Source organism: Leptosomus discolor, chromosome 7 (assembly GCF_034619465.1).
Source record: "Leptosomus discolor isolate bLepDis1 chromosome 7, bLepDis1.hap2, whole genome shotgun sequence".
In the NCBI taxonomy this organism is placed as follows: domain Eukaryota; kingdom Metazoa; phylum Chordata; class Aves; order Leptosomiformes; family Leptosomidae; genus Leptosomus; species Leptosomus discolor.
The window spans coordinates 47736219-47806944 of NC_141397.1; the positions used below are offsets into that span (position 1 = coordinate 47736219).

The 70726-nt window shown below is 40.1% G+C and overlaps 3 protein-coding genes across 8 annotated transcripts; 1 reads left to right on the forward strand and 2 right to left on the reverse strand.

Moving 5' to 3' along the window:
* Positions 1-7214: 7214 nt before the first annotated feature.
* AGFG1 (ArfGAP with FG repeats 1) lies at positions 7215-44610 on the forward strand. 6 transcript variants are annotated; one of them, XM_086467631.1, is made up of 14 exons: positions 7215-7381; positions 17547-17640; positions 27830-27945; positions 28476-28638; positions 29569-29725; positions 35539-35658; positions 36277-36348; positions 37309-37518; positions 38337-38520; positions 39196-39275; positions 39558-39650; positions 42624-42782; positions 43398-43483; positions 43864-44610. In XM_086467631.1, the coding sequence occupies exons 1-14, from the start codon at positions 7215-7217 to the stop codon at positions 43921-43923; spliced, it is 1761 nt and encodes a 586-aa protein (XP_086323757.1). In that variant the 3' UTR covers positions 43924-44610. The 6 variants fall into 6 exon arrangements, with proteins under 6 accessions (XP_086323757.1, XP_086323758.1, XP_086323759.1 ...); XM_086467632.1 differs by lacking the exon at positions 36277-36348 and adding an exon at positions 41186-41233 and having other exon boundaries at positions 43392-43483; XM_086467637.1 differs by lacking the exon at positions 7215-7381 and adding an exon at positions 14389-14420 and having other exon boundaries at positions 43392-43483.
* A 2349-nt stretch (positions 44611-46959) lies between these two features.
* LOC104348172 (thiamine transporter 2) lies at positions 46960-53848 on the reverse strand. The gene is made up of 5 exons (XM_086468141.1): positions 53699-53848; positions 51155-51971; positions 48842-49034; positions 48165-48306; positions 46960-47082 (listed from the first exon to the last, which is right to left on the reverse strand). The coding sequence occupies exons 1-5, from the start codon at positions 53846-53848 to the stop codon at positions 46960-46962; spliced, it is 1425 nt and encodes a 474-aa protein (XP_086324267.1).
* A 4949-nt stretch (positions 53849-58797) lies between these two features.
* On the reverse strand, positions 58798-65063 carry LOC104341360 (thiamine transporter 2). The gene is made up of 5 exons (XM_086468149.1): positions 64893-65063; positions 63746-64562; positions 62074-62266; positions 60376-60517; positions 58798-58977 (listed from the first exon to the last, which is right to left on the reverse strand). Exons 1-5 carry the CDS (start codon positions 65040-65042, stop codon positions 58798-58800), a joined length of 1482 nt encoding a protein of 493 aa, XP_086324275.1. The 5' UTR covers positions 65043-65063.
* Positions 65064-70726: the final 5663 nt, after the last annotated feature.

The window sequence follows — 70726 nt, forward strand, 5'->3', positions numbered from 1 at the left end:
TTTATGTCAGCAAGATGCTGCTTTTTAATAACAAGGGTGTTGCTCTGAGCAGACATTATCCCAAATTTTTCATTCACTGAGCTGTGTCAGAGTATTTAGTCATTCTCTTCCATTAACTCCCTTGTCCACAAACCAAACTGAAAAAAACCAAACCAAAACAAAGTTTTGTTCTAGTAAGGCTGCAATAATATTCTGAACACTTACTCTTTTCCAGTTGCCAAAACACAGTTTGTGGAATATTACTATGCCCACCATGCCTTAATTATTAATTTGTTTCTGGTTTTGTGGGGTTTGCTTGGGTTTTTTTCAATGTAATTTAAGCATGTAAGCAGTAAATATTAAATATTCCTGTCATGCAATGAAAAATCTTTTTCATGTCATTTTGGTTACATCACATCTCTTTTTCCGCTTGGTTAAGAAAGAGTTTTTCTAATTGGCCAATACTTTCCACATCTGCATTCTCAATTGAAGTTCACTCACATTGTTTCAGAGACATGCCTGTCATTGCCAGCTGACCAGAGAATGCATTCTTGAAAGACATCTTACTTTTTTTTTTTTTTTTTTTTTTTTTAAGCTCTTTGTATCTACAACTCTGGCTTGCAATGTTGAAAACAGTTCAAGGTGGGAAACTGCAGGTACTCTTTCTGTACAGCAGAATGTACAACAGGCCTTCATGTCAGGGGATTCACTTTTCCTATTAAATTATTCTAAACAACAGTTTAAGGGTTTTTCCTTTTACTTCCAAACTAAATGATATGGAGAGAAAGTGCTAAAACGTTACTAGGCCTAGCAGTATTTTGTCCATGTATGGACTGAGATTAGGCTTCTCCTGCAGAAAACCTCCCTTAAGAGGATATTTGCAGCTACCAGGGATTGTCCATATCTATTCTCTGCAACTGCACTAGCATGTGCAACGTTCTCTGGGGGATTCTTTGTTTGTGTGCATCTTGTTAGTGCTCTTACTTCTAACCTGTTAATACTACCAGCCATAAAGCCCTTCTCTCTGCAGTTTGGACAAGGCAAATTCTCAGAGATTCATGGAAAAAAATCTTGGTGGCAGTATTTCAGATTTTAAAATTACAGTAATGAGAAACATTACACTAAATTTGAAGGATAGGGTTTCCTTTTGTAGTCCATTTCTAAAATATTTTCTTTCAGAAACCAGGTGACTGAATAACTTAATTTTCCCATATTCACATCACTTAGCTTATTTTCTTTATTCTTCTTTTGAATGTCTGAATCTGTTTCCCAGATTTCCCTATTTTGTTATGTCCACCTCCATTGCTTTACTCTGAGATACTGCTCTTTTTCATCCCACTTCAAATCCAAATGGATGCTTCCATGGGTTTTAGTTATTCTGATACTTGTTACATTCATTGATCTGTTCAGTGCAGTGCATAAGACAAAAACTCTTTTATCAGGCAAGATGCAAACGCTACCATATTGGAGTTACTGATTTACTATCTCGGTGTTCCAGATAACAGAGTGCATCATAGGTATTTCGTGGCTTGTCTTGGCATCTTAGTCCCAGCCCGCTTTTCCCTTCCTTTTTGACCTTTTTCATTCTTTATATATTCAGGCTGACTCAGAGAATTAGAAAGTCTTGGACCTGTTTTCTGTGTGTAGATTCCAGTTGTGAACACTGCTTCAGGATTACCACTAGCACTGAAGGATGCCTGATCAGAACAGCTAATTCTACTCTAGTGTTCCCCAAATCAGCCCTCAAGTGATGTTTATTGAAAGAATTAAAGTTTTAGGGAAGTCTGAAGGTGAGTAAGTTTTGTAAAGTGTGGGCAAATAAAACAACACTGGTTGAAAATGTGACTTTTCCTGTCTATTTTAATATTGTGTTTCCCTCGCTGAAGATGCTTGTCAAATTACCTGTAATTCTTTTTGCCAAATCTAAGGCAGTTCTAAGACTAACCAATAGTAGTTTCCACAAATTAGACTGACTAATCAATAATTTAGATTCATTAGTGGAAAGGACAAAGGCCTCTCTTCGTTCCCATGGGAGTTTTACAGAAAACAGGCAGGAAATGCTCATCATCAAGTGGAAAATGTACTGAAGAATTGAACTTGAAAATACTCTGGGCTTTAAATAAAAATCTTATTCATAGGTCAAGAAATATGAAAATTAAGTTGTTCCTATTCAGATAGCTGGGAGAGCATTTCCTGGTTTAGTACTTTATGCAGCCAAATGCTACAGAAATTGTTGGTCGTTTAGATATCTATTTAGATTCTTGCTCTCTCTCTTCTAATTTAGGACCAAAATTAGACAGAGTTAAACTGTCTTTCCATCATCAAGATCTATCTTTCAGCTCTTTGTCTCCCAAGGTTATTGTTTTGCTTCCTTCTTGCTTTATTTGTAGCGGTTCCACAACCTCTCTCTTCTACCTACAGGTTCTAGGCTGCCTTGTTTATTGCTAACATTCCCATGGGCACTGCCAGTAAATGCAAGATATGATACAGCTTACTGATAGGATCAAATATGGATATACTACCTTTTCAGTTTAAAGGGTTCCACTCTCCTCTGGCATGTTCCTCTGAAATTATGCATGAAACTATCATTTTACAAAAAAGTCCTGTGATTTGTGATACAGTTTATAAAGAAACATTCAACTACAGGATCTTATAGAATAACGATAAACCAATACAAATCAAAGTCAGTAGCAGAAACATTGGCATAAACCCTAAAAATAAAGGTACTGTGAAGATGAACTTAAAAAATAAAACACATTCACCTCGCATACAAGATATTTCTATGACATGTTTTTTCCCTCACCACCACTGTACACAGGCATGTTCTTTCCACTACCTAGTCTGTGATTACAAACTGGAATATGATCTTGTACACTTAAGGCATGATGGAAATTCAAGAACTGTGTCAAATAAAGGGGCAAGGTTGAAATATTGATAACCTTTCAACATCATTGACCAAGCTAGAAAGGAGGAAGAAAATAATGCCTCCTCAGCTATCGTAATTTCTCACTAAAAATAAACAATGACAAATTCTTGTAATTTTGGAACAAGTCAATCTTCTTCCAGGATATGAAAACCTTCTGTTGAACTGGATTGGGTTACACTATGAGCTGGGACAATCCTGCACTCAAAAATCCTCCACTGAAAAAAAAAAATAAAAAAATCTGTTCTTCAGAGCATGGTGCCTGGAGAAACTTGTCAATCTTAAGGCAGTAAAAGAATTGTAATCTTAGGCAAGAAAGGCTCACAAGGTTAGACATAGCAGTTGGCGGGGAAATGTCAAAGGGAAATGACATTTAAAATAAAAACAATTTTGTAATTCAATCACATTTGATCATTTCCTGCAGTTAAATTTTCTAAATTTAAATAACTGTCAACCATCAATAATAATTTATATAAACATTACTATGACTTTCTCTTGTTTTGATCTCGTAGTAAAACGTACCTATTCATCAACAAAAAGCTACTGCTTAAATAAGGTCGGGTACAGACACACTAAGTTATGGTCAGCTGACCGAATCTTCAGTAGAGCGTATCAGTGGACGTGCTTGCCAGCTATATTTGCCATGTTCTTTCTTAGCATTTTCAGAAAACCCTTCATATAGAAATATTGCAGTAGCAGCTTGCCACAGATCCGATATACCTAATCCCAGGATTAATTTTGTACGCCCATCAGTAGCGAAGCAAGATGGATTTAATAGCCCATTAGTCTTTCAGCATGATAATTTTCACGTCACTTATCCTGCTGGGTTAATTGCTTTAAAATGGGTATTACTGACCTCAATCCTAGTGACAAATGGAGAATGTCTTATTCATCTCCCAAATGTACGTTCTTAGGTTCTTGTTTCTTTTGGTCCTGACAATAAGTCCGCTAGATTATGTGCTTGTATATTATAATTTATACCCTATTAGCCCATATTTAAGGGCTTACTGAAGCAACATCTTTCAGATATTATTACCCATAACTGGGCTAACTTTTAAGTTCTGTTTTTTATGTAAAGAGAAATGTTGCAAGCATAAGAAATCATTGTTTTACCTCTTGTTAAGAAATTAATTTTAATGCCGAAAGCTGTAGCAGGTGCAGCAGGGATTAAGCACTTTTGGAATAAACAGCTGGCCAGTATATTTCCAACCACAAAAGCCTGGTGATTAGGAGGAGAGAATGAAGAACAAATTTGAACAGAGAAGCTATAGAAAAGGAAATCCAGGTCCTAGGGTAGAGAAAAACAGAAAAATGTACCAGGAAAAATAAAACCAAAGAGTAAAGCGGAAGAGTTTTTATTCCTGTGTACTCATTGTGGATTTTTTCCCTTAGTAATTTAGAGAAAACACAAGCCATCTGCTTTGAGGAAATTAATGGTAGCTGCGAGCAGCACAAAATAGAAAAAGAGGGAGTGGAAGAGCAGCACAAGTAACATTATTGCTTGTGGAGAGGTGGAACAGGGCTGGAAGGTAACGCAGCCAGTTTTCAGACCTGTATAGGACAGCAGTGCAACAGATACATTTATACACTGGTAGTCGCGTTTTTCAAGCACCGGTTCCTGCAGTAACCAAGATGGTAAGATTTAGATGCTTGATTGTAGGAACCCAAGATTTGGGGCAGATGTGCTCACAGTCTCTAGAAGAACCCAAATCCCACAGAGCTTATGGATGCTTGTAAAAGGGCGTATCCTCACAACCCTCCAAAGTCTTATTACGTAGTTTCCTGGGGCAAATCAGCTTCATAAGATATAGAACTGAGAGGCTTGGCATCTTTAAAATGTAATTAAACCAAATTAATGTTAATAAAGGTCATTTATCTACTGGCATAAACCATCTAGGTGCTGATCATGAATAATGTCATAACTGTTTCTTTATGAGCCTGCTCTAGTGTAATATGAAATCCATAAGATGTCCCTCAGCTCCGCTGGGGAGAGGGGTCTGGCCCATCCAACAGGGAGCACTGGCCTTGCCCCTGCCCCAACGCGCCCTGTTGCCCTCTAAGTTGCCCTTTCAATTGCCTTGTCGCCCAAAAGTCTGACAATTCGGCCGTGGAGCCTGTGAGAACAGCGGCTGAGGCGAAGGTGGTGCCATGGGAGGCTTTGCCAAAGCTCTCAGGCGGACATGTCCTCCAGCGCGGGTGGGCAAGGGTCCCCACCGGGTGTGGGGTGACTGCCGGGGTCTGGGCTGGCGGCTGTGGGGCTGCACAAGGGCTCAGCGAGAGTGGTCAGTGCGACCTCCACTGGGCAGTGGGATTTGTGAGGAGAATGTTGTTATGGGTCTCTGTCTTTTTTGATACGGAGATCGAAAGTGCAGTTTCCCCTTGGGAACGTGGCTGGACACTTTCCTTGTTGAAGGACAGAAAATGGAGCCAGCAGTCACGTAGATCTGCTGATATCCTTGAGGAACCCTTGGCTCTGGCTTGAACTCAAATCTGCTGCTGATCTACGAAATATGTGCTTGTTCCTCACAAAGGTGCCTAAAGAAATATTTTTTCAATAGTGCGCAAAATCAATGTAAAGAAAAAAATCAATGTACTTTATAATGTGGTGACTGAATTTGCAAAACTGCCTGGCAACACTGTGTATGATTAAAATCTTTTAAGGTTTATTGATTCCCAACGCAATGTATTTAGGGTCCAGTTTTGCACCTCTGACGTCAGTAAATGTTAGCTTTTGTAGGAGCAAGATCTGATCGCCTGTATTTTCCTCATAGTTTTAGTTAAATCTAGGACTAGGTGTTCCACATCAATAATTTGGCATTTCTTTTCTGATTTCTCTGGATGTGCTAATTTACATGAGCTAATCAAACAGTCCTAAGTTTTAAACCTGGAATATAACGCACAGATCTCCTTTTTTTCTGATACGGATGTCAGGAGCTGTTCATAGTGAAAAATAAACACCACTAAATCATTAAATAATCACAAATGCTTAAACAGCATTCTTAAAAGTAAACATGAAATATTTCCAGTCTCATAAGGACCAGATTCTCACTGCTTCCTCTAATTTTTCACTTCTCTCTGAAATGCTGATATTCTTGTTATTCAGAAGGTTTTGTCCTTTTCGCCTTCTACGAAACATGCCAACATTGGAGATTTGCCTAATGACCTAAAGTGGATGACCCACATTTAAGAAAAAAAAAGTGTAAAGGTTAAAACCCAAGTTTTTTTTCCTGGAAAATACTTCAGAGAGCAGTGATTGGCCACCACACCTGCTGTACCAAGGAGTTGCTACATATGGTTCGGTTGTGTTTCAATGAGAGTCGAAGGTGCTTTGCAACTGAAGTGAGAATGTCCAACTTCAACTGCTTGTGTCACGAGTGTACTTACATGAATACCACGTAGGAACGGCTTTTAATAAAAGCAATATCATTGTCATTGAAGTTGTCATTGTCGTTAAAATGTGGAACCGAGCTCCCGAGGCAAACCCTAGTGCTGTTGAAGTCAGTCACAAAGTTCAATAGGAGCCTTATGGATTTCATATTACACTACAGCAGGCTTATGGAGAAGCAGTTATGACATTATTCATGGTCAGCACCAAGATGGGTTTATGCTAGTAGATAAATGACCTTTATTAACATTAATTTGGTTTAACTACATTTTAAAGATGCCCCTCCTCCGCAGGGACAGCCGAACGGCGCGTTTTATCCAGTTTTCCGCCAGGATTCTCCACAGGACTGACACCCCACCCCCCCACCTGCGTTCTCTGGAACGTTCTCTCCGGGGCCGCACCTCGCCCCGCTCCCCGGAGCAAGCCACCGCCCCGCCGGGTCACGCCGGGTGACAGGGCCCCGCCGCAGGTGCCTCCCCCCGGCCGGGGTCGCGGCGGGAAGGGAGGGCGTCCTCCCGCCCGAGAGGGGGCGCTGCCGCCGGCGAGCGCGTTCGGCCTCGCCGCTCCGCCGCCGCCATCTCCTTCCCTGATCTCATAAAGGTGTCGCGCAGGTTCCGCCTGAGCTCGTCATTCAGCCGCCCCGGGCCTGGCGCCGCCGCTGCCGGCCTCCTCCGCGCCGCGGCCCTCGGCCCGCCCCCCGCCCGCCCTCGCCCTCTTTCTCGCGGGGCCGGCGTAAGCGGCGGCCGCGCTCCCGCCCCGGCTCATCGGCGGGCGCCGGTTGCCCTCCCCGCCCCTTCCTTCCCCCCCCCCCCCCTCCCTCCCCTCCCCCCGCCCCGGACCCCTCTTTCGCCGGCCGGGCCCCGGAGCGCCGTCGCGGTGTGAGCGGGGCCCGGCGCTGTGCCGTGCTGTCCCCTCGCCGGCGGGGCCATGGCCGCGAGCGCCAAGCGGAAGCAGGAGGAGAAGCACCTGAAGCTGCTGCGGGAGATGAGCAGCCTCCCGCCCAACCGCAAGTGCTTCGACTGCGACCAGCGCGGCCCCACCTACACCGACATGACGGTGGGCAGCTTCGTGTGCACCTCCTGCTCCGGCATCCTGTGAGTTGCGGGCGGGGGCTCTTGGGCACCATCCCTCCAGCCGGCCCGGGCGGGGGCGGGCGGCCCCGGTGCCGGCGGGGTGACCTCCGCCCCTGGCCGTCCGCCGGCCTCGCTCCGCCGCCGCTGCCCCGGCGGACGCGTCTCCCGGCGGCGAAGCGAGCCGCTACGCGGAGGGCAGAGCCTCACCCTCGGTTCCGCTGCCCGGCCGTTTCCCCTCGGGTGTCCCCCTTTTCCCCGCCGCACGGCAGCGCCGGGCTGCTGGGTCCGCCACGTCGGAGGGGAGCAGGCGGGGGGGCTTCCTCGGGGAGGGGAGGGGGGAGGACGGCGGTCGGGAGGCTTTGCCAGGGGTATTCGCTAAAAACCCGCGCCGGAGTCCCGGGCGCGGGAGGTGGCGTGTGCGGGGCAGGGCAGCTTTGGCGGGCGGCAGCGGTCCGGAATTCGCCCTGTAGTTGCCCCCGTGGAGGTGTTTCCCTGAACGTAGGGAGTGTAAGTGTTCGGGTCCGGCACGCACATGGCGAGGGGAGCACCAGCACCCCCCTGGAAGTCATTGAAGGTGTAGTTAATTAAACCAGTGTTCGGAGAATAGTTTTGGAAAAGGGAGGGGGCACGTGGCTGAACAGCTCACTTTCATGGCAGTCTTGAAGACGTGGGCACACGAACCCTGCCGTGAATACTGAGTTTAACGTTAAGTTAAATCACCGGCCTAGCCTTTTGTGTATCAAATTGTGCTTGATACTAGTTTGTAAGAAAACTCTAAACTCTAGTTTACAAGATAAACTCTACCCTTAATAGTTTAATATACTTGGATCAGAAAAGTAGTAGAATGTTTTTCCTTAGATCTATTACTTCCTAAAAACTATATATAAACCTTGGAAGGGGCTTGGCTCTGATAAAGTGGATTGCATTTTTCCTGTTCCTCATTCCTGCATGGGCCTCCCCACTACTCCTCCTCCCTTTTCCAGTCTTCCTCCTCTGAGATAGTGTATGTGAAACTAAGGCTTGAGATCAGTCAGTTCTGAACTTCTGTTACATATACATAACTGGGGGGGGGGGGAACCCTACTGTCTTCAGTATTGCTATTTCTGTAGCTAAATCTGTTCACTTGTGTATGTTTCTGTGGCCTTGTGCTTATGGAGTGGAGCAGAATCAAAGAGTGTGCAGAGTAATAAATAGTATGTCACAGGACACAGATTTGGGTTTGTAAGGGTTTGAGTTCATAAAAGGCATTCAGGAGCCTGAACTAATTTATGTCCCCTTACTAAGAGGGACTAAGTATCACACACAGGCCTTCCAAGTGAGGTCTAGTGTTTAGAACAAAGTTGGTAATTATATTGAGATTCAGAACAAAGCAAACATGTTAGTTCTGTACTGAATTTACATGGAACAAACTACCTTTTATACTACTAGATGGCTAATTAGTCTTGGGTGTTTTTTTCTTCTTACTTTGTGAAGACTTTTGAACAGACTTGACACAAGTACAGAAAATACATTCAGATTGCGGAACTGAAAAGGGACTCTAGTTTTTGACATATACATGCTACTTAATCAGCCAGTCCTGGCTATTGTTTGCTCTGTTAGCAAACTTTATTTGTGCTGGCATGTGAAACTATTTTAAGCTACTGCACAGAGCTTATTTAATGGTTGCACATGTTCTTACTGGTTAAACTGACAGCATGATAAAACTGCTCCATGAGAATATCTTCCTTTAGTTTTGAGGCTTCTTGACTTTAATAGACATATATAATGAGTGCTGCTGAGAGGTTTATTGTGGGTTCAGTAGGATTTGTTCCTCTTATCTGTTGGCTGGGAGGTATGGGCTACTAAAGTCCATGGTCTGATTTACAGTAAAAAAAGGATGTACAAGCAGCGAAATGGCTAGTAAGGAGGAGACCGCTGTCACTTGCTGTTAAGCTGCCCATCATTTGGAGGTTACCATGCCTAAAGCAGGAAGACTTTTTCTGAAGAGAAGTTGTTGATGTATTGATATTCTAATAAAATGCAAATAGCTCTTTCATTCTAAATATGCAGTGGTTTTGTGTCGCTATAAAAAGAAACCACAAACAACATTTTTAGTTGTTACAGCTAGTAACACGTACACTTAAAGATGGAGTAAAGGACTGTAAAGAGGACTTAAAGCTTTCTTCTGTAATAAATTTGGGCTCATTCTTTCATGTTGACTTGGAATTGCTTTCATAAATCGTGTATGAGATCACATGTAACACCTCAGAACCTAGCCAGTGGGGGATATTTTTGTTAGTGATGAGACTTACTGTAGAGCTAGGTCATGTCTGTTTAGTAACTAGAAACTGTTTTTTTTAAACTTCTGTCAGAATTGTCCTTCATACAAATTGTTTATTTCCAAATACTCTTCACTGTATAATTGCACGGTAGAGGGAGATGACTTGGGAAGAAACCACATAATGACAAATAAATGTAAAAGTACTGCTTCTGTAGTTCTTAATGGCTGCTAGCCTTCTACATCATAATACTTGCTTTACTGTAAGGCTTTAATAATCTTATTACTTCATCTTGTTTGTATGCTGTGTGAATGACTTGCATTGCTTCTTGTTTTAATTAATTTTTTCTAATCTGGTACAGGAAGTATTCTTGGAGTCAAGTAGACCAGTTTTTTCAAGTATGAAGTGCCCAATGCAAGATTAAAATACTAGCGCATTAACAAGTCTCCTTCAGAAAGGTTTCTCAATTGATTGAAAGTGGTTGCTAACATTGGTATCATTTTAGACAGGGGTGTTGCTCTAGATAGTTAACTCTAAACTTTTAAAATCTGAGTCTTCACTTTTTTTTTGCAAGTTTTATGAAGTTTATTCATTATCCTGGCAAGAACAGTCTTTTCAAACCCAAAACCTTAATTTTGGATGCATCCTTAATTTCTACTAAGGATTCTATGAGTAGAAGGAGAATGATACTATTTATTAATAGATTTAGCTTTTAAAAACCCTCATTTATTAACTATTTCCAAAAATAGCATGTCTAGCTTGTTCAAGTACTGCTAAGAATGAGAGAACCAGTGACTTTGCTAAAAAGATCTGTTTCTGACTTGAATCCTGGAGGTGAGTCTTGTCAAGTTAAGTGTGAATAACATAGAGGAGGTCCTTTTCTATAATACCTAGGTTTTAAGTTCTCCCATCAGATTGGGTTTACCAGAGCAAAAGTTTTGCTGTGAAGATGGTGCATGCAGGAGGAAGTTCATGGATAGGGCAGCGATGTGGATAGTGGCTTCCTCTTAAAATACCTCTGCTTGTCCTCTGTGTTTAAATTCTCTTCATGTGGGAAAAAGCACACTAGCATCACCCACCCTGTGCCTTTTTGGTGTTGGACAAGAATACAGAATGTGTAGAAATATACACACAATCATTTCTTCCCCAGGAGTGGGAGGACATGCTCTAGAGGAGCAGTCTCTTCTCATGTCAAGGATTACAGTAATACAGAACTAGAAGACTTCTCTTTATTATAGCAAAACCGCATCTTGGGAAAAGTTGGCAGAGCGATTCCTTTGGTTTGACAGAACTCTTTTGGTTCAAAGGGCTGTGTTGGTAGCTATGTCTGTCGTGTTTCTGGATGCTACCATGTGTCCTGCTGACAGCGACATCTTTCCCTTTGTCTTCTCAAATGCCTCTCTGCCTTGCTTCTCAGCTGTCTGTGCCTACCTTGATTTCAAGCACTTCTGTACCATTCCTGGTCAGCCTGCTCTAACTATCGTAGAAAAAGTACCCCTGTTTTTGAATTCTCAAATGGAAAATATTCCTGTTTGACTAAGAGTCCACTTCCACGAGTTTTGTACTATAGAATTTTTTTATTTAATCTTGACTTTTAAAAAATATCTGCTAATGTGATAATTAGGACACTCCTACCCTTTGTCTCACAGCTGCTGTCTTTACTCTCTTCCAGCTTGCTGAGGAAGTCTCTTGTTCAAATGTTTGCACTTCTGGCTTGTGTCAGGAAGGAGCAACAAAGAATGTTTAGAACATATGATTACTGTGGGGAGTGCTAAAGCCCTTTTATGATATTTCTTACAATTTTTGGATCATGTGGCCTTCTTTTGGCTGCTCATAATATTCCTAGTTGAAACTTAACATTTTCCTGGGTAAGGGACTTGTGCGTCAGCCAGATTGGAGTGTTTGATGGCAGATACTAGTAACAAACTAAAAAGTAAATCTTTGTGTGATGGTGGTTGATTATTGTCCCTTTCCGTAAAAGATGTTTTGCAGAAATTAAAATGGTCTAAATAAACAGTGTTAGAGTGAAGGTGATTCTGATTGTGTTGGCATGACTTCCCAGTCTTTTTTTTTTTTCCTTTGGAGCATGTTTGGAAAATGACTCCATGTGTTCTCTGTCAGTGTGTGTATATATTTTTAAAGGCATTTCCTATATTACTGTTATTTCTTGATTTCAGTGTCATGGCTGGAGAGCAAAGGAAATGTCTGTACTACAGTGAATACTATGCTGTTCAGAAAGGTTGTTTGTTTTTTCTTAAGAAAAAAGTTATGTTAACCATGACTGTGCTTCTAAATGTGTGTGAGCCTTTTGCTGTTAAAAATAAATGAGCTTGTGAGACAGTGGAGAGCCTCCGGGGGGGTCTGTAAGTATCAGGAATGGCCAATACTGCTTATATTCTCTTTTGCTAATAACAATATCATAGAAATAATAACAAATGCTTTGACATTGGGTTTTCTAAAGCTTGTTTTCCAGACACTTGGGGGTAGGGGCTCTATGATGGCTTGGCATTTGACTTGCCTCATTAACTTCCTGCTTCTTAAGGGATCAGATTTTGCTGGTGCTGGTGTAGACTTGGACCATGGTAGAATCTGATACAGGGGGACATTAGTGGCGTTGAGTAGCTGTCTGCCCCACCGTTCCTTCCGCAGAAATGACTATTCCAGCAGAGCCCCCTCCTTCAGTTTTTCTCCTATCCCAGCCCTGGCCTTTGCAGACAACTTTGCTGATATTGTTTGAGATGAATGCAGGAATGAACAATCACAAGTTCAATCATAATTTGCTACTAAATGGTGTTAGTAATGAATGTTCAGTGCTTGTTGACAGGGTTTTGAATGTTTATATTTCAGTTACCAGGCTTAAGAATCTTGTGTCAGTGGCCTTAAAGCTTTCTTTGTGAAAGCAGCAGTTTTCATAATGCTCTTCAAGAGCAGAGATGTCATGTTCTGCTCCTGTTCTCTGCAGCTGTCCCTACGACAGGCTGTGTCACTAGAAGCTTGGACCGATTCACTGGAGAATAGTCTTATAGCTGGAAGTTCTGGTCACAGTGCTGTTCCACAGAAATAACCATTGCTGAGCATGAAGAAGTTGTCAGTGGTGAGTGGGATCTACGTGTGGGACGTTCTAGCTATGGTGTGCTGGATAAGTGCAGATGGCAGGATAGTGTTACTGAACCACCTTTCCCAAGGGCCTCTTGGGAGATAGCTGTGATCTGGATTAAGTGCTGAGGTAACGTTTGGTTGCTGTCTTCCTTGGGAGCTCTGCAGTAGAGAAAGGTGTAACTGGTACTGCTGCACGGGTGCAGGCTGCAAGTATTTGTTCAGGGTCAATTTAAATCTAGGCATTATTGTTTTGCACTAAGGGATTATAATCCATTTTGTCTCCTGTTAAATAGGAAATACTGTAAAGCATTAGAACTATGCAAAATACTTGTCAAATACATGGCAAGCAACAAAGCAAGTGGTAGATACATTTCTCCTATAAATAAGGTTTGTTAATTCCTCATAAGTGGTAATTATAGTTGGCTGTCTAACAGTAAGCTTCCCCCATATGTAGATGAGTTGTTTGTGAATCATTTAGGTCATCAAGTAACCTCTGTAGGTAAGGAAAGGTATAAAATATCTCAGGTATTTGAAGTAAGAGTAGCTTTAGTACTTAAGCTTGGTTCTTGAGTTGTGCTTCATAAATACCACAACTGTTCTGTTTTAGGGAGATTCTAGTTGGTCCATGCACGTAATGTTATTGAAAGTGGTTCATGTTAGTTAGAAATCATAAAAAAGGGTTTTAGCTGTTCTAATGGTAGAATGAAAGTAATTTGTCTAAGGAGGATAATGCATATGTGTTGGGCTGTGTTTGCATGCTGTATAATGCAGCCTCTTGTCTTGAATACCTTGTTCCAGTCTGACTACTTATGCTGCTTTTGCATAAGAGGAGACTTTTCATAGGCTTCCCCTCAGCCCTTGCCATGTTAAATAAACATTAAAAAAATACTTGTATGTATACTACTGCAGCTTGATAGTTAACTTTGCACTTAATGGCTATTAAAGTTATATTCAGGATTTCCAGTCTTACTAGACCACCGATGTGGTGGCGTGCTCCCTTTCATCATGCAAGATATCTGACACTTCTGTGTTGTGATCTGACCTCTGGGAGTGGGGCAGGTCTTCCTCCTTTAGCAGGGGGCTATAAAAGAAATAAGAATTCATCTGTCCTGGTTTGGGCTAAACCAGAACTAATTCTGGTTTAATGCTTTTACTTTTCAGTGAAGTCTCTTCTAACTAACTGCACTTTCTGAAACAGCAGCATATTCTTCCAGACAGTGACTGCTTCTAGCGGTGGTAAGACTTGATGTTTATAGTTCGTACCAAGGAATGGGATGCAGAGAGGCCCTTGCTTATACTTGTTCTTATAGCAACCAAGGTCACTGCTAAATCTTGTACTCCGTGTTGGGGTGCCAGGAGTGAAAAGGGTTGCAGCATGTAGAAGGTCACACGTGCAGGGAGGAGCGAACTGGACAGGTGACCCAAACCTGACCAACAGATTATTCCATCCCATATATATTGTATTCAGCATAAAGCTGAGAGATCATGAGTGTCTCTCTCTTCTTTGATGGCCAACATCTGAGGAGGACTCTGTCTGTTCTTCTGTTGTCGATCCTGATCCGTGCATCCCTGAATCCAGTGCCTGAGTCCAGCTCCTGCATCCCATACCTGTCTGCTGCGAGTCCAGCCTGGGACTGCCCCAGTGCCAGCCCTGCAGTGTTGGTGGAGATGTGTCGTCATCAGGGTGGAGGCAGTTGGGTTTGGTATTGGTGTTGTATCTATTTGTATATATTTGTACATATTGTATATACTTCATTATTTCCTTATTTTTTCTTTATTGATACTGTTTCATTAAAGCTGTTTTAGTTTTCTTTTCCAAACCATAAAGTCTCTCTCCTTTTCCCTTTTGGGAGGGGAGAGGGGTTAATAGAGAGTGTCTGTCATTTGTTAGTGGCTGGCCCAGCCTCATCCCACATCATGGATATAATGGGTAAATCAGGGAACTTTATAACCTGAACTTTAAAACTCTTCGCTTGAGAGAGAGGCATGTAGGAAGTCTATAGTTAGGCTAAACAAAGTCTAGTCTATGCTTTAGGTATGTGTGATACTGTTGCTTAACAGAACTGAAGATATGTGTTTGCTGATGTGCATCTTTGAAGAGTCCTAGTAGATCTGTGCAGGGTAGCTACTGCTTAAATCACTTGTGTGTTGTCTTCAAACTGCAAACACAGGTACAATATAGTATTTAAACTATACTTATCCTAAAAATTAATTTCCAGCAGAAGGTAGTGTGAAAGTTTGTATATACTGCCTGTGCCGAAAAACATCTGAATGTGTTAGTGAATAACCCTTGCTTTTAAAATGGTCATTACATAGTTTACAAGTATCTAACTGCGTGTCTTTCTTAATAGGAGGAGAGTAAATTGAACAGACTAAGGTAGATAGAAGCACTTTTATACTTGCATAAAGTATAGTTGCATGAAAGCAAGGGACTGTGATTGTTATATGATACTTGATGGAGCATGCTTATGTGAAGTGCCAGGTGGATGCCAACTTTATTTCTATGCTGTCACTTAATAAGCGATTCTACAGTGTTGCTTAGTGAAATGTAATTACTCACATGAACAGACCAGGAAGGTGTTTATAAAAACAAAACAACAACAACAAAAAAACCCCACAAAAACAACCAAACCTAAGAATAGCACCAGCTCTGAAACAATGAATTTTAACTGCATAGAACTTACAGATGTTTTTGAAGTTGCATTATCTGAAAATAAGTATTTACTTCAAAAAAACTTAGATGATAATACTACATTATTTTGTGTTGTTTGTTTGTAGTGTAGATGTGGACTTGATTTACAACTAGATGAAAGATGTTAAATTGTTAGTTTTAATTTACCACAGAATTTTGAGATAAGAAATTAGTTTTCTGATGGTTGAGTTGCAAAAACTATCTTGAAACCTCCCTCACTAACCTTAAGAAAACTTCTTCTGCCTTCTTGTTGAGGTGTTGAACCGTGAAGCCTAATTTTAGATGCTCAGATCTGAAAAATTTGCTTAGTCGAATAGCGTTCTGTAAAACTAATTATCATATGCCAATAGGTTTGTATATGACTCTTGTTTTTAAGGTACTGTTAAGTTCATTGAATATCTGTCAGAATGCAATGAATTGTTTATTTTTATCTAAGTGTTTCAAACAGTGAGTGTCTTAAATCTGTTTTTTAATGAAACTGAGGCTAAAATATTAACGGCTTAGTGTTCTAATCGGTATCCAGCATTCAAATAAAAAGGTGGAAATTTTTTTGGCATAGCATCGGAATTGTCTTTTTACAGGCACACTGTGAATTTACGTGCCAAGGTGAATTTGCAAGCTAAATGCAAACCAATTTTTTTTTCCCGTTGTACTTAGAAACTCAGTGATAAATATTCTTTAAAAGTGAAGTAGGAAGGGTTAATATTTGGAACATTAGAATTTTGTCACTTCTGTTTTGATGGAGTACAGTTTATAGTTGGTCTTCTTGGAATAATTACTACTTACTTGTATCACTCCAATTCTTAAATTGAATGTCAGGGTTTTTTCCTGTTATTTTTATTTCTAAAAGCAATCTGAACCAAATTTATAATGAAAGCAGTATAGTACATATTAAATATAAGCAGTAAAGATAACATCAGTTGACTTGTCAGCCCCATATTACATCCCTGGAAAGTTTCCCCCAACTTCCTTTCTGAAACTTTCTTCTCATATATATATATATACACACATACACACACATAAAACCACAGAATTTTGTGTTCTTTGATATTTCATAGTTAATGAATTTTTTCTTAAGGTGGTATTGCAAAAATCCAGGCCTGATTAACTTCAACTTACTTAGTGTTAAATTAACCCCCTTGAATTGCCTGAGTTAGTGGCTCCACTTTGGCATATGTGGGATGTAATGTTCTTGTTTCCATTGAGCAAAACACGGCTTGATTGTAATTGTGAGTATTTGTGGGCAAAAGCAGTAGTTAGCATGTATTTAAAGAAAGAGCTTGAAAAGAAAGAAAGCCTTTTTCCTATACTGGCACTGTTGCTCAGTGGGATTTTTCTGTATGCTTGCAGGTTTTGACTGAATTGGGTTTGACAATGTCAGGCTTTGGCAGCAGAAGTGACTCGAGTTTGTTAGCCCTGCTGCAGCAGTCTGTGGCGTGAATGTGAGAATGGTGCCAATCTTTGCTTAAGGCAGGGCTGCTGCTGAAGTTTTGAGCTATGGCATTAGTAATAGTATATCTCATTTCAAAGCACAATGAAACTGTTGCCTTTCAGCTTTTGTTGCTGTTACTTGTGTAGTGTTGAGGAGGAGGATGATGACAGACCTGTGGATGGAGGGGCAAAAAGCAAGCTAGAAAAAGATGCTGGGAGGAAATATGGGTTGAAAGAGAAGAAGAATCTGAGCTGGGGAATGTAGCTTGAAGAAAACTAGTGATTGGGTAGAAGTTGTAAGAATATGTTGAAGTGAGGGAGGAGTTGGAGGGAAAGAAAACTACCACAGAGGGGCCCAAGATTGAGAGATGAAGGGTAGGGGCATGGGTGAACAAGTTTGGGAAAGCAGATTAGGATTTTTAAAAAGGTCTAATTATGTTCTCATAAATTTGGATAGAAAGTGTCAGAGTGAGGTTTCATGTGCAGTTATAAACATTGGTCTCCCCTAAAGCTCAATTATTTGACTTTGCATGCTGAATGTTACTTTGAGATGAGCTTACACAGCCTTGAGTTGTACCAAAGGCAGTACCAAAATGAGTGTGTTTTACAGAGATGGCTCCTGAGTTTAAAACTGACTGAGTTCTGGTTGTAATGTTAAAAGTGATTTCCTGAGTACTGACCAAATACTTCTTGCTGCTTCTTTTAGACGGGGCTTGAATCCTCCCCACAGAGTGAAGTCAATTTCCATGACTACTTTCACACAACAGGAAATAGAATTTCTGCAGAAACATGGAAATGAAGTAAGTATTATTTGGAGAATATCAAGTGGTTTTGGAACTTTAATATTAAACTTTAAAACACTACTTAAGGAAAACTTGATTTTCTTTTTTGTAGCAAAAAGTGGACAGAAGTCTTTTGAACCTAACCTCTTTTGAAGCTTCTGAAGAGCTCATTCCACTTAGGTAGCTGGTGATCATAATGTTAAGTGTTACTGTCCAGCCCAGACAATCTAGATGCACGTGATCAGTATTTCTGAATTGGGTTTTCCATTGCTTTTGCGTAAGACACTATGCATCCGTGTTTTGGTTTTTTTCCCTGCAAGCATGGACCTTGAGACTGACAAAAGTAAACTTGTTGCTTGTAGCTGTATTTCTTCAGAGTAGGTGTCAGAAAGCCTTCTACTAGTTTCAATAGCCTCTTTTTTTAATGATAGTATATCAATGTTGAAGGCTCTTGAAGAGAGGAAGGAAAGGGAGAATTTTTTTCCTCCAAGGATTGTTATCTAATAAATGTCAATATCTTTAGAGTGACTTGGGGCAGCTTTGAAGACAAAAAGTTCTAGTGTACTGCCTTTTTGTTCTTTTTAATACATGAAAACTAAATCTGAGGTAAATGTTGGGTTTGCTTTATGGGGATATGAGGCATATAAACCCTGGATATGGCTATTGCTGTCTTTAGTTTGAGGATGAAGTTTGTATTTTAATACCATACTGTAACATTGAGGATTTTAGAGGCAGCCCTTGCTTCTGTTCAGAATTGGAAAAAGCTCTATTTTACTTTGATTGGATCTGTGTTCTGTTTTAGTAGGACACCTGACTGTAGGCTACAGAGTATCTTATCACCATGTTCTGGTGAAGCTTTGTGGGGATAAATCCCATCATTCACTAAAATGCTGATACTTAACTTTCTAAACTTGGCCCATTCATAACTGTCAGGTTGAAGAACGAAAACAGAAGTAGCAATTTCTTTTTCTGTCCTCATAAATATGCATTACTTGTTGAAGTGATTGTTAGTGGATGATTCCTCTAGACAGAGCTGCAACAGGGTCTAAACCTTCCAGACATTATAAAAAAACCTGTTAATGGCTTTGACTAATTGGTTTTTTAAATTGTTTTGGCATGGTAAAGCTGTATCACATTGCACATATATGTATGCACATGTGTGTATGTATGTATAGCACATTGCTGACTTTTTGCATAGGGAGACTAATAAAAACACTTTTATGGGTCCAGATATAGTGTGTTGAAATTTCTTTCCGTAAGATGAAATTGTAAACTCCACCTTTTGCTTTAAGCTTCAGAAGTATAAATGAAAACGTGTGTGTACCTCCCTTCCCTGCTCCCCCCCGCCGCCCCCCACATCCGTTTTAATTTCAGTTTTTCACTGAATCTGCAAGGGCTAGAGAATGCTACCAGCTTCATTTTTTCACTGCTCTGGACCATTAAGTGATCTCTACTCAGTTGATTAGCATAGTTGTCCTTCTCATTATAGACTGGCCTAGTCTGCCAGTCGTAGTGATTTAGTTGATAGATAATTTGTTATTGATGTAAAAAAGTTCCCAGATCTCTGCAATGCTATGCTAAGTTTCAGAAGCAGGGGTCTTAGTGTGAGACTTATCCCTCTAATTAAAGTACTGCAATGATTTAAATGAGCTAGCTCATAAATGAAGATGACCTGAGTTTAGTTTTGTGTTGTTGGATAGCAGTGCATTGCCTTAATTCTAAAGTAACACTGAGTAGATATTTGTAATTGCAGATGGTAGATTTAACAGGTGCTTAAATACTGAACAGAAGTGATACTGTTTTAAACACTGTTGGAAGTTTAAAACCTAATTAAACATGTTTTCACTTTGTCATGCTGTATGTTGCAGTAGTTAAATAAGCATTTTGCTTTCTCTTGTTGGTACTGGACTTTGGAATGCTCACCTGCAGATAAGATAAAGTATTGGGCAGATGAAGTTCATCTGACCTCACAAAAAACCCTTCTTTGCTTAGCTTGCTGTTCAGCATAGGTGGCTCTTGTGTATATATTAAGAAATGAAATTTTGTAGGATAAAATTGTTTGAACACGGAACTGTCCAACATTTTTGAATGCAGACATGTGAAACAAAGTACGGTCACTGAATGGTTTAGATGTTGTAATATTCAGTTGTTAGTTCCGCAGCTATATATATATAGAAAAAGCTGAACTTTTTGCAATCTAGTATGTTTAACTTCCATTTTTCTGTAGCTTGTAAAATTCTTTCATTACCACTTTGTCCTCCCAGTTTTTCTCCAACGTGGCCAAGGCCTCTGTGGTAAGCTCTGTTCCTTCCAGATGAGTGTATCATGGGGTACAATGGGGAATTCTTTCTGAGTCAAAAGGAAAATAGCAAGAAATCTTCCCTGAGATAAGGTAGTTAAGGTGGTGAGCTGTTCTTGGAGGACATTATTTTCGACTGTCCTTCAAAGAGTATAAGGTCAATGTATTGTATGAGGTTGAAGTTATCTGAAAAAAAAATAAAGATTCCTAATATCAGAAGTAATAACTTTCCCCAGTAGTTGCCAATTGCTGTCTTTGGCACACATGGGTAAAACATTCAGTTACTAAAAGAGTTCCACTGCTTTGGGAAGAGATTATTTAGAGCAGCTTCTCTTCAGATGTGAGACACTGTCTTCTTCCCTGTATGTACACCTCCAAGGAATGTCTTTCTGGCACAGGTAACTTGAACTTTTTTGGCATGAATTTTTACTGCTTCAAATACAGATTTAAATATTTTTACTGTGTTAGAAGATATCTGTATTTTGATGTTGCTTACTTATTTGCAGGTATAAACAGATGTCCAGAGTCTGGTTTTGCTAGTGTTGGGGTTAGCTCACTTTTGCAGCATGAATGGAGACATCTTCTAGCTGATACTCAAGTGCTTTCTGAAGTTGTTGTGAAGCATAAAGGCAATTCTGACTTGCTGGGTAGGTTTTTTTTTTCCCCCTCCTCATTCTCTTCATGAAGAGCAGTGTGAGGTATTTTCACACCGTATTTTCGTGTTAGGAATAATGAGGAGAGTGGCATGGAGATGGTTCTGTTTGAATACTTATAATCAAATTATGCTAATGTTGATTAGGCCTCTGATTCAGTAGTGCAATGGTAGTAGAAAGTGAACTCGCTGTTTGCAGAGTGTGGAGGTGGTACTGATCTCATGTTGCCATTATAGCTGTGAATATTTGTTCAGAAGCTTTCCCCTGAAGCTGAAAAATAGTATTATGAGGCAATCCAGTCACATAGTTTTTTTTCTACTACACTTTTGAAAAGTGCCAAGTATTTTATAAACTTTCCAAATAGCCTATTCTAATATGCATATGGTGGAAGAAAATTATTTGGATGGTTTTGTATTTGGAAACCTCTGGGGGGCAAAGACCACTTGAGCTAATGAGTGGAATGCTATGTGGGCGTGCTCTGCTGCTTGGGATTAGTTTAACAGTGCTCCATTTTGTCTTGGTACCCGTCTTCCTGATGCTTGATAGCACCTGTGCAAGTACCAGTTTCCCACTCTCTTGCAGAACTAGTAGCAGTGTGGGGCTGGTTCAGAGCTGGTGTTTGGCCTGACCAAAATTCTTTCCTCGAATCAACTTTACTGTGGAATGTGGCCTAGAAACCCTGGAGTGGAAAGAGCAGTGCTAAGCTGGAGCTGATGAGTCCTGACAGCATGAGCTGTGCAGTCAGGTGTCCTTGTAGTACATCCCTGGTTCTGCTAATACGATATAGAGATACATGAGCTGATTGTGTATAGAACAATGTCTTTGTTAGCAGGATTTATTAGCTTGGACTCTGTGCTTATGAAAGCAGCTATAGCTGCTGGACCCCGACTGGCTGTTAAATCAGTATACTGGTGGTAGAAAATTCTTTTAACCTACAGAGATTAATGAATAATATTGACATCAGAAGTGCTGAATTATTAAACAAAGCTATAACTTGCTTACATAAGGGAACTGTTTCCAAATCTTTCTTCCTGTGGTGAGTGTTATGTTTTGGAACATAGTTTTGTTGTGTGGTAATCTGTAGTTCTTTGCACTGTCAGCATTGCATTTGGTGCATAACTGAGGATATTTTATTGGGGGGGGAGGGTGAGAAGAAGAAATCTGATTTGGTGTTTACCAGACTCCTAAAAGGTCATATCTCATTAGAGCTTTTTAAACTAGACTGACGTGTAATCTTCCTATGCAATGGTATGTTTGGGACTAAACAAGTAGTGCTGTAGGTCCAGTAGTGTGCTTTTTCCTAGTTGAAGAGCAGCATCTACCAGCAGAAGTACTTGTCCTATTACAGCTTTTCCTTGCCATGCTGCCTTTACTGCATAGAAGGTGGCTTCATGAGCAAAAACTTAAAAATTCAGTCAGACCAGCAAAATTATTGTTCCTAACTAGCACAATTATGCTAACAGGAGTTTCTAAATTTTGGTGGCTCAATATGTTGTGTAAGCAGAAGGCCTTTGTCTCTCCCATATCCGCCTTCCCCCACACACTGGAGATCTGTATCAGTGAAATAGTTATGACATGGTAAAGCATTGTTGGTAGTTGAAATATGTAGCACTGGAATAGAAGTAACTGAATTCTGAGATTCTCAGGCTTTCTGCAAAATTTGATGAATACTTCTGATTTTTTTTCTTTGTTAGAAGTTTTTTCGTGTGCATGTCCTTCCCTACCCTCCCAACTGTGTAAAAGCACACACAAAAACCCCCCAAGTGTTACAAACCTAGAAGCAAAACCAAAAGCTAAACATTTGTGAAAACCAGATACGTTTATCTTCTTAGCCTTTGAGCCCTGCCTGGAACTCCTGAAAGTGTGAAATGTTTCTGGGAGGCTGAGTTTTTAAACCAGAAGCCTTTCTGGTCAGCTTTATTTTGTGGAGTACCAGATGTGCAATGAATGGGATGAGTTCTTTGTTTCTTTCTGTCAAAACTGAAAATGGGGGTAGTTACTTAAAGTGTAGGACTCCAAATGTAAATAGTGTATGGAAAAGAAGATAGGTAAATGCAGTTATTCTAGGAAAAACAGTTTCTCCCTCAAATAGAATAGCTGTTGAGTGCAGATTCAGGGAAACCAATGGTATGAAGAGACATATAGGTAAAGTCTTTATTATAACATACAATATGCACTTGGCCCAGTTTCTCCTTTCAGTGATATATTTAAGTTATGACGACTTGCAGTTTCTGCCTTGCTACCTTCTGGGTTTTTATCTAGGTCAGGGTGAGTAGGTTGACGCTGGTTGTGATTCTCTTTCCCTCTTTGCTTCATGCTGTACTTACTGATCTAATTCTGAACTTCACAGTATCTAGTTGCCAAATGTCTAATGACATCCCTTATGGAATGGGAGCTTGTTGGCAGAGAACAGGTACTGTTCTTCCTAAAGCAGTTGTAAAGCGTTTTTTAAATTTCATGAAGATAACTGTTGAATCTTGTTTTCTACTTATTGTTACCTGACAAGATAAAACTTTGTTTAATGTTGGTACTTTGCAGCTCCCACAATGTAGTAGAGGCAGACAAAGCTTCAAAGTCTCGCTTCTGTCAACCCTTCAACAAAAGTGGACTTTCAAACACTGCATATACTCAATCATTCTGACTTCGGTGCTGTCTTTTTTTTTTCTTCTTGCTGCATTGGTGAACCAGTGGGACATGGACTAATTATACTTTTCAGGGACAGTGGGCAATGATTATGGATTGTTGGATATGTTCCACTGTTTCTAGGGACTTCCACATAACTTGGATGTTTACTCTTGGCTCCAGCTTGCCAGGCTCTTCTCCTCTAAGCAGAGCGTTTTGTTTAGTAGAGCTTTGCTTATCAAAAGGAGTATAGCAAGGCTTTTGGTGAACGAACAGAGCTTTTGAGTAGAGACTTCTTTGTGCTGCTATTGCAGAAAGAACAATATTAATATTAAATAGCTGAACCAGAGTATCCCAAAGAAGATTGTATGATGTAGAAGGATGCCAGAAAGCCATAGAATTTTTAGGCTTGGTACCTTAATAGTAATGTTGTATGACTTTGTGGTAAGTTGGGATGCTTCTTCATGTTACCTGTAAAAGCAAAGGAATGAGTAATTCAATTCTGTTAAAATGGAGCTTAAGATGTATCATGAAGGTTGGGCAGTAGCATTTTCTGAATCAGCTCTGCAAGTCTGATTTATGTATGGAGCAGTTAGAGAGGTGTTTTGAAATACATGCTCTTTGGGATATACAAATTTCTCCAAGCATATATTCTGAATTTTGCTGCTTTTGAAAAAAAATACTTCCCTGTTTTCTCCTGTTTTCTTTTTCTCTAGTGGCAAGTTTATATTGGAAAACTAAGAAAACTTAGTGTTTAATAGTGACTGGTTGCTTATGTGCAGATGTATATGCCCTTTACTGCCTTTTTGTCTTTTTTTTTTTTTTCTCCCATGTCCTGCAAGTAATGGCTGGGCAAGAGTCAGCACATACTGTAAATAGCTGTGCTAATTTGTTCAGGTGTCCTGCCTAGGCAGCTGTCAGGCCAGACAAAACACAGAACTGAAGCTCATGTTGAAGTATGGGCAACTAAAGTTGCTGATCTGATATTTTTTTTTACATTTCCACTAATATTTTTTTGGTTATAGTTAATCTTTTAGTACCTCAGGTGCTGTCAAATTCAGATGGTGGATTTAAAAGCTGTGATTAGTGGAGAGTAGTAAATCTTAAATAATTTTGAAATAAAAAATGTGATGGCCTCATCAGTAAAAACATTCACTTTTCTCACAGAACTTTTTGCACAAGGTTCAGTACTGTAAGTAACATTTTAAGGCTATGGAAAGATAACTGTTTCAAAAAACAACAATTGTATGATGATGCAAGCTCTGTTTCTGACTAATCTTTTTAAAATTTTGATTTCCAGTTGTGATTTAATCCTATGGTATTGCACAGGACCCTGCCATTTGGTTGTTTGTAGGTAGCTGAAAATTGTGCATTATGGCTCCCTTGAACCATAATTAATGCAATATTGTGGATCCCTGTCAAGTCACATGATAGTAACAAAAGTATAGCTAGAAAGAGCAGACAGGTCACCAGCAAACAAAGACAGACAATGGGCCTTTTATTGTATTCTGAATGCTTGCTTGGAATGGCTGCTGATGTTCAAAGCATTGTGTGGTACTTCATACGGAAGTTGACAAAACTGTGCCTTTTACTAGCTTCTGATGTGATACCAGAGCTTTATAAAATTTGGCTTTATAAAGGACTTGACTGTATTAAAGAGTTCTAAGAAACTTCTTTTTCTGAGAACTCTAGGTAAGGAAGTTTACTTGAAATTTAACTTGCATCTGTGGTGTGGTAGTGTTCTAACCTGTGTTTGTATAGCTACTGCTGTCAAACTCTGTTAAAATAGAAACTTCTTGCTGAAGGGTGTCTAAGTCTGGGTTCTTTTTTTTGGTGATTGTGTGGGGTTATCTGTTACCCATTAGTAATACTGTTCTCTCTGCTACCAGTAACAGAGAACCAATAAAGAGTGCCTGGCAGGTTTAATTACATAAATTATAGTGACTTGAGGTGTATTTCAGTTGTTACTGCTTTTGTGTTTAGAAGAAATTAGTTGCTCCAGAAGTATTTTGGAAGCCTGCTTTCTCAAGGTTTACAAAAATAGCAATGCAAGAATTGACACCTTTAAGAAGCTCATATCATTTTTAGCTAACAGTGTGTTTGGACAGCAGAGTCCTCCTTCGAACCTGTTTGCATATTCATAGAACTGTTAATCTGCTATAGCTGCATAGCTGGTAAATGATCTAAAGTCACACAGGACCTTGTTCTTGGATTTCTCCTAGAAATTGCCTGTAGTGTTCAGGATGGTTTGGGACTTATTTGATACGGAGATGGTTGTTTTTTTTTTTCCTTTTCCCCTCACTCTAAATGCTTAGGCACTTCAGGGTGAAGATGAAGCAGAAAACTGGGAGGGAGAAAGGTGAAAAACTGGGTTGTGATTTGCTTGTTGCTGTGAGTTGATCTCAGTAAAGGTTTCAGCAGCACTAGTGATGTGGTAATTGTGATTAGTTTCTTTGATCTGACTTGTTTTGGGTGGTAGGAGGAGGAGGAGTAATTTAATGGCCTGATAAGTGTGGCAGAGAGGCCCTCTTTCATTCACTAGCACCATCTTTAGGCTGGATGTAGACTGATCATCACAGTATAGGCCTGAGTGTTAGTCTGGTAGGTGTGGGATCAAATAGGGGTTATTCTAACACTTGTCTTTCTGGTTGTCTGAAGTTAGGCACAACTTTCTTCAGTGTATCTTGATGTTCCTCCCAACACTGAGGTTGGGGCTGGAGCAGGGGGAGGGTGGTTGGGGGGGCATGTGTAGATTTGGACACGACCAACTCCTGCTGCCAGATATGCTGTAACTAGTCACAAACAGGACTTCTCTTCCTCCTAGCAATCATATGACTGCTGTTGGTACAGTTATACTCATGAATCTAAGTGTGGGAAGACTACTGCTGGTCCACATCAGACTATTCACTGCAGATGTTTAAAGCTATTCCCATAAATGTTCTGACTTTATAAATTGTCAGCAAAAAGTAGTGCTTATGTGAAAGATTGCTGCTATTAAAATAGTGCTTCATGCTATTAGCTATTATTTCAATAGACTTGTGACTCTTTTGACTAGGCTTGTATCTTCTACCTTTGTACGAAGAAGTATTAAATATCTTCAGTTTCATTTTAACTGTTACCTTACTGCAAATAATGACTGTTTAAATTTATGAACTCAACTTAGTCCATTGAACTTAACCCTTTTGTTGCGTACAGTTGCTGAATGAATGCTGAAAAGCTGAGTTTATTTGAAGTAGGAAGTACTGATCGTATTTTTAGATGACTATTTAAATCACTACTTTAGAGCTATGCTTTGATCATTAGATCTGTTTCCCATTGTTGTTGTCTGTCTCTATCCAGTAGGTGACAACAAGGATTGTGGAGTGTTGGACATGCAAGCAGGCTATATAAAATTGAGACATTCTTACGTTGTCTGTCTAATCGCTCTAATCCTGAACAATCTTTGAAATGACCTATACTATTTATCATGTTTGACAACTAGTGATCCTGAAGATGTTAAGTTGCTGCAATTTTGGTGAAATTAGCTGACCGGATAAAGAAGACGACCTCTCTGGGAAGACGATGTAGTGGGAGTATCCCAGCTTCTACCTTGATTTGCCAGCTTTCAGGGCAATCGGTTTATGCAGATGTTGCTTGTTGGAGCTTGTACTTCCTCTGAAGGTCATGGGGACAATGCTGAAAACCTGACAGTATTGCAGGGATAGAGAGCAACATTTGTAGGAGGCATGTAAGAGGGATGATCAGGACTATTTCAGAAAGAGTGTGGGAAGAAAGGATGTACATCAAAAACCGAAGCTTTTCTTACTCCACTTCTCTGGAAGAAACCTGTTGTAAAATGACAGAGTCTGTTTTTTAGAAGGTAGTTAATGTTTGGTGTATTGTTTGGGTGCATATTCAGCTTACTTGCGGAGTATCTGTAAGTGCTTAAAGAAAATGTTTTAAGTGTGACAACTTGGGTATCTAGTTTTGAGAACAGTCACCTTTCCTCTTGTTTGGTCAGGAATTGAAGCTGAATGTACTGAGAATTTTGCAATTTCTTCAGCTTTTGCTCACTCAACTACAATTAGAAAGTCAAAGCAGAGCAAGGCTGTGCTTCCCTCTTCTCATACCCTCACTTAAGTGTATATGATACCATAGAAACTGCATCATGGTAGGAAAGGCCATTTAAAAAAAAAACAAACAACAAAACAAAACAAAACCAAACAAAAAAACCCCAACCTAAACTCAGATCCTTTAAAAGCTACCATCTGGGGGATGTGGTATATGGAATCATTAAACCCTGTAGGTAAGGGAATGTGTAGAATTAGGTGAAGAAGAGTCTTAAGTAGAAATCGGGTGCTTTACCCCTTCATGAATACATAACTACAAATATTTTGTGAAAGCAGTATTTGATGGTGAAATTGGATGTTGGGATTTCCTTGCCCTGCTGTGACAGATGGTCTTTCAACTGTAAGTATTTAGACCAGTACATGGTGCACCAGTCAGTGGTTAAAGCAGCTCAGTCTGGGACAAAAAATATGTAGCCACACACTTTTTAATGGTTTGATGTATTCACAATTGTAGACTTAAATAGGTTACTAATTAAGATATTTTCTCTGATTAATCTGTGGTTGTGGTTTGGTTTTTTTTTAAGGTGTGCAAACAGATTTGGCTAGGCCTGTTTGATGATAGATCATCAGCAATTCCAGACTTCAGGGATCCACAGAAAGTAAAGGAATTTCTACAGGAAAAATATGAAAAGAAAAGATGGTAAGATAGCTTTACAACTATAAAGATTGCTTCTGTGACAAGAAGTGAGGATGGACTGTTATGCTTGCATTCTTGAGTGTGCCTTCTTGTGTGCTCTTTGGACTGGATTGCACAGCTCTGTAAAGTAAAATAATTTCTGGACTTTATTCAGGGCTCCTACAGGAAGCAGAGAAGACAAACTATTTAAAGCAGTTTCTCAATGTGTGGTTCATATTGATGGAAGAGAAATGGCTTGAGGGAATGTCAACAACAGTGTAAAGTAAGGGATTTGCAGGCTTTTGTTAGGAGGTGGAAGACGTGTGGTTTGTATTTAAGTGCTATAAAATATTGATGTTTTGGAGTTCTAGTCCATTAAAAAAAATCTGGCATATTGAGATAATATGTATTGCAAGCTACTGATGGAATTTGTTGCAGGGGCGGTGGTTAAAATAGCAAAGCAGACGTCTACTGGTTCTCATATGAGTCTTATGAATGTTGAGCAGAACTTTTCATATTAAACTTGTAAAAACTATTGCTCTTTTCAAATGTAGGTATGTTCCTCCAGAGCAAGCAAAGGTGGTGGCATCAGTCCATGCATCCATATCGGGGTCTTCTGCTAGTAGTACAAGCAGCACACCTGAGGTGAAGCCACTCAAATCTCTCTTGGGAGAAGCTGCGCCCACACTGCACTTAAATAAGGGCACACCTAGCCAAGTGAGTAATGACAGAACTGAGGAGCACAGGACTGTTCAGCAGTACTTTTTCTCTTTTAGTGGCACAAGAATTCTTGCAAGAGTAACTATTACCTCATGTGATCGCTGAAGACAACTTTGGCTTATGTATTTTCTTGAAGTATTACGAGTGTTTGCAGATCTGTTCTAAATTAAGCTTGTTTCTATTGACCAAATTGGGGGGGTTTAGTTATTTTCAGTAAGCTGAATTTTTCAGTGATATTGACAAATTTAATTATGATTGTCTTTTGCTTAAATACCTGTAAAGTTTGAATCTAATGTGATATATTTTCATGCTTTATTTTATTTGAAAACAATACAGTTAACCATGAGATTAGTAGTGAACATGTGGATGGAAAGCATGCATGCTCATTGTAACTTAGCAAGTGGCTTTCAGGGGCTGTCTGTATGCTGTTATGTAAAACCAAACAACACTATGTACTTAGATTTTGGAGGGAGGACAGTTTTTTTTGAAAAACTGTTTTACCTTTAGGATACAAGCAACTCTTGAATGGACCTCTTAAGATTCAAACAATAGAAACGGCTGGCTTGCAGCCTTACTATGAAATTCTTCAATTTTGCTCTCCCTATACTGAATTCTGAAGACTTTCAGAATGCAGTGAACAGTGTTTGCAGTTTTAAATACATAAGTTTGAAGTTGCTTATATGCTGCTGCTTTATTCTTCTAGGCCCTATTAATCCATGGAAATCTGCTGCAGAGTTCTTCTAAAAGCCACCGTAGTAGGATAAATAGTGCTCATAGGAGGAGGGCCTCTGCTGTATATATCATCTTAAACTTCTGGAATAAATGACTTGTTAAGGAAATAGGCTTAGTCTATCCTAGTATTTTGCAAAAGTCATTTTGGTAAAATACCAACTTGTTTATATTAGCTAATTGAAGTGTTGTTTGTAGTCTCCTGTTGTAGTTCGATCTCAAGGACAGCAGCAACAAGAAAAGAAACAGTTTGACCTCCTCGGTGACCTTGGCTCAGATATCTTTGCTGCTGCTCCTCCTCAGTCAACTGCTACAGCAAACTTTGCTAATTTTGCACACTTCAACAGTCATACAGGTAAATATTCTGAGCAGTGTATCCCTTTTAAAAGTATAACATGCAGTTTTAATTTTTTATGACTTTAGACTAAACTTCTTCATAAGGTATATGTAACTTCTGTGCCTTGAATGTTGTATTGCTCCAGGTTTCCTTCAGATCTTTGTAAAGAAAGATTGAAGACATAAAGGCTGATAATCCTCCTTTTTGAAGTGGGAGTTGCTATAGCTATTTTCTAGTATATGTGATTAGACTATTTCTGCCTACTGCTAGAAATTTGAAGTCTTTGGGGGAGAGAAGAAGAGGATGAGTAATGATGTAGGGAGAAGCTGATCTTAGACCTTCAATTTTCTTTCAGAAAAATATTAGGAAGAGCATTCATGGAAAGAAAGTAGATGTAGAGACTTTCAGGGAGTTCAATCAAATGCATTGACAATAACTGACAGTTTGTTAAAAGAAAAACAGAGGCTTCCTCAGTTTAAAGAATGACCTCCTCTTTTGTGTGTATGTCTACTTAAAAACTGAATACTAACTGTGTGGGTAGTGTTCTGTAGTTTCAGGAAGAATAAACAAGCTTTGAGCATTTGTATTGACTCAGGATGGGGGTAGGCCTTGAATTCTTAAAGAATGACTTCAGTAAAACATTTGAGCCCTCAGGGTTTATTTTCATCGGAAGATCTTGAACCATAGAAGTCTATCCCAAATAAAAAGTTGATTCTGTGGTCACTGAAGTATGTTGTTGCTAACTTGCATTGTAATTGTGGGAAAGTACCTTTGCGTGCCTTGTCTGAATGGGCTTTTCATCTAGTTTTTCTGAGAGAAACTGTGATGCTGCTAAGCCAACAAGAATAAGATGTTTCTTGCAAGCTAGTCCAGAAGTTGTTAACAGTTGGGAGGAGGTGTGATGGAGGAACTGAAAAAAGTATCAAGGCTTTCTCAAAGTTAACTTTGAAAAAAAACCTCCACCATGTTGTGAAATAATTGGCTGAATTCAGTAATTCAGAATAAGAATTGGAGTGGCAGTTTATTTTGTAAAATCCTTAACATAAGGCTTCATGTTAATCATCTTTTTGGAGGTATATTTAACTGGGATAACTTGTGCTGACTGGCCAATGTTGTATAGTGTTACTGAAGAGGCTGTAGGTGTTTAATTCTTACTAATGACTTATTCTTTCCAAACTTGTTGCTGAATGATTCTATATTTATATGCACTTAATTACTCTTTGTGGGTTTCGGGAGATGAAGATTCCATTAAAACAGTATTTCAATACTGTGTTCCAAATCTAGGTAAAATTCCAGTGCATTTCTGCTGGGTAATTTTTAAAAGGATAAAAAGCAGTATGAACAGTCCAGGATAAATGTAATCTTATGAAAGAGTCTCTTAATTTCTAGTTTTAAAAAGTGCTGAAAATCAAAATTGAGAGGAATATTTAGCTGTACTGACTAGTTTTCTGTTTCCATAATTAACCATTGTGGTCATTCCCATGACCTTTCTGTAAGTTTTAGATCCCAAAACAGCTTCAGAGCTGGTAAATCAGTTTCTAAAAGACAGAAATCTAATTCTCTGCATGTGATAGCTGAATGTGTATTGCAGACTGGTTTATCTGAAGGTGTTTTCTGGTTTGTTAGGGTAAAATACTTGTAAGGCTTGTTCTCTGTGCAGTAATCACAGGGTAGTGTTAACTGAAACTAATAGTGAAATGTTACAGACTCCTCCCTTTGGAACACAAGGAGGGTTGATCAGTCTGCCAGTTTTGGCAAAAATGAGTTTTAAATGCTCATTTAAGGAGCCGTATAAACATGTAATTTTTGTTAGTAATCACACACTAAGTGCACAGAACTTGCACTTAGTCCAGCACTACTTTCTTGAAGTTTATGGTCTGGTGGTGTTGTTTTAGGGCTTGGTTTTAGCTATGCCTACAGGGCATGGACTTTTCTCTTTCCTTTCGTGTACACTGTGGTTAGCTAAAGAAATTGCTGAAGAGCACCAGCAAATTTAAGGTCTTCCTGTGTAAGTTACTTTTTCTGCAATTAAGGCACAACTGAGTGCAGCAGCTGATAGGAAAATATTAGACTTGTGCTGTGATCTGTAAACTGTAGATATAAAGCTTGAAAACTATGCAGGAAGTGCAACTTTTGATATGTTCCTTTTTTGAGTTTTCTAATGTACTAAGCTGGTTCAAGACATTGTTGCATGTTGCAGGGGAAACATGCTGACCTTAGGTTGACTGCATTTAATTTACAAAGTTCTGTAAAATGATGAGACTTTGAAGATGATGGTAGGTAACTGTTCTGTCTGTAGTTTCCAGACTGATAATAGTGACAAAAAAGATAAAACTTTGGCATGTAGACTTCCTATAAACTAAGTGAATAGAAGATCTGCACAAAAGATTTTTAAAAAGGCACAGTGACACAGCACAACTGTAATCATGAGGAACAAGGGAGAAGGTGTTTTACCATGAAGAAATGAAATAGTATGACGTAGTTATTGTCTTGTAGAGAATTATTTTCAATTTTATAATTAAGTATGTGGGCTTTATTTTAGCTTTTTTGGTTTTGCAATGTTTCATGCTTTTATTCCGCACTAGGTAGTGCAAACCTCACAGAAGAAACTATGCAAAGATTGTAGGGGCAGCTTGCATTGCTGTGACTGATGCTGCCATACTCGAGCTAGCTTTAGCCAGCTAGCTTTTTGTACTGCCTCGTTGATCTGCAGTCACAACAGTAGTTGTAAATCTATGCCAATCTGCAATCCACTAACTTAGGGTTGTTCTTGAGTTTTTGCATGGAGAACTGAATTTTGGAATTGCCAGTCCACCCCTAAAAGTATGATCTACCTACTGTTCAGGTACAGGAAAGTACAAGTCTTGCCTGCTCTTTACCTTTGTGCCGCTTTTACATAGGTTTAAACTTTACCACATAAAATAAAGCAAGATTAACATCTGAATGCTCTAGAAGAGTCTTTACAGCTTCGCTGTTTTAGCATGGACCCACTTGCAAATTGTATTGTGTCAGCTGATGTAATAAAATATTTAAAAGTGGCCTTGTAATATAATATGGTTTTAATCTAGACCCAGAAGGTATTTCATTTAAGATTCTCAATGTATTATTCTGTTTGTGTGAGTGGTTAAAATGAAAAATTTTGTCACAATTCTAGGAGTGAAATTTATGTACTTAATCCTATTTGGTCAACTAAACATCAGTCTCCAAGTAGCCTCTATCCGATTGATGCATCAGGATGAAAGCATCACTTTCACAAGGTGCAATTGACTTCTTAATCTGTTCCTCTTTAAAAGCTATTAGAAACAAAACAAACAGGAAAAACTGTGGAATTTGCAGCTGAAGTCTGTGGAATGCTGTTTGAACCAATACGAATGGTATAATAATAGAACTGTTTTTCCTCTGTGACCACTCTTTCTCCTTGCACACTTTAAAGGTGAAAATTTTAGGACAGAGCTTACCCAAGACCTTGCTTTTTCTTTGTGTATGTGTATGGTGGTGGGTTTTTTCCCCCTTGCTTGTTAATCTCATGCTGTGGTGGGTTGACCTTGGCTGGCTGTCAGGTGCCCACCAAGCTGCTGTCTTACACTGCCTCCTCAGCAGGATTGGGGGAGAAAATATGGTAAAAAAAGCTTCTGAATCAAGATAGGGACAGGGAGATCACTTGCCAGTTAACTGTCATGGGCAAAACACTCAACTTGAGAAAGATTAACTTGATTTATTGTCAATTAATGATAAGAGTAGGATAGTGAGAAATAAAAACAAAACCACCTTCACCCTTTCTTTCCAGGCCCAGTTTCACTCCTGGCTCTTCTACCTCCTCTCCCTGAGTGGCGCAGGGGATTGGGGAGTACAGGTTGCAGTTGGTTCATAACACTTTGTCCCTGCCATTCCTTCCTCCTCCTGCTGTTCCCCAGCTCCACTGTGGGATCGCTCTGCCCAATGGGATACAGTTCTTTGCAAACTTCTTTGACGTGGGCCCTTTCTCTGTGCTACAGTTCTTCAAGAATTGCTCCAGCATGGGTCCTTTCCATGGGGTGCAGGCCTTCAGGCATGGACTGCTCCAACATGGGCCCCCCGCAGGTCACAGCTACTGCCAGCAAACCTGCTCCTGTGTGGGCTCCTCTCCGTTGGCACAGCTCCTGCCAGGAGCCTGCTCCAGCCTGGGCTTTACAGAGGCTTCAGCTTCCTTCAGGGCATCTCTACCTGCTGTGGTGTGGGGTCCTCTGCAGGCTGCAGCGTGGCGTGGATGTCTGTTGCACTGTGGTCTTCCATGGGCTGCAGGGGAACAGCTGTCTTCGCAATGGTCTTATCAGGCTGCATGGGAATCTCTGCTCCAGTACCTGGTGCACCTCTTTCCCCTCCCTATTCACTGATCCTGGTGTCTGCAGGGTTATTTCTCTCATTTCTCTCACTCCTCCCTCTTAGATGCTGCATAGTGTTTCTTACCCTTTCTTAGATGTTACTGTAGAGGTGCTGCCAGCATTGCTGATGGGCTCAGCTTTGGGCAGCAGCAGGTCTAGTTTGGAGCCAGCTGAAACTGTCAGTCAGAAATGGGGGCAGCTTCTGATCTCTTCTCACAGGGGCCACCCCTGCAGCCCCCCACTACAGGTATGGTGCTGTGTAAACCCAGTATGCACGCACGCTTCTAATAAAAAGTGGTATCAAGTAGAGCCAAACCTCACCCTTTCTACCAGCATCCCCTGTGAAGGGATATACTTGCACTTCAATTTATATTATCAGTGTTGTGGAATACAGTGGTTTGTATACAAAGTCCTTTTAGTTTATAAATCTGTAGTACAGAAGCTTTTTTTAATAGAAATTAAATTAAATAATGGAACTTTTTATTAGCATTATCTGGCTATTAAGTAACAGTACTTAAACAATCAGCAATTTATTGGTTTTGTATATACTTAATCTGCAGAATCCCTCCAGGATTTGCTTTGCATTTGATTAAAAACATTTTTTGCTCTTACTCCTTGCTTATAACAGTGTTTAAGACTTTCTGTGGAGCTTATCAGTTGGGCTCACAATTCCTGTTGAAACTATAGATGCTTAAATGTCCAGTTGTTTGAAATTAGATGAGTGTTAACTTTATTTTCTCCTATAGTATGGCATTAAAGGAAGGCAAAAACCAAAATTCTATATGAAATTTCCTTGGATTTTATTTTGTGGATACACTTTATGAATGCTATCTTCTTGACATTGGTATTGATTTTCCATATTTCTGTACTAATTTAGGGTTTTTGGAAAATTCGTTTTTTAAAAAGAAATTATTTTATAAACATAGCTGAATCTATTCAAGCTGTGCCAAACTAAATTCACCCAAGGAAGAAGCACTTTGTATATGAGGAATTCAAATTGTCAGTATGTTACAAGAATACTTTCTAACTTCTATTCCCAAAGAAATGTTCAGTTCGTCCACAAATTCTAGGTTGGGAAGCCAGCATTTAGAATGATACCTGGTTTGGGTTCTACAGGTACATCTGGTATTCTGTACATTTTGGATCTTTTTCCCTGAGAAGCCACCACTGCAAACACTTTAGGGTTAAGCTGAGCTGGACTTTACCATGTCATGCAGTTGTGAGTAGCAGCATGTGTGAGGAGGAGAGAAGTAGTATTAACTGGTACAGCTCTGTGAAGGTGATTTGTGAACGCTTATTCAAAGACAACTTTTAGTTGTAGAATGATGTATAATTTCTTCATGTAAAAAGAAGTTACAAGGTAGGACATAACCCTTGGAGGCTGTCATGACCATGAATTCAGTTAATACATCTGTTTTTGTGTTTATTTCCCATATCCATTAACGTGTTTTGTTCCTTTGCAATTTACAGCGCAGAACTCTGCAAATGCAGGTTTTGCAAACTTTGATGCATTTGGACAGTCTAGTGGCTCGAGTAATTTTGGAGGTTTCCCCACAGCAAGTCAGTCTTCTTTTCAGCCCCAAAATACAGGTAGAACTCCTAGCACTTTTGATTAATACTTAATTGAAATAATCCTTACCTCTGTGTTGGAAGGTACTTGAGTTTATTTCTTGCATCTGCCTGCTTTAATGCAATCAAGCCATCTGAAGCTCTGGGGAAACTCAAAATGAATTCCTCCTGTTTGGTGTTGATTTTTTTTTCTTTCCTAATGCTACTCAGAAGTCTGATTTATGGCACTATGTGTTTGTTAGCTCTACACCTGAAATAACTGGAAAGAGTAAATGATACTGGTTTTGAAAAATACTGAATTGACTCTTGTAAGAGAAGTGTTTCAGTAGACCCAAAAGCACATCACAGTACCAAAAAAAGTGTGTGTCTATGCATAGGTGTAACGTATACACACACTTCACTATGTTTAACTTCATGTGTAGAGCCTATTGCTAAGATTTATTTTGCTTTCCTTTAATTTGATCATGCTTTAGAACTGCTTGAGCTTACACTTGCTGTTTGCCTAGATCTTTTGGCTGACTGACTTTTCTTTTCCTTTTTTTTTTCTTTTGAGTGTGGTGTTGTTTTAAACTTTTTTTCAAATTTTCTTTCTCCCTTCTTATGTTAACTTTAACCCACACACAATTTCGGGCTGTCCAGCGTTCAGAACGCTTTCATCTAGCTGCAGTTTTGGTGAATTTACTTCAGCTTTTCCTCTCCAGGCTGTACACAGTAAGTTCCACGCAGTGGAAAACTCAGCTTGCTTCATTTTATGCCGTTGTAGTATAGCATTTTCATTGCTACTGTTGCATATGTTTTGTCTTTCTTACTTTGCTATTAGAAAGTTGTGTGTTCTGTAGTATGAGGGAATCCCCAACAATCTGTTATAAAATGTGATACACTTAATGGAACAACTCATTTAAATTTATGTATATGACCTGCCTAGATTAAATTGTCTGGACACTGAAGGATGGAATCCCATGGTTTCATATTTGAACTGAAGTTCAGTTGTATGGACCTAAGTCAGATTTTAGAAGTTGATTTATGTATCTCTGATGTCAGTGGAGACTTGGTATTGAGATGGCTGTGTTGTATCTTCTCCTTCACCTCTTTCCTGATTGGATGTAGTCTAAAATCTGAGAACAGAGAACCAAACTATCTCACTAAACCTTGGCATGAAATCATACTACTTTTGGACTTCTAGGCACTGTTTTTTACTTATAACGATGACTGACATCTGAAATGGTTAAACATTGTACCATTAAGTAAATGCAAATAGTAGCTATTCGTTAGACACGTATGACAGGAAAATGAAGCTTCTGTATTTTGAATATTAAAGATTCAGACAAATATTTATTTTTCTAGCAAAACATTATTTTTGAAATTACTTCAGCAGATAATAAATAGTATATATTTTTTTCAAGGTCAAATTATGGCTGTGATTTAAGCTGTTGAAGTTCAGGGGGTTTTTATCCCTGATCTGCAGGCTGAAAAATAAATAAATAAATTTTTCCTGATGATCCAATGTAACTTTGAAAGAAGTGGGAAAGGTTCTTAAATGTGTGGGATGGCGTGGGAGAACATGTTGCCTCACATAACCACAAAGAGGTGGGATTATTGTGCCATCAGTTACAGTTGGAGAGACTTTCTCTAGCTTTGGAGTGTTGATCGTATTTAACTTATTTGTTACAGGTGGAAGTGCTGGATCAGTGAATGCTAACTTTGCTCACTTTGATAACTTCCCCAAATCCTCCAGTGCTGATTTTGGAGCCTTCAGTGCTTCTCAGAGCAACACAACAGCAGCTGTAGCCAACAAAGCTGCAGTGAATAAACCGAATCTCCAGTCAGCTGACAAATATGCAGCTCTTGCTAATTTAGATAACATCTTCAGCGCAGGGCAAGGTATTAAACTTTATTCTTTGATGTGTTTATTCTACATGTGTACACTTACCACAAGGATGGCTGTGCTTGTCAAGATAGGACGTTTTGAAATATGGATACTTTAAGTTATCTATAGAATTTCACATCAGCGTACCCTTAATGTGCAAAATGCAAATTTTGAGACTAACACCACTGCAAAAGGGTGTCATCAGAATGCTGCTTTTTGGAAACCTAATTCCTGTCAAGATGAACAAACTCTTAAGTGGAAATGTTTAAATAATTATTACTACAATGATGAAAATATACAGATTTGTCACACTTGTGATGAAACCTATAGTGAAGGTTCTTGAATGCTGAGCTACAGTTGTTGCAGAGAACTGCTAGAGTAGCTTTCCTACCTCTCTGCCACAAAAAAATTTGCTTTATTTTTTTTATAAACTAGTAGCAGTGATACGTGACTAAGGTAAGGAGAAAAAACCCTAGTTATTCTGTAACCTTTTTGTCTCATGGTGCATAAAACCTTGTGCTGGTTTGTAATGCAGAGCTTTGTTCTGAAATGAATTATTCGAGGGTGTGTGTCTTGTTAAATTTTCTAGGTGAAGATGACTGTAGTATTGAGTCATTATTTTCCAGGTCTTTGGAGCTGCAGAGTATAGAAGCGTGACACTTTGCTAGTAGCTAATGGCTTCTTAAACATTTTTTCCTGTATGCTCTAATGCGTATTTAATTTTTAAGTCTGAAACTTAAACTGTCCATGAATTTTGATTTATTTATCAGCATTGGCAGGGCAGAAAGTGAAACAGTCTTCATCACTTTTAATCTGGTTTCTTTCTTTCTAGGTGGTAGTGAGCAAGGAAGCGGCTTCAGTACAGTAGTGTCAGCATCTGCAGGTCCTGCATTATCAGCCCCAAATCAGTCAAGTACATCTTCAGACAAGTATGCGGCTCTAGCAGAATTAGACAGCGTGTTCAGCTCCACAGCAACCTCTAGTAATGCGTATACTTCCACCAGTAACGTTAGCAGGTACTTTGTTAAAGTGGCTGACCTTCTAGCTCAAAGTTGTTTCTGAAATCTTGTTTTATTTCTTATCTGAATGGGGAAATGTTTACTACTGAAACGGCATCCTTTGTTTTAAATAACAGCAGTGCTCTCTGATAGGATATTATAAGATAAAATTAAGACTACTCTCTGAGCAGAATATTCTCTGCACCTTTGTAGTTATTACATGCTAAACCTGTTAGATGGTAACACTTTCATGTACAGCATAGTTGCATGCATACTGAAAATCAGCATCATCCCTGGCAAAAAAATTATTCAGGTATTTATAATGTAGACAGTGCCAACCACTTATTTTTTTAGATCATTGAAGTAATAAATATGAAATGCCTGTTATAGCTCTGCTTGGTATTGCAAGTCCCCCATAAGCTTCTGCTTTGCAACCTTTATGCTTATGACATCTGTCCAATGTTCTTTCTCCTGCTGTTGGTGGATATGAGTTTTCATTGCTTAGAGCTAGTTATAGGCTCTGACCCTGACATCCAGGGCTCAGTTCCTGGCATCAGTGAATTATATTGCAGTTTGCAAACCGCACATAAGTGTTCCTTTTCTATTCCTTTAAATGCCAGCAATAATTGTAAGTTGTATTTGATTTGTTAAACAAGCAATTCTGACTTCACTGAATGTATGAATTATTTTCAGCAATGCTTTTGGAACAGTACCCGTGGCTGCTACTGCACAGACACAGCCTGCATCTTCGAGTGTGCCTGCTCCATTTGGAGGTATATAAATGTTACTAACACCTGTTGTGGACTGTAAGCTTACTGATTTTTAGTTGGTAGTGCTATACTTGACACAAGTGATATTGAAGTTACTAAAGGATGCCAAAAAAGTACTGTTGTTTTGATGCATTTCAAGTTAAGCATTTTATTAGCAATTCCTGACTTCTTTCATGTAATTTTAGATATTTATATGTATCCTTATAAAAGCTGTGTAAACTTAATGTGAGTTAAATTAGCTATTTTTAAAAGACTTTATTTAACCAAATGTTTTTAATATTTCAGCAACACCTTCCACAAATCCATTTGTAGCTGCCCCTGTTGCCCCAGTGGCACCTTCAACGAATCCATTCCAGACCAATAGCCGAGGAGCAACAGGTTAGGAAAAAACCACTAAGTGTTTGAGAAACTTGAATTTCAAGACTTAAATTAATTTTTTTTTTCATAGCTGTGTAATTTGTTTCCTAAGGATTTTCTGTATTTCTGTTTCTAGTCATTTGACGTGTTGTGTGTTTGTTCAATGTAGAGTACAATGTTTAAAAATAGGCTGCAGAAATCGACTTTTTTTAGATAAGTAATGATTTTTTGGGGCTAAGGGCATTGTTTTCCTGTTTCTAGCCTAATCCTAGGATTTCAAATGGTGGCCTTGAAAAATGATCTGTTTAAGATCTACTACGACCTAAGCTATTTGTAGTCTGGGTGTTACCAGTTGGGTACCTTCCCAGCCTACAACCTTGGCTTTGAAGCATGCTTCATAGCAGGTTGCCTTGAAATCAGGGATCTCGAACGCCCTGCTGCTAAGCTGATACACTTGCTTTTTCAATTTCTTTCTTTATTTTGAAATCCTGAAAGTCCTCAAAACCAAAGAGCTGGAGCTAGAACCAGGTAAGACAAGGCTTTTGGTCTGTTAGCTGCTCACCAGTCTACTTATTCAGTACATCGGTGGTATCCTTTATTTTTTTTTTGTTTTAGTAAAGCGTGTGTCTAAAGATTATCTTTACACTCATGAATTATGTTGATTTTTCTGGAAGAGGATTCTGTAGAATTGTAATTCCATAGACAAAAACTTAATCACTTTATGAAAAAGCAAGCTTGTACTTTTAAAACACTGAACTTGGATTTAGATAACTGCTAGATTATGCTAGTTTTCCTCTCCAAAGGCACTGCTAAATTTTGGCACCTTTCTCTATTAACTGGACTTCTGGAGATTTAAATCTGCTGATGTATGCATTTTAACATGGAGTTATGCTTTGCTCAGTTTTAGGTAGGTTGAATTAAACTGATCAGGATCGGTTAAAATTCAATTGATCAAATTCATGTACTCTGCTAAAATGAGTTCTATGTTCAGTCCGTTTTGAGATACTATGCAGTTAAACTTGTTCAGCTATTTAATATCCAAAATGTCTTTTTCCTTATTTTAATCTCATTCCTAACTGTGCTGTTTTGTGTCATCATCAAGAACTTGTAGCCTCTTTAGATAAATTTGCTTGAATATGGCAACTCTATACTTCCACCTTCTAAACTTCTCCTCTTGGCTTGCAGAGGGTCCAGCCCTTTGACAGCTATACTGATGTTATGTACTAGATGACAGAGATAATGACTATAAGTAAAGATAATACTGTACCCCTTTCGGTGTAAGGTGTAAACTTGCAGCTTGTCCTTTTACACTAAGCTTTCTTTCTGCATGAACTTTGCTATTTATTACACGGGAGATCTGTTTTGTAGCATTTCTTTCTAATGGTTTTCTTAGCATGACCAGCAATAGATTAAGCTATGGATAAGTTTCTTGGTACGTATATGTGTGTATATTTCTTTCTCTATATATTTCTTTTTCTATATATAAACTAAGAAATGACTGTTCAAGAGTGTATAAATGATTTGACATTGTCTGGTCTCTTTGTGGCTTCCATAAGGCCTCTCGGGAGCAATGCACTCTCACATATTTCCTCAGGCTCATTTTGGTAGGTGGCCACATTTGGTATCAAGTTTCTTGTGGCTAATTGTTCTTGCTTGTACAAAGCTTATTGATAGCTATCTGGTTCTCTGCACGTGGAATTTCAGAAGACTTTCAGTTTTTTAAAATAGAGTGGGTGTGGGTATTTGGCAACTGGGCAAAGAGAGAGAAGAGCATAATACACAACCTATTAAGCAACTAAAACAAAACCATTATTGATACCTTCACAGTCACAATATGATGCTAACAAGTTGAGTGACTCTTGAAGCTTCTGCCAACAGTAGGTTGATGCCTTTTGGGATATTCCAAGTCACTGCTCATTTTGTTGTGCTTTTGCTGTTTTAGCAAGTTTTCCTGTTGAATACCTTCTCTGCTAACTGTAACTTGAGAACAATGTTAGTACATTAGTTTTGCATGTACTTTGTCAACAGTTTATGTACGTATAATGTCTTGCCCTTGAATACTATTGGGGTAAATGTTTCAACTGATATTAAGCTATATTCATTAAATGCATTAATTTTTTTTAAACAGTTGAGCTTGCCTAAAATCTAGCTTGTAACATTTCAAAAGAAGAGTTCTGTCTGATGTTTAACTAGAGTGAAATGCCTGGTCTATATGCTTCTCCTTTAAAGAATAACTCCCAAAAGACTGAATAATGGTTTTGTTACTACATTGTTGCACTTCATGTGCTCCTGTTTATTTGCTGAAGGTGTGTGGAATTGATATGAGCTGTGTGTTCATTACTTGAAATGTACAGCAGAGAATCAGATGAAAAGTTTTGGGTGGTTGTTTTTTGTTTCTCTTTAAGTCTTACCTCAATGGTAAGAGCATTTGCAATAGGAACTTTGTGTGCAAATAATGTGCATGGTGAGAATTTCCTTTAAAATGACGTTAAGGATGGGATGAGGAGAGAGGGGATGCATGTATCCCTTGCAGTTTTTTTGTTTTCCACTTGTAACTTCATGTAATGCAGCTTGAAGTAGGAGAATCCTTTAATGCTGTTCTCAGAAGGGGAAAGAGAGGCCTATGCTACCTGAAAGTGCTTGCTTCTGATGGGTACAGTCTTTTTATCAGAAAAACTCTAGGGGAAGTATATGATAATACAAAGAATGTAAAAAAACCTATTTCCTTTTAAGAAAGTATATCTGAATATGCTGGATCTAGTAAATTTTAAATGATTACATTAATTTTTAAAGTGCAAAAGTAAATTATGCACCTAGCTGATGGTGATCCAAGCTAACAAATCAGTTCAGTGGCTGTAGAAGTTGAACCTAACTTGTGTATGGTCACTGAGGCATTAGGAGACTTTTCTTACTGTGGAATTATAGTAATTAATCTCATGGAAAAAAGTGATTTTTTTTTTCCCAATAATTGAATGGAGGTTTTTTGCCTACCAGCAGCAACATTTGGTACTGCATCCATGAGCATGCCTGCAGGATTTGGAACTCCTGCCTCCTACAGTCTTCCTACTAGTTTTAGTGGCAACTTCCAGCAGCCCACGTTCCCAACGCAGGCAGCTTTCCCTCAACAGACTGCTTTTGCTCAGCAGCCAAATGGTAGGTCTGTAAGTTTTGGATAATCTTGTTTAAATTGGGAACATGGAGAAAATGATCTGTCTGTAAGTTCGCGGTAATGGGTGCATATTTATTTCTATTTGAACCTGATGGTAATATTGATGAGGGGTTCCCACTTTCTGTTTTGGCTCTGTAGTTGAGCTTTCTTGGCTGGGTGCAATGATGTAACTGAAATGTTACCATAATATAATACTAAAATTTTAAGTATTCCCAGGTTTAAAGCGTTTTTATCAAGAAGGATTGTTTTTTCTTCACTTCTGGAGTGTCTGCAGCAGATCATAACATTTTCTTTAACTTCATAGAACACAGGCAAGAGAAAATTGGAAAGTAATTTCTCCCTAGATTTAAATGATAAAATAACATTGAAAGAAGTCCATATGTAGAAATTGGAAATTGATTTGTTCCAAACAGTTGAAAACAAAAAGCCAAGCCATGTTTTTTTTGCATTTACATTCCTGACAGTGTTGAAGTAGGATGAGTCCTGCTGATGGTGGAGTTCCAGGCTTCCACTTATTTTTCTGTGCGAACTGTAGCAAAGAGCTCTTTGAAGATTGGTTACTAGTATTAATATTTTTTGCTTATCTTTCCAAGGAGCAGGTTTTGCTGCATTTGGACAGGCAAAGCCTGTAGTAACTCCTTTTGGACAAGTTGCAGCTGTTGGAGTATCTAGTAACCCTTTTATGGTAAGTTAGTTGTTGCACAATATCAGTAACACCTGTATATCTGAAGAGGCATAATTGGTAACACTTGATTTTAGAGACACAGGAAGATTTTTTTTTTTTGCTTCAAGTAAGGGAAGGCAGCATGAGAATCTCCTAAATGCAATTCGGTATTACAATGACATGGCATTTGTAAGGTTGTTCAAATCAAGAAGTACTCGTATACCATGCTCTTACAGTAGTGTAATTTCAGAGAACCACCAAAAAAAAAAAACCTGCAACATAAACCAGAAATATTTCCTAATAGGTTACTTTCTTTTCTATATATCCTGCATTTATGATTTACAATATGGAAAAAAAAATCTTAACTATTTTTCTTATTTTTCCTTTTTTTTCCCCCCTAGGCTGGTGCTCCAACAGGACAATTTCCAGCAGGAAGCTCATCAACCAATCCTTTCTTATAGCCTTATAGACACTTTACCCAAAAGAACTCTTATGTGGTCACATAACATCTCTGCGCCTCTTGCACTGTTGTCTTGTTTCACTGATATTAGCTTTAAACACAAAAGAAGTCTTTAAGAAGTAAAAATAAAAGCCTGCATTGTGTACCTTTAAAAAAAGTTTAAAAAAGAGAAGTAAATACACAAAACCCAAGAAAATCGACACCCCCACCAGGTAATAACGTGCAAAACAGAGGGCTGTGGTAACATCCTTGAACCTGTGAACTGGCAGGTAAAAAGTAGCGGTATCATGTATATTAAATTGGCTAATAAGTTATTGCAGATACCACATTCATTATGCTGCAGTACTGTACATATTTTTCTTAGAAAATAGCTATTTGTGCATATCAGTATTTGTAACTTTAACACATTGTTATGTGAAAAATGTTACTGGGAAATAGATCAGCCACTTTTAAGGTGCTGTTGTATCTCTTGGAATGAATGAGCTACATAATTTTAACTGTTGGTATTGGAAGTCATGAAGTTAAATTGAAGGTTTGTTCATTTCTCAAAATGTTTTCCTTTCCTAAGAGCTCTTCTATTTATACATGCCTAAATCTCTAATGTTAGAGGGATACCTGTCTGCATAATAAAGCTGATCATGTTTTGCTACAGTTTGCAGGTGAAAAAAATAAATATTAGAAAAAACAATTGTGTAGCATTATTTTGGTGCATTAATGTTTTATTGGGTTAAAATGTACATACTGTGAGTCTCACAGATGAGTTATCAAAAGCAATATGGTTAAAGGTGAGTTAAGCTTAAAATTTTCACATGCGTCACTTGGATAAGTTTCTGGGTGTCCTTGTGATTAAGCTTGGTGTTCTAGCTCAAGTGAAATGACCTATCAAACAAGAAAATGTTGAGTGAACTTGCATTATTTTGACAGAATAGCTGTGTAGTGAAGGACACTGGAAGTGGTGAGGAGGGTAGTTCCTCTAGAAATGGTTAGCTGGAAGAGACATGTAATTATGGGTAGCTAATGACAGTCTTTGAACAAGACTTATTTGTGATCAGAACAGTATGTGTAATAGCAGGCCAAGGTACCATAGATGTAATGGCTGTCTTTTTATTAAAAATTCATGTATATATTAATAAGGCCTCTTGTAGAACATTAAATCCATCAATTTTTTTTTTACTGGAATGTTTCCTGCCATACTAGAAATGAATTTGTAGGTGGCAAGGGGGAAGTCTGGCTTGTCTAGTCTGTAATAGTAAAAAGGTTCAAGAAAGATGTAACTCTGCGTCAAAGTAGTTGGTGATGGTGTTTTAAATGCAGAGATGACTTGGCTTCATTTCAAGTGTAGTACCGGAACTAAGCAAATGTAAATATATCATGAATACATAAATGCAGGCTTAAATGTTTCTGACCATATGGAGAATAAAATTCTAACAGTTTTCAAGGTAACAGGAGTAAATAAGATCAGATTGTTTTTTGAGAAAAGGATGTGCATGCCCATTTGAGACAAAGGAGAAAATTCTTGAAGGTAAGACATTTCACTTGTAACTGACTGCCTGAATGTTAATCTGTTTATTTCTAGGGGAGCTGAAAGACTGGACCACTGCTTGTAAAAACACTCTTTTTGCCAGTGCTTCTGACTTGTATTGCCTGCCTGTGGGGGGTAGTAATTTCTGTATATTAACCCTTTTTTTTTTTAAGCTTTGGAGATCCCAAAGCAGGGGACAGGCAGCTTATACAACAAGCTGCTTGTAGTAGCATTCCTTGCTTAAATGTCTGGTTTTGTCCTGTTGGCATATTTAAAGCTAAACTAGACTTGAAGTCTGTCTTTTCCTTCTGATGAGGACAGCTGGATAGAGTATGGTGTCTGGTTTAGTTCGCAAGATTCTCTGGGAGATGCACTAACAAATCCCCATCAATTGAGCCTTTCCAGGATGTTAGTGATGCCCTTGCTCTCGCTGCTGTTTTTTGACATAGTATAAATAGCTGTAGTTCTTCTCTGTTGTTGACCTTACCTGTTTTGGGACAGTAACGCATAAATGCAGTAGGGAGTGGGAAATGCAAGGGTTCAGAAGTACTTGTGGAACACTGAAATGTGCTTATTGCTGGGAACTGGGCCAAATCAACCATGTCTCGTCGATGCGATGAACAGCCTTGTGAAAGGGGAACAATCCTGTGCCCTCTTCACTTAAATTGATGTAAACTAAGCTTTGGGCAAGGGCTAATGAGGTCAGCATTGTTGAAATTGTTGTTCTGATCCAAATGAAGCTGGTTACTGCTAACAGATACTGAAATTCATTAAAGTATGCAGTGCATGTAGTTTTAGATTATGCTGAGAAATAGCGCAATACCTTATTTTTTCATAGCTAGCTTGAATGCAGAGAAAAGGTTGGCAACTCTTACTATACACAATCACAATCTGTTCAGTGTATGTCCACTAATTAAGTTTGTCAAGCTCCAGACAAGTAGCTGAAGATCTTGTATTGTTTTGTGTCCTTTATATTGAGCAGAAGCTGAAACCATAGCTATTTTGTTTAGATTTTTAAGATAGCAGTATTTACAGAATGAATTATTTGCCCATGATTATAAATGTTTTTGTGCACACAGTTGCTTATGCAACTAGCTTTAGATTCCCTAGAAATCTTTGAAGGTCTTATGTCTGTAACTAAATTGCCTGTAATTGAAATACTCAGTAGAAGTGCAAGTTCAAAGGTTGTGTTCTATAAGCTCTTCTGTCGTGAGGTTCAGGCATCTGTATGTACTGCTTGTTTTGCTCACTGAGTGTTAATAGATGTTTCTGTGTCAGATCACTAATCTGAGTTGAAATAGAAGATTGAGGATTCTTTGGTATTAAACTGCTGGTGAAGAAAATGGGCAAAATGCATCATCCTGTTGACAAAGCTCTTTATGTTGTAGGCTCATAAACAGCCTGTTTCACCATTGACCAGTCTTGCTTGATTGAGCATCGTGTTTCTTCTAATTCATCGTTCAGATGATGCAGCCTTCTGCACTGTTGCTTGCATCCATGCTTTTTTCTATATTGTTAATGACCAATGCTTTCACCAGCCACACTGATGTTTCTGCACTTGATAGAGATAATGGCGTATATGCTTCTGATCAGGAAAATTCCAGCTATGAATGTAAAGTAGCTGCCATAAATGAGAAACTGGGAAATGGAGGTGGGGGGGGAGGAGGAGGAGTTGTCAAAAAAAACCTGTTATTGTTGTTAGGGAATAATTTAACGGATTACCTTCCACTACCTTCCATACCACCTTCCCTTCCCTGTCACCAATGCCCCAAAATGATCCCATCTTGAAAGGATTCAGGAAGTTTGGCTGCTTGACTTCATAGGACTCTTTATCCAGGGAATGTAGTGACAGGACAAGAGCTAACAGTTTCAAACTGAAAGAGGGGAGATTTAGATAGGAGGAAGAAGCTCTTCTCTGCAGGAGTGGTGAGACACTGGCACAGGTTGCCCAGAGCACCTGTGGCTGCCCCCTCCCTGGCAGTGTTCAAGGCCAGGCTGTATGGGGCTGGGAGCAACCTGGTCTGGTGGAAGGTGTCCCTGACCATGGCAGCAGGAGTTGGAACTGGATGATCTTTAAAGGCCCTTCCAACCCAAACCATTCTATGATTCTATAAAGTCTGTGGTTGTAAAAAGAGGGGGAGAGAATACTGTTACGTGCTTCCCCTCCCCACCTCAGTAAGGGAGGAGGACAGCTGCCTTGCAGTTTCTGGCTCTTTGAAAAGATGAAAGCTACAGACTTGGACCTCATTCAGTATATAAATTTAAACTTAAAATTTTGAAATTTCATAGGAAATCATGAAATTGGTTAATTTCAGCATTACAGTACCTTAGGGGTGCATCCAGTGAAACTATGTAACTTAGCCTTACCCTAGTAAGAGACCCGTAGATCACCTTTAAGCCTGCTTCTGTTTAGAGTATTTTGACAATAAACTTGTGAATAGTAAACCTTTTAAATAAAAAATACCAGCACTGAGTAATAGTGATGGTCTTTCCCTTCTACTCTATTAAAATATTCCTAAAATTATTGCAGAAATACAAAACTGGCAGGACCAGAGGACAAGTAGCTTGTAGTAGCTACTGCCAGTTCACTTTAAATGAGCCTGTTTTTCAAGTGAGTAACTGTCCTGAGCTAGCACATTACCTACGGTCTTCCCAAAGAGTAGAGCTCTCTTTTGGAGGAGAGTAGGGGAACTGAGAGCAGTGTGAGTAATGTAGCTTACCTGCGTGCTGATATCCAGTCCTAGACCTTTTGAATCTACTACAACAACAGTTAAAATTGTCTGAATCACCAGTGCGACAAAGTTGTTGAAGCCAAACATCAAAGCATAACGCTCCATGCTTAGATTGACAGCGATCTGAAACCTGGAAATGAATGTACAGGTTAACAAGACTATAGAGAACAAGGATGTTTGCAATTTACTTATGGGAGGAAGTTTGGGAACAAATTAATGTGCACAGTGGATTCTTTGAAGGATGAAGCCTCTTCAGTCTTGGCTATTAAGCTGCAACAGCTTCATTTTGGCAGAAATCCCTTGTTTTTCTGGCTTTGGCACTTTTGTGCCTCCTACTTATCTTTTACTTGAGTGGATATTTCTCCTAAATAAGGACCTGTGTATGTTCATTTGATCATTTAGAGAATACTTGTACATGGATCACTGAACAGCTAAATGCAGAATAATGTAGTTTCTGACTTGGAGTAACCTATTGTAATGGTCCAGTGATAGAATTTTAAGCATAGTTTTATATAAGCTAGAAATAATATGTGCTGCTGTCCTGAACAATTTTTAAAATAAATCTTATTTCTAGGGAAGCTTTCAGTAAAACTTCGATAAATTTAAAAATGTGACACTTAATTATTTAAATCAATTTAATTAGAAGAGTTGTGTATTATACTTACGTTGCTATTGTTATAAGGAGCATATAGCATGCTTTAAACGCAAGGTAACCAGCATAACATGCCCAGATGTTGTCAGTAAAGTGCATGAGAAACAGAGAACCAGCATCCATTGCAGAGAAAATTCCCAGAGCCAGTTCTCCAGAAACATCCCAGTTTACTTTGACATATCCAACTGCCATGGATGTTGCTGAACCTAAAAATTTAAAAGTGATTGAAACTCTGAATCATTCTCATCCTTCTAGAGCCATTGCGTAACTGTAAATGGAGCATGCCAGGAGCTATTGAGACTGTTGGTCACAATGGGCTTGGGTAACAGTGTGGCTTACGCTTTCTGTTGGTGGTGTTGGGAGTCTTGTGTTTGTTTGGGGTTTTTCTCCTGGCTTACTGAAGTACTCTGAGACAGTGCCTCATGCCTAAGGCTGGAGGCGGCAGTATACAGTCTGTTACTCCATTTTTTGACAACTGTGAGCAAAGAGAAGAAAATCCCACCAAACATTTTCTGCCAAATAGGCATAAAAGAGTTTTAATTCCTTCATGTAAAGATCTTTATGAAATGAAAATCTGTTGCACTCCTTCATGCTTTTTTTTTTATGAAAGCATCTTTTCAGTTTCTGGTGAAAATTCTTATGCACTGCACTCATCAGTACCTTATTGACCATCACTTACAGTGAAAACTCTTCCTTGAGCGTAATATGGTATAACAGTGCCTTGATTTTGTTTTTTTTTAATCTCCACAATAATGATGAGGTTTACTTTCCTCCCCATCTCAATTCTGGAGAAATACTTTCTGCTGTAAGAATGTTACTCAACTATAGGGGGTTTTATGTTCCTTTTACACAGAGGCTCCTGTAAGTTTCTGAAGGCTCTTTGAAACTTGATATGCTGGGGTTAGTAGCTCAAATGCAAAGAGAAGTCTGGTCCAGGCACATTATACAGCAATGAGTTATAGTCCAGAGTACCAGTTGCCCAGAAGTTTTCAGGCAGGCTAGCACACTAGCACAAAATTGACTTCATTTGCTGGTTTTATGTGTTCATCAGAATTCAAAAAGTCATAGCAGGCCTACTCCTTTGGTCCATCACTGCTAAAACCAGAGTGTACTAGTGCTGCAAGTGCTTTCTGTACTCTGAAACAGCATCAAGTGCCAGAGGGCACAAAAAGCAAGAAGGCCCTTAGGAATACTGCTGAAACCAGTAGTCTGAGAAGTTTTGGAGTACTTATGGTAAAATGCATTTTCATGCTGATTGCAGGGAGGGAGAGGAGAGTAAGCTGACTGTTCGCTGTAGAAATGTTAGATGGGGCTCCTGATACGAAGGAGGAGATGTAGCTGTGTAAATGTGATCTTGAAAATGAGGCTCCATTGGTACTACACAGCTATTTAAATGAAGTTGCCTTCTGTTCTGTGGCCAGAGAGGAATGTCATTTTGATGGACCAAGGAACTGTAATGAGAAACAGAATGGCTGAGGTGGGAAGAGACCTCTGGAGATTGCCTAGACCTGCTAAAAGTAGGGTCAACTAGAGCAAGTTGCTCAGGGTGGTGACTAGGTTTTGAATATCTCCAAGGATGGAAAGCCCACGCCTCTGGGCAACCTGTTCCAGTGTTAAATCACCCTTACAACAAAAATGTTCTTGTATGTTTAAGTGGATGTTTAAATTTGTGCCCCTTGCCTCTTGTCCTGTCACTGGGCACCACTGGGAAGAGTCTGGCTTTGTCCTCTTTACTCTTCCCCTTCAAGTCTTTATGCAAATTAATAAGATACCTTGTTTTCTCAAGGCTAAACAGTTACAGCTTTCTCTGTCTCTCCTTGTATGTCGTATCCAGCTCATTGATCAGGATACAGATGCAGTCAGAGTATTTGTTCAGGAACGCTCATCCTGAAATAATCTTGAATCCACTGTCTAAACAGACCATCTAGAGCTGTGTGTCTGTTAATAGCTCTTTTAATTCTTAAACCGCTTAGCTTAAGGTGTATTTGAGGGAGGAATAGGCAAGGTGTCATTGCACAGTGTTACTGAACTGCTTACTTGGGGTTAAATTCATGGTCTAAACAGAGCCGTGAACTTTTAACTGTTAAAACACTTTGGAATGAGGCTCCCCTAAGAAGGAATAGCTTGTATCTATATTTAAGATTATTTTTGAAGACCCTACTGATATAGTAAAAACATGCTTTGCACACTTTGTTTGGGTGTTACATGTTGGCAGCTGTTGACCTTGGTCCTCATAGGAGATAAACAGAAAGGAACCAGAGACATTGCTGAAGAATGCCATCAGCACAGGATGGGTTAAAGTAGTTGCTAATCATCTTTCGCTTACCTAAAAAAGTTGCTATTGCTTCAACAGCTCCATTGTAGACTGCAGAGCTGTGCGAGGGGGCTCTGAAGTCCCACAGCACTTGGATGTAATTCAGAACCTGGTTAAAGCCTGCTGTAGCCAGAGCCCACCACAGGGACCAGCACAGAAGCTTCCTAGAGCTGTAGCAATCCCGCAGGTCCTTGCTCAGCTGCACCAGTACCCTGAGCGCGTGATTCTGGGGCTCGGCACGACCAGCCTGCTGTTCGGGTGTTGGTCTCCTGTCAGCAGATACGGAGCTCTTGTCCTCTTGGCAGCTCGATGGCCTGTTGGGGCCGAGTGTGGCCACAACTTTATCTGGTCCTGGGAGAGTTTCTGGGACATCTTTCCTGTGGAAGAACATGCTCTTTTGGGGCATTGGGAGGAAAAAAGAGCACACGAATGCCAGGGACACGGAAGCCAAAGTGATGGCGTTAAGGTGGAAGTAGGATACATCTGCTAAGGAAACCAGGAGCTGTCCCAGCACGGCAGCAACGGTGGCTGCGACAAGAGTGATACTCCTGCAATAGCTCGTCACCCTCTGGTAGTGATGGGTGCTGACAACGCTGTAGATGTAGGCGTAATAGGCGACCTCGGTGGCTGTCACCATCCCGTAGAAGAATTCCACCACCTGCATGGCCGCCACTCCGTGTGCGAAGAGGAGCAAGAGCCATGTGAGGATGAAGCTGATGCCCTGGAGGAGGAGGACGGGCTTGTAGCGCACGTAGTCTGTCATCAGGAAGACTGGGAAAAGGAGTGCAAGGTAGGAGTACGTCCAGACTGGGAGAATCTGGTTGGTAACCTAGAGGGAATAAAAGAGGAGATAGTTTTTAAAAATACATTTAAAATGTTGGTTTTGAAGCTTAGGAAGCTTGACAGTGGTGTTGAAGAAGTGTAGTTGTGGTGACAGGAAACATTGAATTGTACGAATTGTGTGGACTTGAACCGCCTTAAATTGCAAACCTGAACATCAATGCCTATTTAGTTTTAACTCTTACATGAGTCATTGTATGCGTTTGGTCACCTCTCTCCTTTGTTAGAATTAGGAAAAAATGGGTGTGCCTTTTAGGATGGGCAAACTGCAACTGCATAGAGTGAGTGTGTAGGTGATAACTACATTATCTTCACCTCTTTTCTTCAAATTTAAGGTGTCAGAAGTAAACAAGTCTGATGGAACAGTATTTCGGTAAGTTTGTATTGGTCTTCAATAGATAGATGCTCTGAAAAGAAATTCTTTCTCTTTTTCTGAAGCTACTCTGCATTCAGGTGGAAGGTGCTGTTTACTGTTGCCACTAAAGCTCAGTGCGTGCCCAGGCAGCTTGACTACAGCTTTGGGGGGGAAACCCCTTTCTAGATACAGTCATAGAAAAAACTCACTTTGTGATGTGCAAGTTGCCTGTTTTGGGGAGGTCTTCTCCAGTATTTGCTGGACCTGCAAGGCTGTCCAGTTACACTCACTTGTTCTCTGCTGAAGCAATTAGGCTAGAAAGGAATTATTTCAAATGCTGGAGGAACAGTAGTAGGTGGTTATCTTTTTACTCTTGAATTGGTACTGGAGTGAGTTGCATGGTGAGCAGGAGGTTCACTATATCTTTTGGGGTAACTTTCTTTGTTTCTCTGAATTTTAATTAAAATTTTAAGTGTTTAACTGAAACTTAATGGAGCTCACTGGAGATGAGTTTGGCTGAAAGAGCTAGTATCCATACTATGCTTACTTTTGAGTTAAGGATTCTTGCTGAAATCAGATTAAGGTATCCCCTTTGTGATTAAAAATAAAAAGGGGGGGGGAACCCCCAAATATCTTTTTTTGGAGGAAACTTTGGGTTCTTGCTATGCTAGCATATTCTGCCTTAACACTTGCTACTGCACATCAGGAATGACTGTTCTCCGTATTAGCTGTATGTGGGTGTACCAAGCTTGTGTTTTCTAATTTTACCATTAGCTCTGTGACTCAATCACTTGTTAACTATGTCCCCATGGGGAAGTGTATTCCTGAAGCAGCCAGTGCTGAGCAGAGGAGCAGAGCAAGGAAACTTGCAGTGCATGCTTTTATAAAAAAAAAAAAATTTTTGAATGTGAACCTGACTTCTGCAGATTCATAAATGCATAAAACAACCCTGTAATGTAGGTAATAATCTAACAGCTCATAAGGGGGAGTCTGCTTGGTTTTCTTATGATTTGCCATCACTATGTCACTGTCAGTGTAACCAATTCCAGGATAAGTTTAAACAAATCTTAGTGTTGCCCCTCCTCTGGGGTTCGAGGTGCAATTAGCTGACCTGATTTTGCTGAAAATAACACTTTCTTAAACAACCACCAAAGTGGTGTCAAAGTGCTAAGAATGTAGGGACTTTAAAGTTTTGATCTTCTGCAAAAGGAGTGACTCCTCTTTTCTAGAAAACATCTTAAATATGAGTCTATAGATAAAATACACCTGTATTATTGAACATTTCACCCCCCCTTCAGTTATTGCTGTAAGACCTAATGCTTTAAGCATTCTAATTATTACTTAAGAGAGTAGTTACATACCTCTTCAATTGTTAGGTTTTTGTCTGGTCCGGTTAGATAAGGAGTGAGAAAAGATTCCGATGGCCTCATTGTGGAGAAAAATCCATTCGCACAGATGATCAGCATGGGATAAATCCAGCTGCGGCCTACAGTTCCCTTCCGGCAATCCATAGTCTACCAAAAAAACCCCCAAACTGAAGAAATGAACACACCAGGAATTTTATAAAGATGCTTTTCACAGTTGGTAAAAATTAATTTGCAGGTTTACTTTTTAACTAGCCCTACTTCAGCTAATGTTTCTCTTACTAAACCTGCCAGTAATCACAGGTGCAGCTTGTAAATGAACAACTTGGACCAAAGTGCAGTGGGGGTGGCAAACTCCAGTCTCTATCATCTGTCAAAGGTTGTTCTTAATGACAGAATTAAGGGGATGTATTGTAGTGGAAGAATAAAGTTCCATCATAGTCTTGCTTCCAAATAAATGAGTGGGCGAACTGTGTGATTAAAGCTCATTCTCAGCATGCTCAAGAAGGCTTTTTTCTGTTGATTTGCAGCCCAAGAGCCAAGTGGAACAACAGAAGCACAAGCCTTTTTGCAGACAATAAAAGCCACCAGCCATCTCACAACCCACTGTGAGCTCTGTTTCTTCAAAATGCTGTAATACTCATCATGTTGCTTGCACTCCAGTCATTTGAGTGGGTAAAGAAAGATGCAGAAACTATCTGTTCATGGTACCTGTTCAGACTTAGAAAAGAAGCAGCTTGGCTTCACTCTTGAAAGTGATGATCACAAGGAAAAGAATGAGACTTGTTTCTTTGCCTTAGTTGGCAGTAAAAAAGTCTAAAGAGATTTTGTTTTTTCAAGCTTATTTTACTTGTGTTAAAAAGTCAGTTCCACTGTTCCTGGAAAACTAAGTGCAACAAGAATGTTCTGAAACATAAGAAAATGAAAGCAAAGCATCGACTGATGTTTAATCGAGCTGTTACAAGCTATTTCTTCATATTGTTGAGTTCCATTTTATAGCAGGCACTTTTTCAAAAGTGCTTCTACTTGTACAGTGAGATTGAATTTATTAAAACTTGGCATAAATAGTATGTTATTAAGGCAGTATTTGTGACCTCAGAGGAATGTTACAAAAACAAGCCCTAACCTTGAAACTCGATTTTAAATTATTGCCTCTGATTATCATCTTTCTCTTACAAATCATTGTATATAAAATACAGCCTGTATTATCCTTAACTTGACATCTGCTTTGAAATCTTTAGATATCTGTTTTCTGTTCAAACTAAAAATACATTAAACCCTGCACTGATCAATAACGTCAGCATAAATCCTACATCACTTCCAAATGCACTGAGCAATTGAGTGGCCAGCACAATTCCAAACAACTCTGAAGCTAATGAATTACCTGTCAAAGCTGTGGCTGTGGTGCATTTGCTATGGATTCATGTGCATTTTCTTCCTAGGATGACTTTGTCTTGTAGAAGAGAGGTCAGAAACCACCCTTGAGGATTGGAAATAGTAAGAAATTTCTGTCTTTTCCTTTTTTCTCTAAAATTTCTTTCTAAACTTGATAAAATGTTAACAGAATTTAAATAATAATAATTCGTCACAGCTCTTCTTGCTTGCAGAACTTGTCCATGAAGATCGCAGAGGAAGCTTTCTCCTTTACAAGTTTTGTCAGCAAACTGAGTTATAATTTTGAGATAAAGCTTTAAGACTCAGAGTAGCAGGAATATCATGCTCTCATGACATGGCAGGAAAGCAATCACTTGATTGTCTTTTTGTGTTAATAAATACCTTTAAAAGCTCTGGTCTCTGATTCGTGGCTAAGACACAGCACCCATTTTACAGTTTGGGCTGACAGTGACTCTCCCCTGTGCATAGCACAGTTGCCTCTGGGCTCACGTGGTCTCTTCTGACTGTCCTGGCTTTGCTGGGGGTGTGGGGAGGCGAGATACTGAATATCTTGTACTATTGGTTGGCCAGGAGTTACTTCTATGTAAGGACCAATTTGTCTCTTAAGGACAAATGGACAAGAAGCAGCTTCTAAGCTAAAAAAAAATAATCAAAACTGCTTCAGAGAAATGCTGCTGCTTTGCTTTCCTTTACCCATTTTTTTTTAGTTTGGACTCCCTACATCTTCCAAGGCTCATCAGAGGATGGAGTTGACTCTGAAGCCTGTTGGCAGGATCTGTGTTGACACTGAGCAAATGCTGTAGCCCTGTCAGGGGCCACGTGCTACCCAGAGCAGCTTTGTGAGCTGGACAGAGCCTGGGCTTGTTCTGCAGGTACAGAAGGTTCTTGCACTGCTGGGAATGTGTAGTGCAACCAGGCAGACAAGTGTTCAGGAAAGCCAGCCTTGCCTTTGTGCTTCGTTCTCTTTCTTTACCAATGGCTTCTGAGAAAGGAGAAGATGCTGCTGGGTAGGTCTGCTGGCCTGCTGAAAGGTGGATGCTGACTAGCATTCCTCTGGTAACCCGCACAGTGCTTGATTAATAGCTGTTTGCTTTGAACACTAAGATACATTTTGTTTGCTGCCTTGTTGGCCAGAACTGGCCCTATCAGCTTCCTGGATTGTGTCTTCATGGAAGACTTATGCCCAAACCCCCTACTGTTTCAAAGGTAGTTAGTGTCTTATTTTGAGGGAGTTGTAGCTGTGGGGAGCAATGGGCTTAGCTCTGGATTTTCATACTTAAATGGAATCCTTTAGCATTGTGGGAGAAAGATAAGCAACACTAAAAGCTGCAAGGAGATGTGGATTTGCTCAAAGTTGTCTTGTTCCTGCAGAACTAGAGCCTGTGGTTACAGCCTTGTTAATAACCTGCCAAGCCTCAACTATCTCCTGTCTGGACAGTGTGTGTGTATGTATAAGAACACACAGGTAGATGTGTGCATCTTAGTGTTTTGGATGAAATATCTTAACTGATTGCTGGGTTAATACTGATCTGAAGCTAAAAAACCAGGGTGATGTAAAGTCTTACCTTTCTCTTGCTGTTGTTTCTGTGTCCAATGTGTCATGTCCTTCCTAACACTTACTAAGAGCTGCCCTTTTCCTCCCCCAGCTCCCAACCTCAGAATCTTTCTTGTGGAAATTCAAGTGAATAGGAATAGATTTTTTTTAAAGTCATAATCTCTTTTCTGAAGATAGTATTCTCTGTGCCTGCAAACCAAATACATTGTCTACTTGGTTCCTTTGCTCCTTAGTGGCATCCCATGTACGTGGAAGGCAACATGTCTTACCAGTTCAGGACGGAAGAATTTTAATGGTTATTTCTACTAGTTTTTGTAGCTCCTTTCCTACAGCTCGCTACTGCCATTTTTCTTTTTAATAATAGCAAGAAGTTTCACATGTTACTGATTCCTTTTTTTCTGATTCACAGAGAGGAGTACTTGTTAATTTCTGTACCAAAGGCACTTTGAGACTGTGGAGCTGGAAATACCAAGTTGTTCTTTTTCATTTAAGCACAAACTCTAGTTAGCTGCTAGTCCAGGACTGGCACCTTCCTTCTCACAAGAAAAAGTAAAACAAGCCAGCCCTTGCTCTACTGGACTTCATCCCTGTTTCTTCAGGCAGGAATATCATGCCCTCAGTTCTGCAGTAATAAGAGATACTTACTGCTTAGTGGAGACTAAGCATGTCTCCTGCTTCTACACCTGCATCGGTTAAGCTGTTCTGCTTAGAGGCAGTTTACAACAGAGAATGTCCACACAATGTATGATAGCGAACAGAAAGCCTAGGAGATTAGCTGGGTTCATTTAGTCAAATCCTACTGATTCTTCTTGTGACTTGAAACAAATTGCTTCTCTCCTGCCTGCTCTTGCCTCTGGGCAGCTTGTCTAGTTGCAGCATGTGACAACTGTATGAAAAGCACATAAGTCTGTACAAATGATAGCTTGTGTCTCTACAGGAAAAATACTATTCTGTAAATGCTATGTATTTTCTGTTTTTATTACTTACGGATAGGTATCGAAGCTAGAAGCAGAGAGCAGTACAGAAATAACTTTACTAGGCATTCACTATACAGACTCATTTATAGTCTCTTTCTTCTGGACTCACTGTCCTTTATGCTGAACTAAATTAGCTGTAGGATTTGAAACTTCTTGATAAATTCTGAGATGCTGACACTGCCAAATCCTTGGCCAAGGTCAGTGGCCCTCCTTCGTTTGGCACTCAAAAGCACACATGATGCTTGCTTGCTGTTTCCATTATGAATCCTCTTGGATATTTGTGTTAATCTGGAATTTTCTGTGCTGAATCAGTCAAATTTCTCTGCAACGTACTTCTCTGGCTTTAGTCCATACTACTCAATCCCTTTGGTATTTTTTTCTTTTCCTGTTGAAACAGGAAGACATTCAGTCCTGAACTTAATTTTAGTGGAAGCACAAGGAAAGGAGTGTGGCTCTTTCATTTCATTTTAGCTCTTAAGCTTTTCCCTCTAGGCTGAGACTGTTGTGGATTCAGCACAGTGTTTAGGTTGCAGCTTTCAGATGTGGGTCAAGCAACAACTGTGCCTTAGCAGTGTTTTAGTGAACATCTTGGATGGGTTGAGCAAACTGCTTTTCCGCACTGTTGCGTGCAGAAGGCCTGCTTCTGATGTGGACTTTTAAATTAGAAGGGAGGAGTCTGTCACTGGATCGCCTCTAGTTAGGTGGGAAAGAATATAATGATGCAAACGCAACCCCTTCTTCCTTGGTTCAGAACAAGATGTGTAAAGCCAGGGATAGACCCCTCGCCCACATGCATGAGCAAATGTGCAGGGAAGCAGCTTGCCAATGCCGAATACAAGAGCTAGAACAAGCAAGGCAGGGTGAAGTCTGATCTTTGCCGCTGTGTGTGGTGGGGTGCTAAGGTGGTTGCTCTTTTCTCATGTGTAAGTTGCTGCTGTTAATCTATTTATGGGCACGTAAATAAGGATCTAAAGCAATTTATTCTTTCTTCTTGGCACAGTGCCATTATGGTGATCTCTTAGCTGGCGCATGCTGTAATGAAGTGCGGTAGTGAGTCAGTGTAGCTGTTGAGGGCTGGGTTGTACGTTCATCTTGCAGTGCTGTTCTCTGCATGCTGCAATAGGAGCTCTTCTCCCACGAGGGCCTGGCCACGTGAGCCTGTCTGACACCTACAGCCATGTCGTATAGCCAGTCACAATCTGCTCTTTTGATTCGTGTTCAGCATGGTTCAGATGCTCTTTGCAAGATCTTGCTATTTTCCTTTTGCATTTACTTGAGACAAGCATGCAAATGCTTCTGATCAAGAAAATCCCAGCTGTGACTGCAAAGTAGCTGCCATAAATTAAAAACTGGGAGGGGGAGAGAAAAAGGTGGTAGAATTAATGAAAAACACATTAGGGAAACACTGCTGCTTCTGGAGATGACACACACTGTTTTGTTTACCTGTGTTCTGGCACAGTTTCTCTATATTTCAGTTTTTGCTTTGTGATTAAGAAAAATCTTAGCTTTTTCCAGCGAACAGCAGATCTTTGAGGGATGAGGAACTGCCCCTTGCTTCCAATCCCTGTGCTCTTAATAAACATCAGAGGGGGGGAGGGATAGGAACAGGATTTTTTCTATTAGTGCAAAATGTACAAGTAGTTTCACTACCCACATAGTCATAAATAATGTAAGACAAGAGTCCAAGTTGGTCCGTTTTTGCTCTTGTACATTTCAGTGCTGTCACCACACTGGCTTCACTAAATATACAATGACTTTGTACCAGTACTTCCAACAACAGTGGCAAGGCTATTTATGAAGTCCTATGTATTCCTGTCCTTAATCTTAAAGTTTAATTTTTAGTATTTAATTTAATCTTTTAAAGTAACTTTTGCTTTCTCTGTGCAGAATATCTGAATAGCTTTAGTCTTCTTCAGCAGGAAGCTGCTTCAGCTGAGATCCCATCTGAGAAAATGCAGAAGTCAGTACCTTTCAGTTGACTCCAGCATGAGTGGAATTGGGCTGAGTGAAGTTAGGGACACTGTGAGATCCCACCTCAAATTAAGTGCCCAAACTACAGGCAGAAAACTCTTATTCACATTGAGATGCAGACCACATTTGCTCCTGAGCTGGAACTAGAAGGCAGGTATTGTTTTCACTTGAGCTGAAGTAACTCAAATAATCCAGGCTCTGTTTCATGGTCTTGAACTCCCCTAACAACATGTGGTCATGTTGATTCTGCATCTGAGAGAACCAGCCTGAATTTTTGGGCAGAGAGGATGTTATTCAGTGTCCTGTTAATTAGCAAAAGCTGGTCAGATAGCAGGGCCTGATTATTTATGTTCTGGTGTGTCTGCCTTTAAAAAGTCAAAGACCAGGATCTGTAATCCTAAATCCTGCACTAAAAGGCAAAAAGGGAGAATTGTAGAATCATAGAATAGTTTGGGTTGGGTTGGAAGGGACCTTAAAGATCATCTAGTTCCACACCCACCCACCACCCCTCCCCCCCCCATGGGCAGGGACACTAGACCAGATTGCTCAAAGCCCCATCCAGCCCGGCCTTGAACACAGCCAGGGAGAGGGCAGCCATAGTTGCTCTGGGCAACCTGTTCCAGTGCCTCACCACCCTTGTAGTGAAGAGGGAAGAGCAAGATCTCCCTAGATTTCTATAGAAGGAGGGAATTGTCTTTTAGCATAGCAATTTCATTCTTGGTAAACTTTTGAAGGTGAATTGGCTAAGCAGTAAATAGGAAGTTAATGGCCCTTACCTGAGTCACTATGTCCAGTCCCAGGCCTCTCGAATCCACGACGACTACTGTAAGAACAGTCTGAATCACCAGTGCAATGAAGTTGTTGAATCCAAACATCAAGGCATAGCGTTCCATGCTCAGACTGACTGCGATCTGGTACCTAATGTGCAACTAGCAGGTCAGTTACTTCACATTGGGTGGAAAGCTATTGCTCTCCAATTAATTGAAGAGAAATGATTCATGCAGATGATATATCAAGGATAGAATAAATGGTGCTTCATTTGTTTTCTTCCTTGCTTTCTCTAAAACAAGTTTTGACTGCTATTGTGTGTTTTGATGGTTTTGTACTTGTCTGTGTTGCTTTTCCAAACCATCTTATCAGGTGATTTGCTTTATCTAGTAGAACATCAGATCTCTAACCTTCCCCTTTTGTTTCTTCTCTGCTTTCACAGACTGTGCTAGACAAGTTGTAAAGTCTCCATGGTTGGAGGCTTTCGAAGACCTGGCCAGATAAAGCCATGACCTGATCTGGCACTGGCAGGAGTTCTGCCCTGGCTGGGAGGTTAGATGAGAAGGTCTCTATGGGTACCTTCTAACCAACATTTCTGTGATGATGTGAATTCCTTTTTGCTTTGTGGCTTGACAGTGGAGGTAGCATACTGTTTATTTCTGTCAAGAGCCTGTAGATATTCTTTTCAGTATCTTTTCTGACAATAGTCAGAACATCTGTCCTTGCAATATTTACCTCCAAAGTTTCTGTCTGATCAAAAGGGTGTTATTCCTGCAGTACTCTTTTGTTGATTTTTAGCTGGGTTGTTTTGTGCAAGCTTTTACTTTCTTTTGGTAGAATATGTTGAAATAGTCTATATGTGATGCACTGTAATGTACTAGCAGTCCACCAAAATGAAAATAGAGGAATCACTTGGCTTCATTTAACACAGGCATAATCTTGTCATGCGTTATAGTTTATCAGGTTTTTAAAATGGTATCTGAATAATTTTGTGTTTTGACATAAAAATGCATCTGGTATTTTTGTTAATGAAATAGTGTGGTATGTCTAAAGACCTTCCAATCAATAAAATGAGTAATATTTTGTATTTATTACATCGATTATATATAATAATTGTTATTATTTATATTTTTCTGTTGCTGACAACAGAATAGCTTGGTCTCCTAAGATCTTGTCCGAGTTTATAAGGCTAATGTTTTCTTTTTTTTTCCCTCCTTTACATCATTATATCACTAAGGATTAGACGTATACACTCACATTGGGGAACACTCTATACCAAATCTCTTCTTGCGTTCATGCAGTTCATAGCATGCTGAAAAGTATATCAGCAAGGTGGCCTACACATAAGGGGATCTTCAAAGATGGCTGTCAAGGCATGCTTGTCCTTATTGTTCACTTGGCATCTTCCATGCCAGGACGGAGGAAGATAGCTTATATGATTTGCTGTTACCGTTGCCTTTAGTAATAAAGATACCTTGTTTAATTCCTGCCTAGGTAAATGTTCAATGTTGATAATTTTTCTTTTATGGCTGTTCAGAAGAAAAAAACCAACATGACTAGACATTTAAGTGTCCCTGTCTTTACCTAAACAGCTATGTCTAGCATTAAATCAGCTACCTCTGAGTAAAAGGAGGGATACCCAAGTAAACTTAAAGTACAATTAGTATTCTGTGCATAATGGCAGCACTGTAAAGTTTTATACTTACGTTGCTATTGTTATGAGGAGCATATAGCATGCTTTGAAAATGAGATAGCCGGCGTAGCATGCCCAGATGTTGGTAGTGAAGTGCATGAGAAATAGAGAACCAGCATCTATTGCAGAGAAGATCCCTAAAGCCAGTTCTCCAAAAAGGTCCCAGTTAATTTTCATATATTGTACTATGAAAGATGTTACCGAGCCTAGAAAAACAGGAAGAAAAACCCATGTAAATGTTTTGTCTGTTCTATAGCCTATATTGCCAAGTCTTGCCAACCTCACATGCTGAAAGGCAAAGATGAATAATGAAGCAGAGCCATTCTGAAGTGTTTTGAAAGCATTTTTCATCACTTCTGAAGTCGTGCAGATGACTGGTCATTTTTAGACAACTGCACAAATCAAGTCTCTGCCATTCCTTTCTTAATGTTTTATTCTGCTTCACAGGATAAACTGTTATGTAGAAGGATTCATTATTTAGCTGTCTGTACCCAGCATGAATCTCTAGGGAGAGAATTAGGAACATGGTTTGGAGCTCAAGAAGCATAATTCTTCCAACTTCTACTAGCTTACTTTATAGCTAAACTAGTAAACCTCCTAGCTTAACAGTTTAGCTCTGTGCGGCTCAGCTGTCAAAAAAGGGAGTTTTGTGAGGTATCAAGTGAGTATACTCAGGGACACAGGAAAGGATAGGCACTGTTTGCTTTTGGTGGGCCTGCTACAAAGATGCCTCTGTTATGAAGGTAAGCCACCTGACTGTCCATCTTGGGGGTCTCATACAATTTTAAAACTTCTACACCTCTATGCTGAGAAAAAGGCAACTCCATGAGAGAGAGGAATTGATCAAGGAGCAGACACTACAGGAGTTAAGTGCTCCTAATTTGTGATTCAGTTTGTCTATTTAGTTTCTTACCTCAAGATGAAAGTAACTTTTAATCTTAGAAGTATCTGTTTCTCCTTAATGACTGTAAGGGTAACTTGAATGAACAGGTATGATGTAGACACATTTATTTTCCCTGTTTGATCAATGTCTTGTGCAACTTCTCTACAGCAGCACGATACAAATATGTGAAACAGTGCCAGGTTAGGGTGGTGTCCTCCAATGTTACCTTTTGATAAGATAACTTACATGGTGTGGGCATCCGCTTCCAGTGCAGAACTATAATGGTTAATGTCAGTAGCATAATGAATTCAGTAAGGTCTTTTTTTTGCAAATCTCTTATCTTGGAATGACTAAAATTCTTCTTTCTGTCCTGCACTAGAAAAAGATCTTAATGAGAGGATGATGGGGTTTTTTTTGTAAAATATTTATGAAAAACTTCTCTTATCTGTGTAAGCATTGTTATGGGAACAGTGTGATACTTGGGGGGGGGGGGCAGGTTACAAACCCCAACAACCTCATCCAAAGAAACACGGGTGCCTCTGAATGGACTTAGCAGCTCGTTGTAAAGTCTGGGTGACTTTTATGCTCTCTATGTACTGGTAGGATACAGTTGGGTGTCCCACTCCTAAAGACAAATAGCAGAGCTCGCATTTGAACTGCTTCGTGCATCAAAGAACGAGGTCTTGAATGCACAATGCATACAGTGGCTTCCTGGAGTGTCTGCAATGGAATGGCACTTGAAGTGTTCTAATGCAAAACTTTAGAGGCTGCATTTGTGGTTGATACTTAGACACTAACTTACTCAGAAAAGTTGCTATTGCTTCAACAGCTCCATTGTAGACTGCAGAGCTGTGCGAGGGGGCTCTGAAGTCCCACAGCACTTGGATGTAATTCAGAACCTGGTTAAAGCCTGCTGTAGCCAGACCCCACCACAGGGACCAGCACAGAAGCTTCCTAGAGCTGTAGCAATCCCGCAGGTCCTTGCTCAGCTGCACCAGTACCCTGAGCGCGTGATTCTGGGGCTCGGCACGACCAGCCTGCTGTTCGGGTGTTGGTCTCCTGTCAGCAGATACGGAGCTCTTGTCCTCTTGGCAGCTCGATGGCCTGTTGGGGCCGAGTGTGGCCACAACTTTATCTGGTCCTGGGAGAGTTTCTGGGACATCTTTCCTGTGGAAGAACATGCTCTTTTGGGGCATTGGGAGGAAAAAAGAGCACACGAATGCCAGGGACACGGAAGCCAAAGTGATGGCGTTAAGGTGGAAGTAGGATACATCTGCTAAGGAAACCAGGAGCTGTCCCAGCACGGCAGCAACGGTGGCTGCGACAAGAGTGATACTCCTGCAATAGCTCGTCACCCTCTGGTAGTGATGGGTGCTGACAACGCTGTAGATGTAGGCGTAATAGGCGACCTCGGTGGCTGTCACCATCCCGTAGAAGAATTCCACCACCTGCATGGCCGCCACTCCGTGTGCGAAGAGGAGCAAGAGCCATGTGAGGATGAAGCTGATGCCCTGGAGGAGGAGGACGGGCTTGTAGCGCACGTAGTCTGTCATCAGGAAGACTGGGAAAAGGAGTGCAAGGTAGGAGTACGTCCAGACTGGGAGAATCTGGTTGGTAACCTAGAGAGAATAAAAGAGGAAGCCTCTGTGTTGTTACTCCTGGGGAAACAAAGTCTGCTTATTTTAAATGCCTTTGTAGAGGGAAGTTTTTGCTCTGAAGGAATTCATAAAATATATAACCACACCAAAGTGGCATGTGACTGTTAAGCAGGCAAATGGATTTTAATCCATTAAATGGATCTTTTATTTATGCCATCTGCTGCAAATTGTGACCTCCCAAAGCTAGTTACAGTTGTGCTTTTTTGGTTTTTCTCTTTAAAAGCTTTGTTTAAAGTTCTATTTTTCAGTTTTGCTGCTTTATATAGAAGAAAAGGCAGAGTAAAACCATACCTCATCTATGGTGAGGTTTTTATCTGGTCCTGTTAGATAGGGTGTTAGGAAAGGTTCTGATGGTTTCATCATGTAGAAGAATCCATAGAGGCAGAGGATCAGGGTGGGAAAAGTCCAGGTGTTGGTCTTTTCTTGCTTCCAGCAGCCCATGGCCTCTGCAGCAAAGCTAAGGAGAAATTAGAAGGATGATACTGCCCACGTAAACACAAGATGTCTTGGAATTGGTTTTTATTTTGTGGTTTCTAATGCTAAGAAGTGCTCTTTAGGGGATGCCAGTTGGGAAACATTTTTCTTCCTAACTTTAAAGTGAACAGCTTTTCCTTACGTTTGTCTGCTGTTTCTCTTTGTAGACATTGTATAAAGAATGACTTGCAAGATCTTTAACTGGGAGACAAATTACCCTGTCAAAACTAAACACAGGAAAAGCCCTTCTAGAGAAAAGTTGCTGAGGATAGCTGAGCACTGAGATTTCCCTTGACACCATGACTGATCACAGCCAGACACCTTATTGAGCAACAAGTAACTAGTTCACAATTACTAGTTTTTCTCTTTTGTCTCCTAGATATGCATGGCTTTCCTGTTACGGAGAGCTGCTAACTCTGGAGCCTAGCAGGTAAGTCACGAATAAATACTGAAACTCTTATAGTGTGTGATATATAATGTATAAGGCAGCAGGCATTATGCATCTTCTTTTCTAAAGTCATACTATGATAGCACATTTTAATAACGGCCTGATGCACTAAGAAGCGGGTGCAGATCAAAAGGAATTTGAATTATTTCATTTTGTGCATGACTGCTGAAGCCACTGCCGTGACAGCATTTAGGGCAGAAATGCACTTAGCCCTGTGCTGTGAACCACTAGAGGGCAAGATGACCCAGCAAAGGGAAAACGTGTGCGGGAGGAAAGGGAGACACATTCAGCGTGCTGAAGGGAAGAAGAATTTCTGCCCCTCCTTCCTCCCCAGTGCTGGCCATGCTGAGGATCACACTCGGACACCACAACATCCCCTTGTTCTCCTTTCACATGATAATCATTAAAGCGTTGCAGCACCCTGATGCCATGTGAGTGCTTCACATGGTACTGAGATGTTCTGAGAAAGGCCCTAAGAAGAGGGGGTGGATGAAGAGCATCTCTAGCACTAATGAAGAACTTTTGTACAAGTTAGCTCTGCAACTTAGCCAGGTTGTATTTTTCCCTTCCCAGCCTAGATTCTCTGTTCCAGTCTGTTTCAGGTCTTGCCATGTTTGCTCTCCCCACAGCAGGCTGTGTGACACAAAGCCAGCAGGTCTCATGGATCCTTTCAAAATGTCCTGCACCTTGGGAGGCGAGTGGGACAAACTGCTGTATTCCCAGGGCTCGCAGGGCACTGTGTGCTGCACCTCTGATGCTGCCCATCTGTGGCAGGGCTGTGCCATCATGTGCATTAGTTTCTATTTTGAACTATATAGAAAAACTTGAGGCATGCCCTGGTCCTTCCAGTCCCAGCATGCGCACTGTTTGGGGTTTTCTGCTAGACCTGTACCTCTGTTCTGTAGGTTAACTTTGAGGCACCTGTGTTAGGCTGGCAGGTAAGTCAGAGAAGTTTCCCACCTGATTTAAGCAGCTGTGCAGCAAAAACCTGCCACTGGTCCTGAGCTGGGCAATGCAGTGGGCTGAGGGCTTTCGGGGCTGCCTGCTCTGCCTGTGGGCAGTGGGAGGTGGGTGCTGCTCTGTCCATCTGCACCGGAGTGTACGCTCGCCTCGCGCCCCAGACCTTCACTCTCGATGAAGGGCTCTGCTGCAGCCCCAGCTCAGCTCTGCCGGCTGCTGGTATAATTGCTCATTTCTGCATTCGTAACCAAAAACATCTGACAATAAAACCTCCACCTTGATGCTTAAGGGGGGGATCCAACTTGTTCCCATTCAGTCACCCCTTATGGTCAATTTGTCTTTTATAAATCTAGGGTGTTTTTTAACTTTTGGAGAGATGGTGGGATGTCTTGGTGTCATTCTGCAGCAAAACAATCCTCTGTTTCTTGTTTCCCCCATCAATTCTTGGTTAGTGCTGGAGCTGTCAGCTCTTCTCCCACACAGCCTGACCCAGCCCCCAGTTCCCCACTGAACTGCTCTCTTCTTTCCTCCCTCTTTCCCTTGTCACTGCAGAATTTTTGATTTCCAAAGTTTATATACAATCATACCTTATCTGCTGGAGCTCTTCCTTTCTTACTTCCAAGGGAAAGGTCCTGTTTTAATATTTCCAGGCTGTCTTCTGGCTGTCCTATGTGTATTACAGCTACTGGACTCTGGTTTTTGTGCTTTTCCTGTTCTTCTGGTGTTTCAGCTTGCTCTGACAACTCCTTTGAACACATTTCCAGCTGGCTTGCTTTCAGCACCCTTAAAGGAACAGCCAGATAATCCTGGCCTGTCCTTATCCAAAGGCAGTGGTAAATAGACCCAAACTATGGTTTGGTGCTTGGCTGGCACAAAAGGAATAGAGCTAATCCTGTTCTAAAAGAATTTTGGATCCATTTGAGAGGGTAGGTGGCTTGGGACCCATCTGTGCCTCAAACTGGGCTATATTAAAGATGGAGCAGTAGCTGTACATGGGTAATGACTAGGAGAACAAATACCAGTGTTTAGATGTAAAGATTTAATGTTTAAGATTTAAATGTTTCCCCACTAAATACATGGGTTTTCATATTATTCTGGCAGGCTTAAAAAGTAAAATGCTCTGCTCTGCTTCCCTTTGACTGTTAGCAAATTTCTCAGATCTTTTGCTTAGGCCGGTTCTCACAGTCCTACTGAAGATGGAGATGGCCCTATAGTCATCTTCAGAAGATCCTGCGGGACTCACAACAGCAAAGGATACTATCTGAAGTGTACAGATTTGCACAAAAAGTATGTACCTACAAATCTAGACCCACTCCCTCCTTCGTCATACAACATATGGCTCTGGAATGAGCGATATAATAATTAGGAATGTGACCAATACAACAGGAAAATGATAAACTTGTAAATAACAGTGAATTAACCAAAAATTTTAGAGGAAAGCAGCTGCATAGTTCATACACAGTAAAATGGTACAGTAACTTCAGGGAGATGAATATGAAAAACATGAAATCCCCTGCTGGGTCAGAGGAGTTGCCCAGCTAGGCCAGTCCTTTCTTTGCCTTCAGCCTTGGACAAGTTTTGCAGCCATTTTGCTGCTGCCTCCTCAGCAGTTGAAGTTATTATATTAGTGATGCTAGAGAGGCCATCCCTGCCTATTGCTTTTATCTTTTGTTGACTTGTTGTCTATGAATTCATCTAATCCTGCCTGGAACACTGCTGTATACTTGTATGAGCTTTTGTGATGTGTGTGAAAGGGATGTAATAATTCCTTTTGGTGCTTTCCCAGCCATCAGTCACTGACACTGATTCACAGCTATTTTGCTTCTGCATGTTTAATTGAACCTGTAGCTATAGGAGGTGACAGTCCGTCTGAGAGGACTCTCTATACCTACATTTGTTTTTATTCTCAAGGGCTCTTGCTAAAACACAGAGACCTTCTGCTGAAGTGAGTAGTGTTACGCTGGGTTTGCATTGACTTACTGAGGCAGGAATCCAACTCAAATTTCTTGGCACTGAAAAAAAACCCCAAAAATCTATTTTTCCTGTAATGTAATAATGGGAATAATTTAAGTAACTTCCAGTGATTTATGTTAGGTTTTTTTTTCCTGCTTTCAGATCCTCTTTTGGCTGTTCTTTCCATATGCTTTAGACTTAACTATCTTGTTAGTATTTAAAATTTCATCCGTTTTCACTGATTCACATCTGAATGCCAAAGAGAAGACAGTAAAACTAAGATGGGCTTATGCAAGTTTTTGGTCAGCTTGAGCCCTATGTCATAAGCTGCCTGTAGCAGAGCTTGGTTGCTGGGTTTGAAGGGAACCATGCTCTTTACCCTGAGATTTGAATGTAGTCTGGTTGGAAGCAGAAGTGGTGTTCTGCTTGGAGGCTGGGCTGGGGGATCTGTTTATAGCTGGCATCGCACTCTTGTTCAGCTGAGGAAGGGAACACTCTGTAAGACCTGGAGAAAAGGTGAGTTTTACTATAGTATTGTATCCTAAAGAGATAACATAAGGTGGTCTCTAATGCATCAAGGAGACAGGAAAATCCTGAGGAGAAGGGGAAGGAAAGGTAGTAAGAGAACAAGACTGCAAACCTCTGTCACCTTGGTACCTTCTGCTTCTCCTGCCCCTTGGGCTTGGTCCTGGTATTATCTGGTGCTTCACAGGACAGCACCAAGGCTGAGCCTCACCTCAGCTGTGTGAGGTATGTGTCTCAAACTGCCTGATTGGGTGCTGACTTAGGCACTGATTTTCAACTTGCAAATCACATCTGTTTCTTGACACCTGCCTAACTTGGACAAGAGACTTTGCAAATCAAACTGAATGCCTATACTTTTTGAAGAATGTGTACTATACTCCCTTAAAGAGAGTGATAGCAAAGAAAACTTACTGTGGCTAATACTGAAGATTTTTCTCAATTAGTGGTCAAATACAGACGCGCACAGAAAGGTTGCAGTTATGAAGATTAAACTGCCTCTTTGCTGGATTCCTCAGACTCAGGAGTATTCACAGGGCAAGTTCACTTTTTGATTTATGGATGAGCAGATCTTTATCTTTTCTCATGCACTACATGCCCATTTTGGGAATGAGCTGCTGTTTGCAGTCTGAGCCTGAACCCCATGGTGTGTGAGTGCTCGCTCTTAGCTGAATCTCATGCAGGGTTCCCAAGGTGGGAAGACATTCAGATACTGGGCTCAAATGCTTTTCACCTGAGTCTTAAATGCTTATGCAAAGTCTAGTTTAGAATATTTAGCTAGAAAGTATTAAGTGCATTACTCCAAGGAGCAAGTTAGAGAATATATTCAACCAAACTAAAGTTTTGAGTACTTAGTTTAAATGTAGACTTAAGTGCTTCCTTACTAAAAAGTAATGACGTAAGGTTATCTTTCACTACACTGCTACAGAAGCAGTGCCTACATAAGGCTAATGCCCTTCCTTTCTATCCAATGTCACTAGAGTATGCACACCCATTTGCACCATACAGGGTAGTGGCTGCTGGGAGCGGTGCAGGATCTAGAACTAATGGCTGTGTCATTCATCATCACCCTGGGACACTTGGGGGGGGTTAATTCTTTTTTTACAGACAGCATTTTAGTGGTGTCACACTTGGATCTTTGCACAAATAAGGCCTGGAGCTCTTGCTGTAATGTGCTACCGACATAGCATGGAACGTGCAAAAGTTTTGTGATGACTTTATAAAGACTGGTTGAGCCTACTTTGCTTGCACAGCCATACCTTATTCTCCCTCTTGTACACTAACTCTGGGCCGGTGCTGGGTTGAAAGGAGCGCTTTACCCTCTTAATCTCCTGTTATCGGCCGGGGAAAGTTAAGTTCAGTATCTTTGGCTTTCTGCAATACATGTTACGGTTTGGATTTTCTCCTCTTTTGGTTAGTTTCACTGTTGAATTGAATCTAGGTGACTGGTCAACACCTTCATAGTTGAGAGAGGCTGGGGAAGTAGCATCCAATTTACACTGGCAGTCCCCTTGGTAGCATTGCCAAGGCTTTACAGTGATGTATGGCATCCTTATTTGCATCACAGTGACCTGTATTGCAGCTCTCTGACTTGCTCCATGTCTCTTGTGAAAACCTGTCAGAGACTTTGGTAGGTTCCCAAATAACGATGTTTCATATTGTCTGAGGACTAGGTTTGTTGAGCAAGATCCTCTTCTTACTTTTTCACTCCAATTGGCAAAAAGCACACTCTGCACTCCCAGCTGGGGGGTGCAAGGCAGCGTGGTCC

Coding starts and splice junctions, on each gene's coding strand:
- LOC104341360 (XM_086468149.1), bottom strand. CDS start 65,042: ATGGGCTGCTGGAAGCAAGAAAAGACCAACACCTGGACTTTTCCCACC. Junction 64,563..64,892: donor AAAACCTCACCATAGATGAG/GTATGGTTTTAC, acceptor TATTCTCTCTAG/GTTACCAACCAGATTCTCCC. Junction 58,978..60,375: donor GACTGGACATAGTGACTCAG/GTAAGGGCCATT, acceptor TCCCCCTCCCAG/TTTTTAATTTATGGCAGCTA.
- LOC104348172 (XM_086468141.1), bottom strand. CDS start 53,848: ATGGATTGCCGGAAGGGAACTGTAGGCCGCAGCTGGATTTATCCCATG. Junction 49,035..51,154: donor AGCAATAGCAACTTTTTTAG/GTAAGCGAAAGA, acceptor TTAAATTTTTAG/GTTCAGCAACATCCATGGCA. Junction 47,083..48,164: donor GACTGGATATCAGCACGCAG/GTAAGCTACATT, acceptor TCCATTTCCCAG/TTTCTCATTTATGGCAGCTA.
- AGFG1 (XM_086467631.1), top strand. CDS start 7,215: ATGGCCGCGAGCGCCAAGCGGAAGCAGGAGGAGAAGCACCTGAAGCTG. Junction 7,382..17,546: donor ACCTCCTGCTCCGGCATCCT/GTGAGTTGCGGG, acceptor TGCTTCTTTTAG/ACGGGGCTTGAATCCTCCCC. Junction 37,519..38,336: donor CATCTTCAGCGCAGGGCAAG/GTATTAAACTTT, acceptor CTTTCTTTCTAG/GTGGTAGTGAGCAAGGAAGC.